The sequence below is a fragment of the Vombatus ursinus genome, unplaced genomic scaffold (assembly GCF_900497805.2).
Source record: "Vombatus ursinus unplaced genomic scaffold, bare-nosed wombat genome assembly UNPS02011700.1, whole genome shotgun sequence".
In the NCBI taxonomy this organism is placed as follows: Eukaryota; Metazoa; Chordata; class Mammalia; order Diprotodontia; family Vombatidae; genus Vombatus; species Vombatus ursinus.
In genome coordinates this window covers 31175-101807 of record NW_020951478.1, presented here as the reverse complement: position 1 = coordinate 101807, position 70633 = coordinate 31175, and the positions used below count along the sequence as shown (strand labels likewise).

General features: G+C 42.6%; 2 protein-coding genes and 2 pseudogenes across 3 annotated transcripts in view; 1 reads left to right on the top strand and 3 right to left on the bottom strand.

The window, feature by feature from the left end:
• The window catches only part of CCNA1 (cyclin A1), a 34779-nt gene extending 31442 nt beyond the window's left edge, over positions 1-3337 (bottom strand). Inside the window, exons 1-4 of the mRNA XM_027856909.1 lie at positions 3310-3337; positions 2941-3213; positions 2233-2894; positions 1622-1807 (exon numbers count right to left, since the gene is read on the bottom strand). Coding sequence (XP_027712710.1) covers positions 1622-1807; positions 2233-2894; positions 2941-3213; positions 3310-3337 — 1149 coding nt within the window. The remainder of the gene's footprint in view (positions 1-1621; positions 1808-2232; positions 2895-2940; positions 3214-3309) is intronic.
• A 4611-nt stretch (positions 3338-7948) lies between these two features.
• Positions 7949-8804, bottom strand: LOC114039214 (annotated as a pseudogene).
• A 5339-nt stretch (positions 8805-14143) lies between these two features.
• On the bottom strand, positions 14144-50477 carry LOC114039251 (myelin-oligodendrocyte glycoprotein-like). Of its 2 annotated transcripts, none has more exons than XM_027856935.1 (6): positions 50341-50477; positions 44699-44834; positions 37278-37634; positions 29667-30020; positions 23935-24049; positions 14144-14281 (listed from the first exon to the last, which is right to left on the bottom strand). In XM_027856935.1, exons 2-6 carry the CDS (start codon positions 44805-44807, stop codon positions 14170-14172), a joined length of 1047 nt encoding a protein of 348 aa, XP_027712736.1. In that variant the 5' UTR covers positions 44808-44834; positions 50341-50477; the 3' UTR covers positions 14144-14169. The 2 variants fall into 2 exon arrangements, with proteins under 2 accessions (XP_027712736.1, XP_027712737.1); XM_027856936.1 differs by lacking the exon at positions 14144-14281 and adding an exon at positions 20121-21669 and having other exon boundaries at positions 50341-50473.
• A 17299-nt stretch (positions 50478-67776) lies between these two features.
• On the top strand, positions 67777-68801 carry LOC114039231 (annotated as a pseudogene).
• The last annotated feature ends 1832 nt before the right edge of the window (positions 68802-70633 follow it).

Here is a 70633-nt window from a genome sequence, read left to right as displayed (position 1 = left end):
GAGAGAGAAAACTAATTCCAGATTCATGACTTTGGGGCGAATTGCTGTTTCTTTCTGAGCCTGCTTTCTGACCTGTGAAATGGATATATAATCCCTAACAGGGTTATATTGGGGATCACATATACCAAACACAGAGTTACTGTTCTTATTCCTAAATTACAAGTGCTGGAGTCCTGCTATCAGTGTGGTTATCTGACAACCCCAAAGCCACTCCAGCCTGTGGTATAGCCTATATCAGCCCTCTAGTCCTACCTGATCTGAATGTTTCCTTTTTCTTACACTAACAAAACAATCCTCCCTTGATCAAAGAGATGCCACAGGACTTGACTATCTGTATTCCAAGAAGTCTTCCATTCTCTCTCCTTCCCTCAAGAGAGTAACTGCCCCATCCCACCCATCCCATCCACAAGTATGATGTATTAAAGGAGAATTTCCACAAATCAAAGGCAAAACCAAAAATACTCAGAAGGAGAGGTGGGGCTCAAGATAAATGGTATTCATGCAGGGGTACCAGCATAGAATGAAATGTGGTAGCATGGAAAGAACACTAATCTATGGCCGTGTCCAGTCTCCATCAGTACCTGCATAACAATTATAGTTTTTGTTCTATAGCAATTAAGTGTATAAAGACCTTTTCTCACAAAAGCCTGGGAGCACATTATCAGAGCATCACAAAGCAGAAGAACAGCAACTGTTTGTTTTGAAGTTTTCCAGGTAAATTTTGGACTTCAAGGTTTGAATTAGCTGTACGCTACCCAGTAATATCTATTAAAAGCTATTTTTAGCAACAATAACTAGTCTAGGAGGCAACTGGTTGGCACAATGGATAGTGTTTGGCCTGGAGGTAGGAAGAGCCGAGTTTAAATCTGTCCTCACTTACTAGCTGTGTGACCCTCAGCAAGCCACTTAACCTCTGCCTCAGTTTCCTCAGCTGTAAAAATGGGGATAATAGCAGCACCTACCTCTAAGGGTTGTTGTGAGAATTAAATGAGATATTTGTAAAGCTCTTAGCACAGTGCCTGGAATATAGTAGGTGTTATATAAATGCTTATCAACCCTTCCATTCCCTTCTAGAAATCTGATGTGACTTCTGCCTGTAAAACTAAGGTTTTAGTCTGTTCCTGTGATCTTCCAACTTTTTTTGTCCAGACTTGTGATTTCAGCCATAGGAAGCTCTTAATAAACTCCCTCCACCAATGGATATCTCCATTTAGGGAGTTGCAGACAATAGGTAACTTAGCCCTTTTCTGGCAGATTCTGGATTTGAACTCATGTCGACCTGTCACCAGCCTAGTTCTATATCCATCATGAATAACAACACTTTGCCTGTTGCAATTCCTCACCTTCAGGAAATCGTCCAGACTTTGTGATGTGGCTTACAGAGTTCTGAGGCTACATTAATCAAGAATTCTATCAAAGGGCATTATGGGTAATGACAATCCAAGAGCTCTCAGTACTCCCACCGGGGTATTTTAAAGTGGAGGACTAAAGTTTAACAACAGTACTGATCAGTACTCAAAAAAAAAAAAGCCAACAAAAGACTCAGGTGCCTCAACCAAAATGCTTGATAAACAAGGATGTTCAGAACGATGGATGCTTCCCCCAGGGCTCTCGAAGTTACCTGGCCACGTGTCCTCCTGTACTGCCCATTTTCAGTTAGCAGGCCTAGTACAGTTCTTTGAGGGGGGTCCTGGACAGGGTGGGCTCTGGCAACCACCTGACAGATTTCCTGACTTCGGGCTGTGGGGGCCAGAGGAATCCTGCCCCTGGAGATGCTGCGACGCATTGCTTCAGTCTCCCCAGGCCACTGTGAGCAGGGAGAGACAGTTAAGCCAGATAATCCACCCTCTCCATTTGCCTCCCCACCGCCCAATACAAAGGTGTCCTTAGCGAGCCACAGAAAGGCTTTCCTTCCTCCAGTAAAGCAACTACTGAAATAAGGAGAGACAGCATTAAGGGTACAGAAAATGTTTTTGAATAAAGCACCCTAGAATGTGTCTCTTGCAGTCCTCGATGAAAACTGGGAGAAGTTTTGAGATATGCACAAAGCACATCTTCCTCCAAGAAAGAGCCTCCAGCCTAGAAATCGTTTCACAACTCAAGGGTACTAAATGTTAATTTTATTTGAACGTTCGTCTAAAGCTAGAACTTGAGAGTACTTTCCTACCGCACGTCCCCAGCCCCGAGAGCCCTCTTCCACACTCCCGAAACTCAAGGCAAACAATACATTACAAAGTGAAGGTCACGTCCTTTCCTTGGACACCGGAGAGGCGCTGCTCTTCGGCCCTCCGCCCACCGACCAGACAGGCGATGCCCAAACCAGCTTGGAACCCGCAGCGCTCCCTGGTCCCGCCTGTATATATAGACCTTCCAATTAACGAGTGCGCTCCAGGATTGGGGCCAGAGGGGCTGCGGGTGGAGTTGGGGGAGTGGGGTGGGGGAGGGGAGGGAAGGGGCGGGGAGAGTTAATAGATTCCAGCCGGGGCGCTCAGCTCCAGCTCCTTGCAGAAGCTGCCGGGAGGGCTGAGCACTAATTACTTTCAAGCCACCCGCGTCTGTTGAATCGGGCCAATCGAAGGCGCACCGGCCCTCGAGGTAGCGGCTTCCATGCCAACCGAAGCGGGCGTGCTGGGAGCCAGAGGAGCATCGCCATGGAGACCCCAGCGGACACGCTCCCAGCTGACCCAGGGCTATCCTCGGGCGTTCTGGCTCGGGAAGCCGCGCTAACGGGCAGCGAGCGGCGGGCGGCGGCGGCCCGTCCCCCGCGCTGTCCAGCCCGGTGCCTCCCCGGGGATGGGCGCCCCCCCCCCAGGACCGCCAAGCCGCAGGCTTGGCCCGCCGCCCAGCCTCCTCCCCGTCCGGGGTGGTTGCGCGGCGATGGAAGAGCGCTCCCCCTTAGACCGCGGCCCTAAGTCTTTCTGGAGCTTTGGAAGGGGCAGCCTCTGTGATGAGCCCGTTCCCAGCAACAGCTGCGAATTCCCTCCTCTAACGTATTTCCCCCGGCCTGCTCCCGAGGCCCGAGAAGCGGAGAACTTTGGCTTAGAAGAGCGACGCGAGGCCCCCGAGGCCGTGGGGCCGGGGCCAGCCTCGACTGGGAAGGCCCGGGGCCCACCCTAGCAGCCCGGTTTAGCCAGTTAAGCTCAAGCACCTCCCCAGCCCCCCCAGTCTGTTCTCCCCACCCGCCCTCCGGTACCCACACACCTATCCATCCTCCTAAGGAGCAGTTCAGGAAAGCGGCAGTTTAGCCAGGGGCCTCTCCGTCCACTTCAGTCTCATGCATTCAAAGCGATATCGGGTGTTGGACAAGGCGTCTGGCGCCTAAACCCGCCGGCGCCATGCCGGTGCTGGTCCACGGGGGATGCGAAGGCCTAAAGTTTAGAGGATGCACGAGGCCTTCCTTCCGACGCATCCTGGCCCTCACAGCGCAAAGGGGCACTTGGAACTCAGCGACAGCGTCCCCAGGAACAGGAAGGAACGAAGGGGGCAGGAACGAGGCCTGGAATTCTCCATGACCCCCGGACGGGGGGTGGGGGTGTGGGGGGGGCGGAGGAGAGTAGAGGACCAGACAGTGGTCCACATCTGGAATGCTCCAAGTGCACGAGTACCGCTAGCCCAGATGAAGTGCTGCTCTTGGACTGGTGAGCCTTCAAGGTGAGAAGCAGCAGTAATAATAATAATAATAATTAGTAACAAGAGTAGTAAGTAATAATAATAGCCAGCATTTATATACCATTCTATATGTATTGTCTCATTTGATCTTCACAACTCTGGGAGACGGGTGCTATTATTGTAGCTATTTTATCCCTATTTTACAGATAAGGAAACTGAAGCTGAGAGATGTTACCGAGACTTGCCCAGGATTGCACAGCTAGGAAATGTCTGTGGCAAGATTCAGGACACTAGGATTAGCTGTCTCTCCACTAGGCCACCTAGCTATTCATTTCCTCATTAATTTTTGAGAAATAAACTTCCAAAATCTTGAAGACTTTTAGTTCTTGCTAGTATTTCCAAAAACAGAACTACCTGTCCAGATTGATTGGAAGGATACCTGTCTTTCTAAGGAGTGTGCTTTCTTTCTTTTTTATTTTTTTATTCAGCTTAATTATTAAATGACTCATTTCATCTTAACCTAGCTGTGCAGAGTAGGTTCACTTCAGCAAGAAGTTTGTAGGGGCAGTTTGGTGGTGCAGTGGATAGAGCACTGGCCCTGAAGTCAGGAGGACCTGAGTTCAAATCTGACCTTGGACCAAACACTTGACACTTAACTAGCTGTGTGACACTGGGCAAGTCACTTAACCCCAATTGCCAAAAAAAAAAAAAAAGTTTACCCAACGAGCCTTGTTTTCAGTTGAGTTTTTTTTTTTTAATATTTCTTTGGGAATCTCTATCTTATTCTCTGATGGGCTTCTGATGTTTTTATAAGAAACAATGCAGTACTAAAGTCTTATGCAAAAGATAATGGGCTCTAAAACATTTTTACACGAGTCACTACTGTTTGAAAGAGGAAGAATTAGAAGGGATCTATCCTGAAGTGTATACTGAGTATTGTGGTTCACAGACGAATATCTTGAAAGGAAAGTGAAATCAGGCTATACTTTTCCCCTCCTGAATTCTAAATGATAAACTAACATTAGAAAAATAAAAATTTATTCTGACATTAAAAAGAAAACCACCTTTTTGAATCCTGGCTTGAGATCAGTATCAAGCTTCAGTGGAAATAGCAATCATTAACTGAAGCAATTGGAAAGAGCATTGGTTACTGTTTAGTTGTAGCAACAGATACTAAGTGGGACTTTAATGATTTGCCATTGCAAGGTTTCTGTGTTAAGGAGTCTCCCTCTTTTACTCTGCAGAGAGCTGTTCTAGGGCTTCTTGGGCATCAACCACCCCATGAAATTGTTGTGATTTCTAGGGACGCGGAGTGCCCCCAGCAGGACTTCTGGGCAAGCAGCTTTCCTTGTGAACTCCCCCAGAGACTGACAACTATTCCTTAAAGAGATTAGGAAGGTTTTCCAGAATAGGAAATTTGCCTCAGCAGATTTTAAACACACCCATCTATTTCCTTACAAATGGTTCAGAGCCTTTGATCTGCCCAGGCAAATGTAGTGTATCACTATATCACTTTTTTTTTTTAGTATCAAAATAAAAGAGGAAGACTATTACAGAGTTCTGTAGCTCTGACATAAACCTCATGGTTTAAGCTCTTCCTTTAAGAGCCCAAGTGAGAACAAGATATAACCTACAACAAACATTCCTATACAAGCAGAAATTTGGACTGTGTGTTCACCCAACAAGAATCATTAATTCATTCAACATTTATTAAAGATGGACTCCATGCTGGAAGGAGTTCAGGGAAATAATCTAGTCCAATGTTTCCTTTTTGTATGCTTGTAAAAATATCTGTAAATTTGTCATAATACCCATAATGGAAATTCGTCCACTATCACCACCATCCCTCTCCACATTTACCCCCAGCCAGTACTAATCCACTATTATCTGTCCATCCATAGCCCCAAATCCCAATTTTATCATACATGATACTCACAACGGCCACTTTCCCTACTCACATCTCCATCATCCTGGTTAAAAATTGGCTAAGGAAAGTGAGAACACAGGGCAAAAATCAACCAATTGACAAGCATTTATGAAACACCCACTTTGTACGAGGCATTGGGGCAAGCAAAGGGTCCCTGCTCTCAAAGAGCTTAAGTTCTGTTAGAGGAGACGCATGTACACAAATAAGCAGATACAAATTAAAAACAACCTAAATTTATTTGGGAGGAGGACACTAGAGGCTGGGAGTGTGAAGGCCTCCTGAAGGTGTCACTTGAGCAATTTTTAAAGAAACAAGGGATTCTGTACACCAGAGTATTTTTGGATTATGCCAATATCCTGGAAAAGTAGTTGGAATGAGTGGTTAATCTAACTCCTGCCCACACTCAAACCAGACCATATCTAAACCATAGCCAACAAATCAGAGTATCATATTTCTAAAGATTTTTGTATGCCTTCATTTTTTCTTTAGTAATTCAAGCTAATTTAATAAACCAATGACCAAACCAAATGTAAAGATCAGCACAGCATTGAAAGTATTGCTGCAGGTTCTTTTTAGGTGTTCCAATAAGCAATATGGAATACTGTTTGTTCTTATTTATAAAGCACATCTAATTATTGGACTATTGAAATGACATTTAGTATTTAGATTGTTTCCTTATTGTGGTTTCCCACAATTTTTATAGTTCTTGTAGTTGGTTACATCTTAAATTAGAAAATTATTACATTGAAAGAATAGGATGAACTAGACACATATGAGCACAATTCAGCTCATAGAATCGATGCCAAAGTTCATTGTAGTCAGCCTATGATCACCTCTATTTCAGTTTGCCCTTCACAATGTCTTGTGAATTTAGATATTCATAAGAATAAATAAAAATATTGAACCAGCACATTTAAGGAATGGTCTGTTTCATTTTTCCCAGTGCTGACTATTGCATTACACATAGTAATGAGAGCTAGAAAGGATCTCAGCGGCCAGGTAGTCCAACCCCCTCCTTGCACAGATAAGGTAGCTGGGGCCCAGAGAGGTTAAGTGATTTATCCAAGATTACACAGGCAGTAAATAGCAGAGCTGGGAATTTGAATGTAGGTCTGACTTCAAATACAATACTCTCTCAACACATTGTCTGTCTTGTATATCTATTGATTTTAAAATTATGCTGTAAAAGGTAGCTAGGTGGCACAGTGGAAAGAGCACTGGCCCTGGAGTCAGGAGGATGTGAGTTCAAATCCAGCCTCAGACACTTACTAGTTGTATGACCCTGAAAAAGATGCTTAAATGTGCAATGTGTTTATTAACTGCCTACCTTTCATATTCCTGATCCAGTTTCTCCCAGAATACTCTCCTACCTATTGGCTAATGCTTGATGCTCTAAGTGGATAAAGTACTCAACTTAGAGTGAGGAAGATCTGAGCTTGAATCCAGTCTCAGACATTTACTAGCTCTTTGATTCTGGGCAAGTCATTTGACTGCTCTCAGCTTTAGTTTCCCGCTCTGTAAAATGGGGATAATTATAGCACCTACCTCACAGGGTTGTTGTGAGGATCAAGTAAAATAAAATATGTAAAGCTCTTTGCAAACCTCAAAATGCTACATAAATTCTGGCTGCTATTATTATTAATGCCTAAAATCAAAATGATAATATTTTTATAGGTAAAAAGTAAATTTTTAATAGCTAGCATGTATGATAAATATCTTAGATTTAACTACCTTAACTTTGGCAGCCCTGGCTGTTTAGTTCTCCTTTCTTTTTTTTAATTTTGTTTTTAATTAATGGAATAAAACAAACATTTCCATAACATAGTACAATAAAAAAGATGCTTGTGCATGAAACTGCAACTCTACTATGTACAACTTGCTATTCTTTCAAATATACAACAAAATTATCATGGAAATTTCTTTTGTTTTCTTCCCTCCCCTCCTCCCCTCCTCCCCCTGCCCTAGAAATGGCCTTTTCTTCTTTCCCTCTTTCCTGATCCTTTTTTTTTTAACTTTTGCTTTGGGAGTCTGTTTACTCATGAGACTAAAATAGAAAATTTTAACAGAAATTTAAGAGAACAACAAAAATGTATATATTGGTCCACAATTTGACATTCATGAGACATACCAGCTAGATTACATTGTAGTCAATTCATCGATTAATGGCATTACTCTTATAATTATTAAAATCTGCTTTAGGTATATATAATGAAAATGTTTTCCTTTGCATTTTTTGTTGTAGGTACAGTACTCTGGAGAAATTGTACTAATTCCCTAAGTAGATATGTGTATGTACATATATACACAAGTATCTATAGCTCTACATATGTTTTATATACAGCTGTAGATATACATACATATATATGCATGTTTGCAAAGTGGTACATGTGTACAGATCATCACACACTCACATATCTGTGAAACATGCAACACTGCAAATTTCTGGTCAGATCCCTCCTCATTTGTCATGGGCAGCACTGGTTCCCCTCAATTGACCTTGATTATGTAAAGCTTCTAGCTCTTTCTGGGTCTCACCTTCCATTCTTCCAATAGTCGGGTCCATCCACTTATCAATCCAACAAAAGAACTGGTGGTGAAAGTTGGTAAATATTATTTTTTCTTATTTTTGAATTAAGTTTTCTACTTTACTCTGCAGATCCCACTACTTGAATTTGATGATTACTAACTTGTAAACACACATTTGAGGACAGTCTTGGTTATTTGCCTGGCCTTTCTTCCAGCTGGGTCCCAAAGGTCCTCTCTTGGTCTTGACTGATTGGAATAATGCTGGGTCTTCATTCAGTTTGTAATCTGTAGGTTCTACTTGACTTTGGTGTGCAATATCAATATGAACAATTTCAACCATCTTCTATGTTTTAGAATCTAAATTATGTTCATTTTCTATTGTTCCCAAGTCTGATTTCTGCCAGGTTTCAATTTTTGTGAAGAAGTTGTCTTTATATATTCATTTATCACAATTGTTCTACGGTAGGGATATGCATTCCCGGCTTTCTCATGAAATACCGGGAGACTTCAGAAGCAATCACCCTGACCAACCCAGGAACTTTACTCTTTAAGTGGTAAATCTTGTATGTGTGCTGCCGCTTCTCTCCATCCTTCTCATAAGGTTCATTCCTTAAGGCTTTAATGCCTTACCACCTCCTATTTCATTTTTGCTGACTTCAACCACAGAGTGAAGTTGTCCAACCTGGTATTCTTGAACTAAACATAATAAAACCACACAGAATTTCTTAATCAGCATCAACATTCCTTCACAGCTGCTATCCTGGCTGCTATTGCCACCCACGGCCACTTACCCAGCCCCACCTCCCCATCCCACTGCCTTCACCATCCCACCCTTCCATGGGGATAGGGGGTGGAGGGGTGGTCAGGTCCCCACATCAGTGGAGACCCTGCCCCCTCCCTTAGCTGGCACCACATTGGTAACATTTGTAAATAAGTAACATGTTCAGAGAGGTGACAAAAGTGACATTTAGATTTAGGATACATAGATGGCATTTTCTTCAGCTCATTTTACAGATGAGGAAACTGAGGCAAACAGTGTTAAGGGACTTGCCAAGGTCACACAGCCAGTATGTCGGAGGATTCAAGCCTAGTTCTTTTTCACTCTGAAGTCAGTGATAAACCATGCTGCCTCTTAAGCAATAATAATCATTGAAACGTATATAATACTTTAAAGTTTGCAAGACACTTAATGTAATAGGCTCACAACCCTATGAAATAGATTCCACGAGTACAATTATGTCCATTTTACAGATGAGAAACTGAGACATAGAAACATAGCTAGTAAGTGTCAGAGGCAAGAGATGAATCCAAGTCTTCCTGACTGCAAGTTCAACATGCCCTCTCCTTTATCCACACTGCCTCTCTAGGTAACATAAGTATATTTCTTCTCTCTTAGAGATGAAAGACTGGGGCCCAGATTGGAGAAATATATTACCAGAAGTCATATATCATCCACCTTATCTCTAATCTCTTTTCTTTATCATAAGACAATTGGGGAGGAGCAAGAAACAATGGCCCATCCCCTTTTGAAGACTTGTTCTTATCAGTATTGTCTTGTTCTTACTATGAAAAGTTGTCTTTAGAAGCAATTATCTAATGACCAGGTGGAATTTATACCAGGAATATAGGGCTCGTTCAATATTAGGAAAACTATGAGCATAATTGACCATATCAATAACAAAACCAACAGAAATCATATGATTATCTCAATACATGCAAAAAAATCCTTTGACAAAGTACAACACCCATTCCTATTAAAAACACTAGAGAACATAGAAATAAATGGAGTTTACCTCAAAATGATAAATAATATTTATCTAAAACCATTGGCAAGCATTATCTGTAATGGGGATAAGCTAGAAACCTTCCCAATAAGATCAGGGGTGAAGCAAGGATGTCCATTATCGCCTCTATTATTCAATATTGTACTAGAAATGTTAGCTATAGTAATAAGAGAAGAAAAAGAAATTGAAGGGATTAGAATATATAATAAAGAAACAAAACTATCACTCTTTGTAGATGACATGATGTTATACTTGGAGAATCCTACATAATCAACTGAAAAACTATATAAATAATAACTTTAGCAAAGTTGCAGGATATAAAATAAACCCACAAAAACATCAACATTTCTACATATTACCAATAAAGTCCAGCAGAAAGAGATAGAGAAATTCCATTTAAAATAATAGTAGACTATAAAATACTTGGGATTCTACCTGCCAAGACAAACCCAGGAACTGTATGAACATCATAACAAAACACTTTTCACACAAATAAAGTCAGATCTAAACAATTGGGAAAATATTAATTGCTCATGGGTAGCCCAAGCCAATATAATAAAAATGGCAATTCTATCTAAATTAATCTCTTTATTCAGTGCCATACCAATCAAACTATCAAAAATTATTTTATAGAGCTAGAAAAAAATAATAACAAAATTCATCTGGAAAAACAAAAGATCAAGGATATCAAGAGAATCAATTTAAAAAATATGAAGAAAGGTGGTCTGGTCATACTATACTTCAAGCTGTATTATAAAGCACTAATTATCAAAACAATCTAGTACTGGATAAGAAATAGAGTGGTGGATCAGTGGAATAGATTAGAAAATGTCAATTGGGCAAAGCCTGCCCCTCAAAATGCAGAGGAGTCCAAACTGAGTTAAAAGCAGAAAAGTTTTATTGGAAGGAAAATCAGACATTAGTGCTGAGGCACCCGAGCACAAAGTACAAAGGAACCCACAGCCCAGGAGAGGCAGGGGAGATTTATGCTTGAAAACCACAAAGAGGAAGTTCAAGGAGCAGTTGGGAAAAAAGAGCAATCTTTCTAAGGAACAGGTGGACATAGAAACAGAATGTTTCGCAGGAACAGTTGACTGCAAGATTGATTTGGGTTAGTGGCTCAGCAAAATCACTCAATGAACACCAGCAAAGATGTTTAGGAGTGAGTAAGACTTTGGCTCATTGCAGACTCCTTAGTGACTGCTTTCAGCTAACAGGCTTATTTTGTGTCTAGTACATCTGCCTGGTAATCTAACTCATAGAAAACAGACATATTAGTCTCAAGGGGTACTTCCACAGTATATGTTGCATTATAATAAATGACCATAATAATTTAGTATATGATAAACTCAAAGATCCAAGCTTTTGGAAGAAAGACTTGTTATTTGACAAAAATTGCTGGGAAAACTGGAAAACAGGATGGCAGAAACTAGGTATAGATCAACATCTTATACCATATACCAGGATAAGGTCAAATGGGTACATGATTTAGACATAAAGGGTGATACCATAAGCAAATTAGGAGAGTACGGAATAGTTTATTTGTCAGATTTGTGAATACAGAAAGAATTTAGGACCAAAGAAAATATAGAGAGCACTACAAAATGTAAAATAGATGATTTTGATTCTATAACATTAAAAAGTTTTTGCACAAACAAAACCAATGTAACCAAAATTAAAAGGAAAGCAGAAGACTGGGGAAATTTTTTTTTTTTTTTTGCAACAAGTACCTCTGATAAAGTCCTCATTTCTCAAACATAGAGAACTGAGTCAAATTTTTAAAAATACAAGTCATTCCCCAATTGATAAATGGTCAAAGAATATGGATAGGCAGCTTTCAGACAAAGAAATCAAAGCTATCTATAATCATATCCAAAAATACTCTAAATCATTATTGATTAGATAAATGCAAATTAAAACAAATCTGAGATACTACCTCATACCTATCAGATTGGCTAATATGACAAAAAAGGAAAATGTTGAATGTTGTTGGGGATGTGGGAAAACTGAAACACTAATGCATTGTTGGTGGAATTGTGAAGTGATCCAACCATTCTGGAGAACAATTTGGAACTATGCCCAAAGGGCTATAAATCTATGGATACCCTTTGATCCAACAATACCACTGCTAGGTCTATATCCCAAAGACATAAAAACGGGAAAAGGACCTATTTATACAAAAAATTGTAGCAATTCTGTGGTGGCTAAGATTTGGGAATCAAAGGGATACACATCAATTGGGGAATGACTGAACAAGCTATGGTATATGATTGTGATGGAATATCATTGTGGTGTAAGAAATGACAAGCAAGATGATTTTTAAAAAAAACCTGGACTTACATTGTGGCAATTAAAAAGTTTGAGAGACATAATTTCTGAGTAATTTAGTAATTTAATGAGTAATTTAGTAATTTAGTCATTTTATTAAAAATGCCAACATTTTAATAAAAAAGATGATAATTTGACCATCTCTCTTAGACCAAAGATGATCATAGTGACCAGGCTCATAGCTTATATGCTCATTGGAAGAGGGGTGTTTCCAAGGGTGGCAATCAACTCTGATTGGTTAACAATTAATGAGAGAATGAATATAACAATGAGGAGTTAGACTTATTCAAATGAACTTTGATTATGTTTTTACTTCTAAGTTACCCCCAGCCTTGGGCAATCTATTCAAATAATTTATCCCCACCATAATCTGAAAAGAGCACAATGGCTTCCCCACTTGTGTGGGTTCTGATAGAGAAGGTTAGTTCAACCTTCAGAGACTGAGGTCTTGAAATGAGGATAAAACAAAAAGGGAGAAATCTGAATCTCCCCAAATCATTGGTTATTAATGATCATTTTGCTCAATATGAACTGATGAAAAGTGAACAGAACCGAACATTCTGTGCAGTAACAGCAACATTGTATGATGAAGAACTGTGAATGACTTAGCTATTCTCAGCAATACAATGATCCAACACAACCCCAAAGGACTAATGATGATGCATACTATCTGCCTCCGAGAAAGAACTGATGTTGTTTGAATATGGACTGAAGCATGCTAATTTCCACTTTCTTTCTTTCACTTTTTTCCTTTTATTTGAGCCTCCTTGAACAAAATCATGTCTATTCTGATGATCCTCAAATCTACTTATCTAGTCCTAACCTTTGTCCTGACCTCCAATCTGGCATCTCTGACTACCTATTGAACACCTAGAAGCAGAGGTCCATAGACATCTCAAACTCAAATGTCCAAAACTGAATTCATTATTCAGGCTCTCCCCTGAAATCCTCCATTCCTTCTAACTTCCCCATTTCTTCTGAGAACCCCACCCCCACCAATCTGTCAGTGTCCCAGGCTGACACCCTAAGTGTCGTCCTCAGTTCTTCACTCTTCTTACCCTCCTGTATCCAAACTATTTCCAAGGCCATGGATTTTACCTTTCATTACATCTCTTCGCTATTACCCCTGGTCTCTTCTGACATTGCCTCCATCCTGGGGCAGGCCTTTATCACCTCATACCTAGACAATGGCTCAGATCTGCTTGTTCTACCTGCCATCAGTGTTTCTGCATTCCAGTCCAAACTTTGACCCAGCTAAGTGATTTTCCTAAAGCACAAGTCTGATCATGTCACCTCTTCACTCTCTTCACTAAATTCCAGTGGCTCCCTATTACCTCCAAAATGAAATATAAAATCCTCTGTTTGAGGTTCAAAGCTCTGAATAATCTACCTCCCCCTCACAATTTTCCAGTCTTACACCTAAAACCCCACACATCCTCTGACCCAGTGACACTGGCCTCCTTGTTATTTCACCCACAAGACCCTCTATCTCCAGACTCTGGGCACTTGTCCCAGCTGTCCCCCATGCCAGGATTGCCCACCCTCTTCATCTCAGCCTCCTGGCTTCCCTTACTTCTTCAAGGTCCCACTAAAAACCCACTTTCTTCATTGTAGTGCCTGTCTTTGGTTATTATTTCCTATTTGTCCTCTCTGTAGCTTGTTCGTACATAGTTGTTTGCAAGTTATCTTCCTCATTAGACTTTGAGCTTGGGGAAGGCGGGGATTGCTTTTTGACTTTCTTTGTATCCTTAGCACTTAGCCAAGTGCCTAGCACATAGTAGGTGCATAACAAATGCTAATTGACTGACTAACTGACATTATGTACTAAGTGGGTATTTCTCTAGTCTGTGGCTAAGTTGAAATGTCAGTAGGTGGTAAGATGAAAGGGCCACAATGGGAGGGACCAGAGTGACCCTCCATGAGCTGGTTTGGCAAGTAAGCATGGGAAGAAGGAATACCAAATACAAAAGAAGATTCAAGCTTTCTTTTTATTTTCTAGTTCACAGCAAACCTGAAATAACCAGGCAGGTACCAAGGACAAGTCAGGGATGTTGGCAGTGAAGAGCAGGGTGACAGTCTGAGCATGAGTCCTTCTGCCCCCTTTAGCCTAGAAAGAAAGCAATTGTGATGATGAGGGGTGCATTGGTAAATGTTTAACAACTGGCTCTCCAAGGAAAAAAAACTATATGCAGGATACATTTTTAAGTTGAATGTGCATTATTAATATTTCCCATCAATCTCTTAAGACTAGACAATCAACAAAACAATAAATCAAGCCCTGATTTGTCCCATTTGCCTATTTCTGAGATGTAAATGTTCATGCTGAAAATTTTGACCAGCTGCTCTTTGGTGAGCTCATAAGAGCCAGCTTCAGCACAGCCCTGGACTGATGCCTAAGGATGTGTAATCACACTAAGGGACATAGGAACTGTGGCCCCAGTTACGCTTATGCAACCTTATCTCCCCCTCCTTAGACAGTCCTCACACTTCAACCTGCTCCCCCGATAAATCATTTTCAGGTCCTTTGAAGGTCCAGGCTGCACATGTCCTTCAGCACTATTGTGCCTGCAGGTCAAGCCAATTGTCAGCAGAGACTTTGGATGTGCAAAGGAATCCCCTCCCTCCATCCCACATCCCCAAATTTGGGGAGGAAATGATTTTGTAACAACTATTCCTACCAAACTATTTCAATAAATGCACAATATCACTGTACTGTCCACTTTATAATGAGAAACATTTGATGGGGGTTTGTTGAGCTGCACTGCTATAAACCCCAATGCTAAGGGTTATCCCTAAGAATCCAGAGGGGAACGGAAGCCAGCTGCCCTCCAGACACTCAGGAAAGGTGGTGTAGTGGATAGAGTGTTGGGCATATAGTGGGGAAGAACTGAGTTCAAATGCTGCCTCTCACACTTACTAGCTGTGTGACCTAGGACAAGCCACTTTTCTTTGCCTCAGTTTCCTCATCAGTAAAATAAAGGGGGCTTTAAGGTCTCTTCCAGCCCTTTGTCCATTATCCTAGGATTCTTTAAACTTATGACCCAGCCAGCCAGACAAAGGGAAAGTTGGAGGAGTGAGCCCAGAGTGGGTATTTACATGAATGAGGTCCAGCCAGACAAAGGGAAAGTTGGAGGAGCGAGCCCAGAGTGGGTATTTACACGAATGAGGTTGTTCCTTTGGAAAAGAGACTGGTTTAAAGTCAGAAGACCTGAAATTGGTCCCCCTCTCCTTTCCCCACTTAGAAGCTGTGTGACCCAGGACAAGTCTCTTCCCCTCTCTGAGCCTGGTCCTTTATCTCTCAGGCTGTCAGAATAACCTGTGTGCCTGCCTCTCAGGTAGTTGGGAGGCTCACTAGAGAGGGTGACTGTGAAGGTGCGCTGTCAGCTGTTAAGTCTCAGAGAAAAACGGTTGCTGTTGTTTTTGCTCACTGCTCATGCAGGTCAGCTTTTTGCCAGCAGAGGGCTCTCTAGCAAAGCTTCTAAAATTAGGATTCTGTTAAACAGTGAAAAATAACCCAGAGCAAACATTGAAGGCAGAGTAGAGAAAACTCCCAGATGGGCAAAGACTTTGCTCTTTTCCCATCAGGATCCTAGGACTTCAGAAGGTTCCCTGGAAGGGAGCTCAAGGATCATCTAGTACAATGTCTGCTAGACAAATGAAATCCCCTAGTATCCAGCCTCTCCCTTGAAGACCAGCAGTGATCTGGAGCTCACTACCTCCAAAGGTAGTACATTCTCCCTTGGGACAGCTCTATTTGTTAAGAAGGTTTTACCTACATTGAGCTTGATCTTCCCTGCACCCTGATCACCCCCTTGCTTCTGGATCTGGGCCCTGGGGTCAGGCAGAGCAATATGGAATCCTTGCCACAAGTCTCTCTGCTCTAGGCCATCCTCCATTCAGCCACAATGGGATTTTCCTAAAGCAAAGGCCTGACCATGTCACTCCTTCCACTCCCACAATAAACTCCAGTGGCTCCCTATTACCTCCAGAATCAAATACAAAATCCTGTTTTCCTTCAAAGCCTTGCATAACCTAGCCATTCACCCCATTCCCCTTTTCAGTCTTCTTCCACCTTAAATCCCCCAGGGCTTCCATCCAGTGACTGGCCTCTGAGCTGCTCCTACAACAAGACAAGGACTCTCTCTGGTTGGAGGCTTTTCTCTGGCCTCCAGGCCTGGAGTGTTCTCCCTCCACTTCTCTCCTCTTGGCTTCCCTGATATCTGCAAGTTCAAACTAAAGTCCAAACGAAAATCCCATCTTCTACAGGACGTCTTGTCTGATCCCTCTAAATTCTGGAGCATTCCCTCTGGTGATTACTTCCTATTTATCCTATACATCGCTTCTTCGTGCGTATTACTTTGCTTGTTGTCTTACTCAATAGACTCTAAGCTTCTTGAGGATAGGAACTGACTTTTGCCTTTCTTTGTATTCCCAGTTTAGTGCACTGCCTGGAACATCTTGTTCAGACACCTTGATCATGTCTGACTCTTCATGACACCATTTGAGGTTTTCTTGGCAAAAATTCTAGAGCAGTTTGCTGTTTCCTTCTCCAGCTCATTATACAGATGAGGAAACTGAGGAAACCACAGTTAAGTGACTAGCCCAGGGTCACACAGCTAAGAAGTGTCTGAGGTCAGATTTGAACTCAGGAGGATGAGGCTTCCTGACTTCAGGCAGGGCAATCTAGCCACTGTGCAACCTAGCTGCCCTCTGGCACATAGTAGGAGATTAATAAATGCTTATTGACTGGCTGACAGTGTGAAGGAGAATTCCAGTAGCTCTGCAGAAAGACAGTGAAAGTTTTACTTAATTCCACACTAAGTTAATCAAACTGCTCCTAACTAGTCCCAGGCACAGGCATAGAGAAACATTGGGGAGGCCTGTTTTCCCCCTACCTCTCATGCTGGGATAGAGTTACCTATCAGGAACAAGAGTAATTATAGTCAGCTTTGTTCAGCTCCTTGTAGTTCACAGGAAGTTTCTAGATGTCATCTGTCTTCCTCATAAGTAGCACAGGGCTTTAGCAAGGAGAGCTAGTATGACAAAATACTCTAGCTTCTTTCATCTCCATCACTAGAGAAGAAATATCCTTCAACCCTGCTGGGGACCCACTATTATTTGGTGCTAACTCCATGGCTTGGTTCAGGCTACTCTAAAGGTTTCCATTTGACCTTCTCACAATATACTTCACAGAGGTTTCTAAAGGGGCTCCAAGAGCCCAGGATATTCCTTTCCTCCTTGATCTTTTCTCTACAATCTCTACTGAATGATCAAACAGGGCAGGGACTTTAGAGGATGCGTTGGGCTTGAGTGGGGATGAAGGGCCCCTACTGCTCTGATGTCTAGCTTTCTGGCACTCCCATAGGTGGGACATCAATGCTTTCTTATCAACCCCATGCTTCAGGAGCCACAGCCAAAGCTTCCCCCAGAAGAAGGTATTACTGCCTTTTGCCCACTCAGCAGGTTCTGTGACTTCTCCTTCCATTCTCAGAGTACCTCTTGAAATGACAATAGGTTTGTTCTTTCTCCCCTCCCAAATCACAGCTGTCCCAACCTCTTGTTCTGATTTCACCAGATAATCAGGCTGCACATGTATAGTAGTGTGTTGGGGAGAGACCTCTAGCTAAAGTCTGCAGTCATTCTGATGGGCTCCACCCAGAAGGTGGAATCTCATTCCCAGCTCCCTTGCCCCCAGGCTGGGCACAGGATGGGGCAGACCATGAGGGAGCATAGACCCAATCTAGCAAGCCCATTTCCTTTAGCAACTTCCTCCCTTGCAGATCCCCATCTGGGAGCAGGCCGCAGTGAGAATTCAGCTTTCTGGGGACAGAGTCAATAACTCCTCATCTCAGCCACCTAAAGGGACAAAGTGTGATCCCCATCAGGATCCCCATCATTGGTTCAACTGACCCTGTAACATAACATCCTCAGAGAGCTCCCCTGGGAACCTCATCAGATGTCTCAGCTTTGGTTCCATTAGACCACACCCTCAGGCCCAAGGCTCCAGGGCCTCATCAGATTTCTGTTGGAACTTCTATGACATCCTCAGACCTTGGTAGTGAAGGGTCATCCACCATCCATCCTGCTCCCTCAGAAGAGGAAATTCTCCTACTGAGTCTCCAGCATTTGTTTCAACCACAAGGGAGCACTCCCCATTCCCTTCCTCCCTTCTGCTCTCCTTCTCCTGCCTCATAACTTATTTCTGCAGGACAGAGCAGAGCCCGCACTTGTTAGAAACAATTCATTTGGACCCCTACTCTATTCCAATCAGTATTAATCAGCTTGATATTTTACATAAATCATATAGCATAATTAGATAATATAGGTTCTTATAGTAGGCCTTTATAATGGGCCTCAAACTTTAATGTGATGTTCGCTACTTGTTTACCAAGTTATGAGCCTCACCTGCACAACCACAAAAATGCTGACAAACATAACTCCATACTATGTTGTTCAAATTCCATGTCCAAACCCAGCATGGGTAGGAAAGTCCCCCAATTTATTTTTGTGTCTCTGGACCACTCTTTTGTCCAACATGAGGAAGTGACCATCGTATGACCACTTAGTCAATGGAGTTGCCCAACATGTGATACCCCTACTGATGTCATTTTTGGCTTTCAAAAGCAATGTCTAGGGGCAGCTCAGTGGTGCAGTGGATAGAAAACCGGCCCTGAAGTCAGGAGGACCTGATTTCAAACCCGGCCTCAGACCAAACACTTGATACTTACTAGCTGTGTGACTTAACCCCAATTGCCTTAAAATAAAAATAAATACAAAAGCAATGTCTATCAACCAATGAGGTTTTGTCCTTTACCATGTCTCTTTTGCATATTTGGGTATCAAACTCCATAAAACAAGGTCTTGCGGACCAGGGGCCTCTCAGATTATGAGGAAGATCTGGAGTCCACTTCGTTAGAGGGTATCATGGACCCTTTAATAAAGTGCCATTGGCTCAGAGCTCTGCCTCAGTGGTTTTGCTTGCAGATTAGGCCATTATAATCCCCTCACACCTCTGGATCAGAGACCATGCAAACTGTAGCAGAACTCTGTTGGTTCCCACCCCTAGAGGAGGAGATCCCTTCAGTTGTGCTGCCAACAGCACTTTTAGTTGTCCCTGGGTATTCATTACAAGGCACTTAAAAGCCAAGAGCTCTGCCTCTAGTTGTTGAATGTGCTAGTGATGTGGTTTAGGGGTTCAGGGGTGCTGGGACCCCAAAATCACAACACGCGGGTCCTGCCAGAAAGAATTCAACCCAAGCCTTCTTTCAGTCAAAGACAAGGTTTATTAGAATATCTATCATATTGGGCACACTCTTAAGGAGTCTGAACATTAGTGAGCTATTGGCTAGATTATAAGAATCTAAGCATCTTAATGGAGACAAGAGAGACCTTATATATAGAAAGACTGTGGGAGGGATCTAGGAGTGGCCAAGCAGTTTGGGGTGCCTGGAGGAGGGATCTAAGGAGATCTGGATGGGAGTGGCCAGTAAACTGGGGTGAACAGAACTCCTGGGACCTGGACAATGGAGCCTAGCTAGGATTAGAATAAATGTGGGAAATGGCCAGGGGCCATAGGAAAGTAAGACAATGGAGGGGAGATTGGGTGTAGCCACAGTGAAAGACCAGTTGTTGGGATTATAGCCTCAGGCAAACACCAGAGATTTGGCCATGTGGGAAAGTCCAGGGATTTTCCTTTCTGGGGCCCAGATCCCAACCCCATCACTAGGACAGTTCACTTTCAATCTTATTATGCTGGCATTTAATCACTGAATAGGTGTTGCCTCTGTCAAACTGAGACCTGGGAAAGATCTTAGCTTAAAAAGGCCAAGGTCTCCCATTGCATCCAGGGCCATCTCTAGTCATCCTGATCTGTATCTTGCCATTGGACTCAGATGTCTTCAGAGGAGAAAGTGAGGCTGGTGACTTCACACAGTCCTCCCTCACTTAAATCCAATTCATCTGCATGTCATGGCATCACCTCCCTGATGCCATAGCCTTTTTCAAGAATGAAGGACAAACAATACTATGTTGGCAGTCCAACTTCTTCAGGATGGCCAACAATGGCAAGAGAATTCTAGAACATGGTGTTTTCTTTTCTCTCTCTCGCAGCACCTCCATGCATCTCCAGCACCACGGAGCTAATCACTCTGTATGAGTGGGTGCTTCTCCCTGTTCCATTTAGAGGAGTCCCCATAAAGGACCAGAGTGGGTCCTTGCCTTCAGTTCCATAGTGCCATGTCTTGCAATCCTCTGATTACCCCACCCTCTGTATTCACACTGGCCTTCTTACAGCTAAACCACGATATGGGCCATGGAGCCATGTCATTTCATTTCAATTATTGACCATACCAATGTTAAAGGGGGTCCAGAAACAAGCACCCTGTTAGTTTAGATTTGATGTTGGAATAAAATGTAGCACTTGGAAGTTGTTGAACAATTTCCCAAGTAGGTTGACTTAGAGTTAACATAGCAAAGAGATGCATCAAGGATAGAGGTACCTAACTTCCCTAGATATCCTCACCCTGATCCCTTCTGATATTGTCTCCATGGAAACTTTTGGTAAGATGGGTGGGCAGTAAGTGTTAACTCATAGTCTGGAGACTTCTACAAGTGGGAAGGGTCCTGATCTCACTTTTTATGGGGACTTTTTAATGCCCTTAACTGAACAGGAAGTCACATTAACATATTCAGAACCCACCAGGAGGCTGAGTCAAGGTTGAGCCTTGCCCCACCCTGGGGTCAATCAAGTCCTTGTACGCTCTTTTCCTAACCAATGCTGGGAGGTTAGGGAATGAGGGAACTCTGGTAGATAATGATCCAATTTTACTGTTGGTCCTCTAGATTCCTGAACCGCATTCCACTCTTGAATCTTTGAAGTTGAGTGCTGGATCTTCATGACTGTCTGGGCATCTCAGGACAGAGGGCTGGGATCCTCTGAGCCCCTCGGGGCCTGTGATGTCCAGTAATGAACATTTTCCTGCTGCCCTGGTCACAGCCATGACTCAAGGAATCCAGAGTCTTCCTCCTGGGCCTTTCTGACCACCCTGGGCTTTTCTCAGGGGGCCCTCTATCCTTGTGACCTCCAAACACAGAGACTTCACAGTTAACACACAGGTTTCTGTTCCATGACTGTTGATGTCTACCTGTGTAGGCGCTGGCTTTAACGACGTCCCTCTATGTTACTGCCCTTTGGATTCTGGCTGATGTTTTGTGCAATTTTAAGAAGGAACAAGTTACTTACACCACTTTATCATTGGCTTTCTTAATCATTATTTGGTCTGGGGTGAATTTCAAGTCTTGGCTAGAGTAGGTGTGTGCAACTGGACAGTCTGACCCCTTTCTGGAAGCCGGCAAGGTCTGCAAACTAAATTATTGAATTTTCCTTAAGCTTTATTTTCTTCATCTGTACGATGGCCATAAAAATACTTCCCTTTTGTATCTTACAAGGTTGTTGGAGAGTGAGGTTGGGAGTGGAATTCTCTACACCTTAATACCCTGTAGAAATGAGAGGCATTATTATCATATGTGACTTATGATCCAGGGGTACCCACCAAGGAACTGTGTCCAAGACTCATAGGGGTCTTGAACACATGAACACATGGGGTGAGAAGGATGGTTACCAAAGAATTTTTCTCTCTGACTCTGCCTCCAACCCAGAGTGAACTCTGAGGAAATCTATGAGGTATGGCTTAATAAGGCTCATGACTAGTGGTTCCCCAGGGTGATAACAGGGTTGAACATTGATCAAAAGTATTTATTGTTCACCATTGGTATCCCATACAGTTTGTTATTTCTTCCAACCAGTAACAAACATAAGATACAAAAAAGTTCTATATTTGGGCCTTTGGCCAGATTAAATAGGCAAAACTCAGGGGAGAAAAAAAAAAAAGGACGGTATTAAAACACACCAAAGCAATTGTTCCTGTTTTGGCCAGAAACCCTGCTCACACCTCTGCTGTCAATGAAACAAAATCAATTGTTTTATAAGGGTTATTAATAATTTGATAAGGTAAATGTAATACCTTTGTAAATAAAACACAACTGTTTAATATAAATTATTTTTTAAATCATGGAAAATTTTAAAAGTAAATATAACTGATTTCCTTAACGGTAGGACTTCGGATTTCGTTAGTCTAGAGAATTCTGGATTAAGGAATTTTAGTTAGCAATGCTGGTCTATGCTTTTTCTGGTAACCCTATTCTTAGAGAACACTGGAAGGTAAGTGACTAGCCCAGGGTCACACAGCCAAGATGAGTAAAAATAAAAATGGAAAAGGGTCCATAAGAACCAAATTAGAGAGAAGATAAAAATAAGTGATATAAACTAATAAAATGTTAAAGAAACATTTTAAAATTGAAAAAGTTGTTTTCTAAAACAAATTTGAATTAAATTGAAAAACCAAATTAACTGGACAAATAAAAATCTTCCTGACAGAAGGTGGGATAGAATGCCTGCCAGCTGAAGGGACGTAGGCTCTGGCAATGAGTGACAAATCAGGGAAACCTGGGGGACCTACTTGGGTTCCAAGTAGGTGCCTGCTGCCTTCAGGATATGACTCTTGGGGGAAGCCCCAGTAATGCCCCCTCAGTCTCAGGGCCTCAGTTTACCAGGGGCATGAGCTCAGGAAGAGGCAGCCTCATTCAGGACAGAGGAGCTAGATGCAGGGACAGGGAGCAAGGCTGACAGGAGCCTGGGGAGAGGAGCTGGCACCTGGGACCAGGCTGCTTCAGTAAGCAGGTAAGTGAGTGAAAAAGACTTAGCTCTTCTTAGCAATACAACGATCCAAGACAATTACAAAAGACTCATGATGGAAAATGCTATCCATATCCAGAGAAAAAACTGATGGAGTCTGAATGCAGATCAAAGCATACTTTTTCTTTCAATTTTCTTTGTTTCTCTCATGGTGTTTTCTTTCACAACATGACTAATATGGAAATTCATTTTGCATGATTATACATGCATACCCTATGTTAAATTGCATACTGTCTAACCAAGGGCAGAGGAGAGGGAGGGAGAGAATTTGGAACTCAAAATTTTAAAAAATAAATGTTAAAAATTGTTTTTACATGTAACTCAGAAAAAATAAAATATTATAAAAAAAAAAGTAGATCTGTGAGACTCAGATGAGGGAAAGTTCAACCACTGCCTAGACATCATTGATTCAAATTACTTCTTCAAGTCAAAATTACTTAATTCCTTGAGTCAGCCTTTGGGTGCATAGGTGTGGGGAAGGGATTGGGCATGGAGACAGGGTGTCGGGGTAATGACCAAGGTACTAAGAGAGAGCAGGCTAGGACGTTGACTGGGGCCAGTTCCTAGGAGCAGATCCACATTCAGGCACTGAAGGAAAGAGTTCTGGGAACAGGGTACCTGGAAAAGGACAGTCCTAGCAATCCACATCTCTCCACCTAGACCTAGAAAGTAAGCCAGAAACCAGTTCCTAGGTGGGAGTGTGGGGAGGATTAGGCTGAGGTGAAAACATGGCTAAGAGGTTTCTCCCCAAGAATCCATCCTCCTGACTCTCAGTGGATGATCACCTTTGACACAACCCACCTAGCACAGGGACCTCTGAGGAATTTCTCTGTCATCCCAGCAAAGCTCAGGTCCCTGAGCCCAGGGCCAGACCATATGTTCAGATCCAAGAGAGGCGCCTTGGGCCAGCAAATCAGGGGATCCTCAGATCCCTCTCACAGCAATAATCACAGGGTCCAGTGAGTAATGGAAGGATTAAAGGCCAAAGGGCAGGGGCCTCCTCTTACCTCTGGAATTTTGTTTTGCAGAAGAAACAAGTCACCATGAGGGAACCAGTGAAGACCACCAGGACTACGGCAGCAATCATTATAGGAAGTGTCTTCTGAGATGTGGGGAGACACTCTGAAAACAGATCCCCAAACTCCATTATTGTGGAAATTAGATAAGGGAAACCCCAGACCCTGATCCCTGTGGCCCAGGTTAGGGGTGGGAGCATAGAGGGCATCAGGATTCAGGAAATCCTGGGCAGGGACACTGCTTTGTGCACAGATGATGCAGTCTTCCCCGCCCCCCCCCGCCCACCAGCCTCTAAACAACCCCCCAAACCAAGCTTCCCCCTCCTCAGAGGAGTGAATGGAAGAACTGGAAGAAAGCTTAGAAAGAATCAAGCCCAGCTGCCTCAGTTTACAGAGAGGAAAATAAAAGAGAGTGTGTTCCTCCTTCCTTCACTTTGTAAGTCACAGAGCCAGGACAGAAACCTGGGTTCTCTGACTCCCTCTTCCCACCCCCTCACAGCTGTGTCCTTATAGATTCATAGCCTTTAATAGGGTGATGGGACCTTAGATCGCATCTAGTCCAACCCCACCATTAGACAGAAGACTACAGAGCAGAGAGGGGAAGAGACTTGTCCTGGAGGGTCCACTGAGGTAATGACAGAGACAGGACCAGACTCCAGGTCTCCTGAGACCCAGGCCAGGTCTCCTGATACCACAGGTGCTACTCTCTTCTGAAGTTCATTCTGGGTTTGGTTCTTACATCCCCATTGAGAAATTCTCTCTGACCAGCCTGGACTCCAGCAGCCCTGGGATCAACCTTCCACTAAACTGTCACATTAGTCCATTGCATTCTCTGGGCCTTGGTTTGATCACCTATAAAAGGGGGTTAGGGCAGCAGGTTGATACAGGAGAGAAGAAATTGCCCCAGACTTGGAAAATCAGAACATCTGGTTTCAAATTGCATTTCTGTCCTTAATGGCTAAGTGCACAGGTCACCGGGTTTGTCTCCTCCTCAGCAAACAGAGGAGGAGGCCTCTATATAAAAACTCTAAGGTCCCTTCCAAAGACGACATTCTTCAATGCCAAAAGAGTCTATCAGCATCTCTCCCTTCTTGCAGTAACCTTCCATCTCCTCTAATCCCAGGAGTCCAGTGCTCCAATTTCCTCATCAGTAACATGGGCAATAGAATATTGGAAGGAACCACATCGTTGGACAGTGATGGTGGGGCCAGATTGTGGAGTACTCTGCAATAGGGAGCCGTGGAAGTTTCTTGAGCAGTTGAAGTGACATGACTGCAGCTATGTTTTAGGGAGATGAATCTGGCAGCTTGTGCAACACAGATTTGTGAAAGGAGAAACTGGAGACCCTCCTTTTAAACAAAAGAAGAAGACGGACTTGGAGTAGGGATATTAGGACCCAATCCCATCACTGGCACTTATCAGGGAGTTAGTATAAATAAGTCCCTTTGCTAGCCTCAGTTTCCCAAATGTGAAATAAGAGCTTTGAATTGAATGACGAATAAGGTCTCCGCTAGCTGGAACCTCAGATTTTAACTACTGTGTTCTATAGAAGGGCAGCTTTTCAGGAGGCTAATTATCCTCCGAGCTGAAACTGTGGACAGAGGGACATTCTCTTGAGGTTGGATAATGGACTAAACCTGTTCCATGGTCCAGAAGTTCTCCCTCCCTGTCTCTGGACCCATTCTAAAATGTTTCAGAACAAAGTTTTCTTTCAAGGCCAGGGGTCCCTGTTGAGAATCTTCTATGGGCCTGTCCAGACCAGTCCTAGGCCCTTGGGGCAGAGAAAGAGCAGGGGAGAGAAGTCAAACAATTTAGGCCCTGCCCAAAAGGAGCTCACCATTTAGTTGGGGAAGTGAACTTAACACCTTTAAATCGGTTTGTGAACCAGATGACTCTAAGGTCTGCTTGGGGGTACAGCTAGGCAAACCTTTCACTGCTTAGAGACCCCATCTCTGACTTCTACCAGATGAATGAGTGTCCTGGAGAAGGGGCCTGATTTCTTCCCTTTGGCCCCAGAGGCTGATTGGGAATAACTGCTAGAGATGATTGGGAGGCCTGTTTCACCTTCCTGCCCAGGAGAGCTGCCCCAGGTGGGATGGGCTCCCTCAGAAGGGGCCAAGGCCTCCTTCTACTGAAGGTCTTCAGCCAGGGGCTGGATGACCATGTGTTTGAGGCATTTCAGGGATTTCCCTTCAGGTACTGGCTGGACATGGTGGTCTCTGAGCTCCCTTCCAGCTCTGAGGTTCCATGGGGAAGTTGAGTCCTGGTGAGACAGGCCCAGTGTCAGCCTGAGTATGAGGCCTCTCCCTCCCCTTCCTTCATCCTCACTCCCTCTCTTCTCTTCCTCTGGCCACAGAAGTAGAGGCCTCCCTGCTTATTAAAGCTGATTCCTCTCCCTGTGCCACTGATCCTGTCCCCTCTTCTCCTTCCCTCCCCAGGACCATGCTGCATAATCATCCCCTATCTCACATGTCTTCAGTGTCTCCTTTTCCAGTGGCTATGGTCAGGTCTCCCCAGTTCTAAGGCTTCCAATGAAGTTTTACCCCCCTCTCTAGTAACTATCCCTTCACTCCTAAAATTGGGGGGAAAGTTGCCTGCCCCTTAAAAGTCTCTCATGTTTCATACCACACTTTCTCTTCTGTCCCTTTCAGTTTGGATTTCTCTCCCCCATCATTTGCAAGGTTAGTATTGGGGGAAAGCCCTAAAATGCATTAATAAGTGAAAAGCCATAAAAACTTGAACCCTGTGAAAGGTGGAAGCCCAAACATGGTGACCTATTTACAAATTGTAACTTAGATACTAAATCATAACTTTGACACTAAGTCAAAACTTAAGACACTATGACCTCTGAAAGCCAAAACAAGAAAACTGTGACCAGGACAGGATCAATACACAAACTTACTTTTGGGCATAACATTGGCTTGACTCCCAAGCTCCTTACTAAGCAGAAAACCAAAAATATCCACCAATCAGTGCTGATGCACTCTCTAGCTCCTCCTGCCTTTGTTTTCAGTAATTACCATGGGGGTTTTGGGGTTCTTGAGCAGGGATCCACAAAACCGTCTGGTAGCCACCCCAGATTGCACCTGTTTGTAAGTATTCATAATGATTGATTAAATCACTGCCTATAATTAATATGAAGACACTTAACTTTGGTATTAAAAAGAATACCCCACAGATGTGGGGGAAGTACAGGGTTCTCCAAGCCAGGGGAATTCCAGACCTTACACCATTCTATTGAAATGTTTCCTCCAATGTCATCCATGGCTTCCTGATAAAGAAATCCCCTGGACTTCTTTGAGTCTTCATTGTCTGTGACCTCTCTGATATTGTTGGCCTCCCCTCAAGCCCTTCTGGGACATTTATGGTTCTCTCTTCCACTGACTTCAGAGAAAAGACCCTCTCCTGGTCTTCCTCCTACTTCTCTGTGGACTCCTCTTTCTCCTTCACTGGCTCTTTATCTCAACCAGTTTGGGGGTAGGGGGCCCAAGGCTGGTCAAGGTTCTGTTTTTAATCCTCTTTTCTCTCAAAGATTGTAGTACCTTTAATTAACTAAAAGTCTTTAACAAACAACTCAAATTGCATGACTTTCATTCCTAAATCTCCATCCCTGACCTTTCTTCTGTGCTCAAGACCTTCTCTACCTAACCTCAGAACACCCCCATCTAGATGCCTTTTCAGCATCCCAAACTCTCCATGTCACATGCTGAGGTCATATTTGTCCTTCTTAAAACAGTCCCTCCTTCTGATTTTAGAATTTTAAAATCAGAGGCACCACAATATATACCCAAAGGAGTATTCCAAAGGGGAATCCCTTTGTTTGAGGAATGTCTCATTCCCACTGTCTCCCTCACCTCAAAAATCAATACCACTGCCAATTCTTCTCCATGTTGCTTCCAGAACAGCTTTGCCAGCCTTTCCTTCCTCTCTTTTTCATTGGGACTACCCTGGTACACATCCTGCTTACACCCTGCCTGGAGTCTTCTATTAGTTTCCATACATGTTTCCCTACCTCCACTCTTCCATCAGCTGCCAGGCCCATCTGCCCTGCACATGGCCCTGCCTAGGCCATTCCTGCCCTTCAAAATCTACAAGGGTTCTTTGCTGTGGAGCTCACCCTGCTTAGCTTGGCCTTCTACTAGAGTAAGCCTCCCCAGTCTGGCAGCATCCTGCCATTCTAACCTTATCCCTTCTTCCTCCATGGGCTCTGTGCTTAGGTCAGACTGGAGCAGACCTTGTGCCCTAACAATGCCCTGCTTTTCCTGCTGCCATGCCTTTGCTCAGGCATTTCCTAGTGCTGGGAATGCCCTTCCTCCTTCCCTTCCTTTAATTTGATCACCACCACCTCTTCCCTGATTACTGGGTCACTTCACTCTTCACATCTCATTTCATTTTGCACCCTTCTCATGCACTTATCTTGTGTTACTGTATATTCCAGTTATTTCTCTTGCTTCCTCATCCTAACCTACCTGATTCCTAAGCTGGGCAACTTGAGGGCAGGGGAGACCTATCTTATCTAAATTTTCTACCTACTCCACAGAAGTATAGGGACCTGTACACAGTAGTTACTGGACTGAACTAAATTACACAGGATTGAAATGAATATATAAAAAAAAAACTATGTTAAATTAAATTGCACGAAAATAGAAGTTTTTTGAATTGAACTAAGCTATGTCTCAAGTGATCTATCACTCCATTATAGAGGGAAGTCCAAATTAGTTTGATGAAGGAATCTCCTGAAGTGGTTGCATTATTTGAAATCCTACTGCATATTTCCATTGGGTTGGAACTAATGACCATATTTCACATAATTATGAATTCAAATAGTATGAATTGAAATGTATTAAATTTATACTAATCAGGACCTAGATTTATGCATCAATTCAGAAAGGGACTATGATTTTGTCAGTGTGCAAACAGCTATGTGGGCACAGCTATAATTAAGTTGGCACAGAGAGTTTCAGTGACTTGCCTGCAGTCACACAGCAAATAAGAATCAGAGGTAGTATTTGGACTCAGTTCCTCCTAACTCCAAGTCCAGCAGTCTATCCACTCTGCCACACTCCCTTTCACTCTGCCATTATTTTTTAAAGCAGGTTAAGCATCATATTTCTCCTGTTCCATCAAGGAAGGAGGCCGGATTTTTTCCCCTTCTCTACAGCCTCACTTAGCACGAAGTTGGGCACAGAGAAGGTGTCTAGTCAACATTTGTTACTAGGCCAGTGTAGATGGAAATTATCAGATGACAGTCAAGAAGGCGTCAGAGCCTTAGTACCCCACTCAATGTTTGGCTTTTGAAGGCCAGGTGAAGCCTGATGTCTCTGAAAGAGACAATAAAATCATCCCCATTTTTGAGCTCCAGGACAGAGGGGAGGCCTGCATCATCTTTTAGTGGAAAACACCAAACCTGAAGGATCAAAGGGAGGAAAGAGGATTGAAGCCAGGAGTCAAGGTTCACTTCCCAAAGTGAGCTTGTCCTTTCCCACCTGCAGGACCCAAGGGAAATGTCAAGGAGAAGAAAATGACCAGAGGAGGGGTGAAAAGAGCCGAGTCTGATCCTGAGCCCAGACATTTCCAAATTGTATGATCAAAGTCCCTCCCCTCTCTGTGTCCCATTTTCCTCTTTGTTAAATGAGGGGCTTTGGACTCAATGTTCTTTAAAATCTCTCCCAACTCTAACAATCTGAGATTCAGAAGACACCCATACACCGCACAGCACCTACCTGCTATCTGCAGTTCAATGTGGGCTTCACTGTGATAGGTAGGTGACTGCATCTGGCATGTGTACGGACCAGAGTCAGAGACCTGGACCTGCTGGATCCTCAAGGTCACCTTCCCCTCAGCCATGTCATGTTTCAGCAGCTCTGTCCTTCCCTGGAGCTCAGTGCCCTGGGATTCCTCCAGGTTCTCCCCGTTTGGGTACCTGTACACAAGGGTCTGGTTTCTGAACCAGTTCACAGTCATGTCCCGAGCATCCATCGTGGGGGAGATGTCACAGGAGAGTGTGACATCTTCCCCTTCCTTGGCCTGAATGAGCTGAGCGGGGCCAGCCACTGACAATGGTAGCTTCTGGCGTTCTAGGGACAAAACAGAAGAAAATTAGAGGACAGTGTAGGGCCTGGATTAAGAGTATTTGTTTGTGTGGCTGGGGGAGGCTGCAGCAGATGAAGGTCTGACTTCTGGATCAGCTGCTGCTCTGCTGTGGGCCAAATCCCTTTCTTTCCAATGATCCCCTTATAGAAAGACATTCTCTTTCTTGACTACTTTGCGTAGTGGGAAAGAGAGGAAGCTTTTTGGATGCTGGAGGGTTAGGCTTGGGGACAGGAAAGCCACAGCTACCATCAATGGCCTTAATGGAGGTGTTGCATTAGCCTCTGTTCTGCAGCTGCTCATAGGTAACTTACAAGTGCAGAGGGAGCTCAGGCTTCTGGGCTGGTGTTTGCTTGCTCCTTATACTCTATTGGCTGTGTAGCTGAGGTAGGAGGGTGGGCCAGAGAGTCAAGTGAGGTGTCTTTGAGGAGTTCTGTTCATTGGGGAACTGGGGAGTCTAGATCTGGTGTCCTTGTGTCTTGGATCTCCCTGGGCTAGCATTGGGAAGGGTCTGATACACTCATTCTTGCTAAAGTGTTATGGCAGAGAATGGCTTAACATGCTAGTCTCTCCCAGAAATATCTAGACTTTAAAAGGATACTCTCAGAACTGTAATGAACAGAGACTCTATGAGAGCTGAGAGACTTGGCTTCTGGACCTGGCTCTGCCATCACCTTTCTGTGTGACTGCAGGCAAGTCCTTCCACCTCTTTCAGACTCCTTCTCTTGATCATTTTCCACCCTCATGTTGTGGGTGCATCATCCCCCCCATCCTCACTCCCATTCTTCTTCTTGCCATTCTGCATCTTTCTCTGAGCACTGTAATGGAAACAACAGTAACCACTGTGTCTGGGAAAAGTGTGTCAATGGACTACCCTACTGTTCCACTACCCAAATCACAACTCCCTTCCATGGTCATCTCTCTTCTTTTCCTATTGTCTATCCTGTTGGAAAGTAAGTACCTTGAGGGCAGGGACTGTCTCACTTTTGTATTTGTACTGGGTGAGTCGTTGTCCTTCAATCTCAAAGAGGACAAAAATGATGTCATCGTGTTGTATTCAAGGTACAGTGTGTTGAATCATGGCAGATCAGACCAATATGAGCTCAGAAGACTGTAGCTCAGATCAGGCACAAATAGTGCATATGAACATTTGGTGTGTGGATGTTTCTAAATTTGCACATCTCATGTTTCTTTTGAGTTTCTGCAATTCGGCTTTGCTCATAGAGTACAGCATCTTCTTTGAGGTGGGCATACCATGCTGGGCAGTCCTGTGCCACTGTGTCCATCATCTCACAATCAATTCTAAAGTTCCTCAGAGAGACTTTGAGAGTGTCCTATTGCTTCTTCTGATCTCCATGTAAGCACTTACCTTGTGTGAGTTCTTCTTGGCAAATGTATGTTTGGCATTCCAACAGTGTGGCCAGCTTATTAGAGTTGTATTCTGGGAAATAGAGTTTGAATGCTTGGTAGTTCAGCTGGAGAAAGGACCTGAGTATCTGATACCTTATCTTGCCAGGTGATCTTCAGAATCTTTCTAAGACAATTCAAATAGAAATGATTTAGTGTTCTGGCATGGCTCTGGTAAACTGTCCAGGTTTCATAGGCACACAACAATGAGGTCAGCACAACAGTTCTGTAGACTTTCAGTTGGTAGGCAATCTAATACCTCTTCTCTCCAACACTTTCCTTTGGAGCCTCCTAAACCCTGAGCTAGCTCTGGCAATGTGTGCATCAGTCTCATCAGCTATATGGACATCCCTGTAAACGTATACTGCCAAAGGAAGTATCCACAGCATTCACAATTTCTCCATTTGTTGTAACCAATGGTTCCATGTATGGACGGTGTGGTGCTGGCTGATGGAGAACATCTCTTTTCTTGGTGTTAATTGTCAGGCCAAAATTTGCACAAGCAGCATCTCAGCTTCAGGGCCTGCATGGCAAACATGATCATCTACAAACAAAAAGCCATGCATCAACTCTTCCTCCCCTTTAGTTTTGACCCGTAGCCTTTTCAAGTTAAATAATTTACTGTCAGTGCAGTAGGTGAGCTGGATGCCATTTTTGACCTTGATGAATATAAAATTTTTCTTTGACTTCATCAAAGTTCATCATGGTGGAAGGATAGTCACCAATGATGATGGCATGGTGCTTTCCTATAAATAGCAATTGCATTGTCATGAGTCTATTATTCACTAGTTTTGGTAAACATACAAGCTTGTTAACTAGATTAATTTTGAGTGTAAAACCTACATCAGCTTCACAGTACCACCCATTACTATAGCCACTCTAAAAAAAATGTGGATCTATCCAGCTTCAACTTTGGTAAGCTGGCTTTCATTTTTCAGCCTTGTTTTACTCAGGGCTCCTAAATGGATGAAATACCTGCTGAGTTCTCTCACAACAAAAGCTGTTTATCTTCCCGTACTAATGGATTTCATGTTGTCCATAAGTGTGTGCATGTTACATGTAGCAATGGTGAGTGGAATCATCTTCACAAAAGTATTTGTACATTTTTTGTGTTTCAACTGCAACATAGTATCCCTGCCTACCTCAGTAAGCAGACTAGGGTTGAGTGAAGCAGACAATTTTTAAGGCACCTTTCTTCGCCCCTTCTTCGTGCCAGGAGGTGAGCCATGCAGTCCTTAAAAAAGGCTACTCAAATACCCAGGGGGAGGCTGAATCCCACTGTTGCTTCAGCCAGTGAGAAGACCACCATATGGCCTAAGCCACCTGTGAGCAGGCATGCAACTACAGCTCCCAGTGTATCCACAACTGCTGCTCCATCACTTGTCTGTCACCACAGGACTTTATGAGGTAGGCAAAAATGTTAAAATGGTATCATTGATGTCTTTTGACTTGAGCATAAATAGGATTTAAATGAGGCAGAGTTGCTCAAAATCATCAGGCTCATTCTCTCTTCCAGAGTCATCAGAGTTCAGTGGCAAGACAAAAGTCAAGACAACTGGTGGTAGCTCAGGATGTAGTGGATGACCTTGACATCTTCAATGCCTAACCAAGTTCTAAGCACTCCACTGTGCCTGCTTTAGCTACCTTCGTGGCCTTTGGAATAAATTGTTCTCATCCAGCCGTTCCACTGGGGAAAGTCTTTACATTCTTGGGGTAGACACCCCACCTAACTAACAGAAGGGTCTGTTACTCTCAACATAGTTTTATCTGTCTGTGAGGTGTGGCCACTACACATGCCATGGCTTCTTGAAGCCACTCACCTCTCAAAGTGTTTTTCCTAAAGCATAGGTATGACTATGTTCCTCCCTGCTCAAGAAACTTCAGTGGCTCCCTGGCACTGCAGCTCAATTCTTCCTTCTTTAGGAGGCCAATTCTGGGTCTCCTGGTTCTCACACCTGCTGCTAGTTTCCCTAAAGATGCCTCTATTGGCCTTTGTTGTATCTGACATAGGCAGCTATTTGCAGGTTGTTTCTACCATTCCAATGTGATCTCCCTGAGGACAGTGCCTATGTTTTGGCTTTGCTTTATATCCCCAAAGCTCACCATGAAGCCTGCCACATGTAATAATAAGAATCCCTAACATTCCTGTAGCATCTACTATGTGTCAGGAACTATGCTAAGCTCTTTATGATGGTAATAATAATAATGATGCCAGTAATAATAATGATAGCAGTATTTACATAGGCTTCAAGGTTTGTAAAGCACTTTCCACTGCAGGGATTATAATTGTCCAATCTACAATAAAAGAGATTGAGACAGAGCTCTGAGCCAATGGCATGTTATTGCAGAGTCCATGGTGCCCCCTAATGAAGTGGACCTCAGATCTTCCTCATGATCTGAGATGCCTCCTTCTTCCAGAGTTTCATTTTAATAAAGCTTGATACCAGATTGGAATACTCTAAAGGGGCTACACAAAATACTGAATCCCATTGGTTGATAGACCTTGCTGTGAGGGCTGAAAAATGATGCATCAGCGAGAAATGTTATGTAAGCAGAGGGGGTCCCAGGTTGGGCGAAGCTGTACTATCTCCACTGAGTAAGCGCACATAAAATGGTCATAAGATGGTCACCTGCTCATATTGGACAAGAGAGAGTGGTCCGGAGGTACAAAAATAAGTTGGGGGATTTTCCATGTATTTGAGTCACCTCCACCATGCTGGGCTTGGGCACCATAACAAGGAAAAACAAGGGTGAAGGGCCTGTAGTTAGCTTCCTATGATTAAGCAAGTGAACTTACAATCTGTAGCTTGCAGCTCTGTAAACCTTGTATGCAGAACTTATAATCATTACTCCTATGGAATCTGATTAATACTGATTAGAATAGAGTAGGCATCGGAATGAATTACTCCTCTCACCACAGGCTATCTCACTTGATCCTCCTAACAACCTTAGGAGGTAGGTAGGCTCTAGGTGGGTAAATAGATCACTGGACTTCAAGTCAGGAATCCCTGAGTTCAAATCCAGCCTCAGATACTTTCTAGCTGTGTGAAATGGGGCAAGTCACTTAAAACTGTTTCTGCATCAGTGTGCTCATTGGTAAAGCTGGATTAAAAATAGCACCCACCTCACAGGGTTGAGAATAATAAGCAGTAATTTTTATAAAGTGCTTTGTAAACCTTCAAGTGCTACAGAAATGCTAGCTGTTATTATCATTCCTATATTACTGATGAGGAAACTGAGGGTGAAAAAGTTTAAGTGATTTCTACAGTCTCATACAATAAGTAAATGTCTGGTAGGATTTCAACTCCTGTGTGCCCAACTCCAAGTCTGACCTTCTACTCTGGCACCTAGCTACCATAAGTCCTTAATGAATACTTGTTGACTGACTGGCTGATTTACATGTCTTCCTAACTCTAGATCCCCTCCCCCAATCCTATCTTCCACTTGGGCTGGGCTCTAGACTCATGTTATTTATGCATAGAAGTGACCATTCCTGCCTTGAAACATCTGTAGTGGTTTTCTACTTCCTTCTGAGTGAAGTTCAGACTTCTCCTGGCATTCAAATCCCTCTCCAACCTGGTGCCATCTACCCTTCCCAACTATTGCATTTGATTCCACTCCTGGTACTCTGGGCTCTGGCTAGACTGGACAACTCAAAGTCTCCTGAAATCACCAGCTCTTTGCTCATAAGGCCACTAGGTAGCGGAGTGGATTGAGCTCTGGCACCAGAGGCAGGAAGACTTGAGTTTCAACCTGATCTCAGACACTTACTAGGGAGGTGAACCTGGGCAAGGCATCAGTTTCCTCATCTGTAAGATAGGATGAATTAGTGCCAAACCCCCCTATAACTCTCCTGCCCTTTATAGCTCCACTCCTCCAAAAGGCCTTCTGCAACAGGTGCCTCCATTTCCTGTCCTCTCCCTCTCTTATTAACCCCTTACAATCTGGCTTCTGACCTCATCATTCCACTGACACTGCTCTCCCCAAGCTACTAATGATCACTTAGCTGCCAAATCCAATGGCTTTTGTCAATTCTCCTTTTCCTTCTTCTCTCTGCTGGCTTTGATTCTGTTAATCACTCTCCCCTCCTTGATACTCTCTTCCCTCGAGGTTTTCAGGATACCTGTCTCCCTCCTGGTGTTCTTCCTACCTATCTGACTTCTCCATTGCTGGATCCTCATGTAGATCCTGCCTCTAAGTGTAGGTTTCTCTCGGAGTTCTGTCCTCTGTACTTTTTTCTTCTCCCTCTACATGACTTCACTTGGTTATCTCATCAGCTCCCATAGATTTAATTACTGTCTCTATGCTGATGGTTCTCAAGCCTACCTTTCCCACCCCAGTCTGTCTACCGACTTCCACTGTCAGATCTCTAACTATCTTTCAGACATCTCAATCTGGATGTCCAGTAGACATCTTAAACTCACTATGTCCAAAAGACAACTCATTAATTTTTTCCCCTACACTGTCCCCGCACCCTACCTTTGATATGATTGTAGAGGACAACACCATCCTTCCAGCCCCTTAGCCTCACAACCTAGCAGTCATCCTGGATTCCTCACTCTCTCATCCTAAACATCCAATCAGTTGCTAAGTCTGTCAATTTCATCATTGAAACATCTCTCAAATAGGCCCCTTTCTCTCCTCTGACACTGCCACCACTCTAGGGCAGTCCTTCATCTCATACCTTGATTACTGCAATAGTCTGCTGCTGGGTCTGCCTGCTTCAAGCCTCTCCCCATTCCAATCCACCCTCCATCCAGTCACTGAAGAGATTTCCCTAAAATGCAGGTCTGATCATGTCACTGTGCTCCTCAGTAAACTCTAGTGGGTTACTGTTGGCCCAGAGAGCAAATTCAAAATACTCTGTTCAGGATTCAAAGTTCTTTTGTCACCCCAATCCCTCCTGCCATCCCAATCTTCTTACATCTCACTCCCCAACACATATTATTTAATCCAGTGACACAGGCCTCCTGGCTATTCCACAAACAAAACACTCCATCTCTCTGCTCTGGGCATTCTCTCCCACAGCACAGGTACCATGAACTGAGATAGGTAAGGAAGGACTCTATTTCCTTCTCCAGTTTAGGCCCTATGGCCCTTCAGAAACAGGCTTAGGGTGTGGGTGGGGTCTATTTCTTTGTCTTTCTCACTTCTAGGCCCAGATAATGAATTCTCCATTCCACCCAGACCAAAGCCACAGTGACCTTACAGGGAGAAATTAAGGCCAAATGTTGCTGCCAGCACAGAAGGGAAGTCCAAAAAAGCCAGAATGCCTGGGAATTGAGTACAAGGGGGTTGGAACTTGGTGAAACTATACATTGTAGAAACTGGGCTGAGCTATGAACCTGAACCCACTCCACCTCCAAACTCTCCAGATATTGAAGTGACCTGTGTGGGGAGGACAATATTCCCAGATGTCAGTGAAAGTGACATTTGAATGTTTGTTCTGGTGACACTGTAGAATTAACTCTTACTGTATACTGTGTAATAGCTAAACGGAGTGTTAAGTGGACTAAGGATATAGAAGAATCTCTAATATTGGGGGAACATCATTGCGGCAAGGGGCTTGAGTCAATGATAGAGAGGCTGAACAACCTCAAACCCCCTTAAATGTTTGAGAGAAGCCTGAGGGGCTGAAATATTGCAGAACCAGTCTTCAGTGAGTGGGGGCACAGGCAGTCACTGTTACAGAAATACTAATCCACAAGGTAGTTGTGAGACTCCAGCGAGACAAGGTATGGAAAGTACTTTACACACTCTAAAGATTTCTGCCAATGTCAATGTTCTGAATGTCTCTTCCAGCTGGAGAGAGAACCCATGACCAAGGGAGGGCCTACCTGCTACCTGAAGGTCAAAGCTGGTTTCATTGTAAAAGATGCCTGCCTGGAAATAGCATGTGTACAGGCCGGTGTCAGACAGCTGGACCAGGTGAATTCTCACAGTCACCTTCCCCTCAGCCATGTCCTCTCTCAGCATCTTTGTCCTCCCTTGGAATGCAGGGGCCTGGACTTCCTCCATCTCATTCCCCATGCGGTACATGTGCACAACCAGTGAACCTCTGACCCATTTCACAGTCATTTCTCGAGCATCCATCTTAGGGGAGAGGTGACAGGACAGCAGGACATCTTCCCCCACCCAGGCCAGGGTGGGTTGGACCAGAGGGCCAGATACTGTGAATGTTCCTTTGTGGAGAACTAAGAACAGAACAGAAGAGAATCAGAAAACACTGGGGTGGTGGAGTTAATGTGGCCTCCAGAGCAGGGTCAGGGCAGCCCTGGGCCCTGAGGCTCTGATTGTGTTCCTGCTCAGGTGCTGCCCTGCTTTGGGGAAATCACTGGCCACACTGATATGTCTGTGAGATGGAGACGAGACATTCTCCCTCTCTATAACCATGTATATCCAGGGAAGCAAGGCAGCTGATAGGGGGCTGAAAGGTTGGGGGTGGAGGCAGGAGGACAACAGCTCCTGTCTATGACCTTATGGAAGGACCAGCCTCTACCCCACCACTGAGGCTGCCCATAGATAACTCAGAGGAAGACCAGGCTTCTGGGCTACTGTTGGACTTGCCCTCATTCTGTGGCTGTGCAGCTGAGTGTTTTAGAAGGAGGCTGGGCCAGAGAGCTGTGGGGGACCTCTGTGTGACAGAGCAGTGTAGCTCAGTGGGGGAGGAAGAGTGTGATTGTGGACATGTGGGGAGCATCCTGGGCATTACTGTAGTGATGGCATCCTGGGTGACTGGACCTGGAAGGAAAGGATTTGACTTTAAATATTAGCTCTAGGTGGAGCCAAGATGGCAGAGTAAAAGCAGTGACTCACTTGAAATCCCCCCCAAACCCCTCCAAGTACCTATAAAAATGGCTCTAAACAAATTCTAGAGCAGCAGAACCCACAAAAAGACAGAGTAAAACAAATTTCCAGCTCAAGAAAATCTGGATGGGTGATTACAAAGGTCTATCGCTCTGGGCTAGGAGACAAATGCAGTTCAGCATGGGTGTGCAGGCAAAACAGGCTTCAGCGAACCTGGAGCAGGCCTCAGAGGACTGAATTATGGGCAGCTGTGGTGGTTTCCAGACTTCTCAACCCACAAATGCCAAAGACAACTTAGAAGGTCAGTATGAAAAGTCTGTGACCTCCATGAAAGAGAAGTTCCATTCCAGCCCCAGTCCCCACGTGGCCCCAGAGCAACAGCTGCTTCCGGAGCTTCTGGCCCATAGACTGAGGGAAAATGGAGTGGTTGATCAGAGGGCGATTGCAGGGATCTCTTTGCTGATGCTGAGGCAGGATTCTCTTGCTTTGCCTGTGCTTGGATCTGGGTCACAGTTCTGGGTAGCCGTCCTGGGGCAAGGAGGAATGCTGGTGTGGTGGAGCTTGTAGTGGTGGTGGAGAGGGAATCCTCCTCACAGTTCCAAGGCAGAAAAGACCAGACCACAGGCCAGGAAAAGAGTAAACACCTCACCCTCGATCATACCACCTTGGAAGAACTGAAAACTTATAGATCCCTAAAAGTATCTCTGAAAACATCTGCACAAAACCCCCGAAGCTTGGGACAGTACATTCTCCACACTGGAAGCAGACTCCTACCTTAACAAAGAGTTGAAAACTCAAGTAATTGACTGGGAACATGAGCAAACTGTGCAAAAAAAGTCAGACCATAGAATCTTTCTTTAGTGACAAAGAAGATCAAAACATACAACTAGAAGAAAACAACAAAGTCAAAGCTCCTACATCCAAAGCCTCCAAGAGAAATATGAATCAGTCCCAGGCCATGGAAGAGCTCAAAAAGGATTTTGAGAAGCAAGTAAGAGAAGTAGAGGAAAAACTGGGAAAAGAAATGAGACTGATGCAAGAAAATCATGAAAAACTAGTCAACAGCTTGCTTAAAGGAGACCCAAAAAAATATTGAAGAAAATAACACCTTAAAAAATAGCCTAACCCAAATGGCAAAAAAGATCCAAAAAGCCAATGAGGAGAAGAATGCCTTAAAAAGCAAAATTGGCCAAATGAAAAAGGAAGTCCAAAAGCTTACTGAAGAAAATACTTCCTTAAAAATTAGAATGGAGCAATTGGAAGCTAGTGACTTTATGAGAAATCAAGACATTGTAAAACAAAACCAAAAGAATGAAAAAATAAAAGACAATGTGGAATATCTTATTGGAAAAACAACTGACCTGGAAAATAAATCCAGGAGTATACGGGCCGCACGCTGACCCTCTGCCAGTCGTGCGCCAGTACCCACTTCTCTTAAAAGAAGTGCACCGCCAGAGTCTTACCCATTCCCGGGTCTTCGGTCCTCAGCCGGATCACCACACAGAGACAAGCCATGGGAAGGCACCAACACCAGAGTTTTATTCAGAGGCCAACACAGCAAACCATCATAGCAAGCCCAAGCAGCAAGGCCAGAGCAACAGAGCAGGAGCCAGGGGAGAGCGCACGTGTGTTCTGACCACGCTTGTTCCTAAGTACCTACTTAGCCCCTCCTCCCCAGCCCGCTACTAGCCAATGATTGTAGGGTCAGATACCGGAAGGGGCTGTCTGAGTTTAGCACACCAAGGGGGAGGGAGTGACGTAGGAGGCCAGGATTGGATACAGGAAGGAGGCATCTGGGATTGACGCATAGACAAGAGTACGTGACCTAGGAAGTCAGACTCAGGAGGGGACTGGGTCAGTGCTGCACAAGGTCAGGAAGATCACAAGAGGCATCTGGGGATGACATTGCATATAGGGAGGGGACTAAGCAGAGGGAACTCAGTCCTCTGCCATCCCACTCCCACGTGGCACCGCCCCTTGCCTCAGGAGCTCAGGCTCAGCTACTTCCTTGCACCCAGCTTATGTCACAGAGCACTGCCCAATTGCCTCATGGCTTCTCCGTATCCAGACCATCCCAGTACACACGACTCTGCCTACCACAGTCCCTGCCTCGACTTCCAAAATACCCAGATCTTACCTTACCCATGCCACAGCACCCAACTGGCAGCTGCCAACATCAGACAGTCCCTCACACAGGAGAGATCACTTAAAAATTATTGGACTATCTGAAAGTCATGATCAAAAAAAGAGCCTAGACATCATCTTTCAAGAAATTATCAAGGAAAAATGCCCTGATATTCTAGAACCAGAGAGCAAAATAGAAATTGAAAGAATCTACCAATGACCTCCTGAAAAGAGATGCCCAAAGGAAAACTTCTAAGAATATTTTAGTCAAATTCCAAAGTTCCCAGGTCAAGGAGAAAATATTGCAAGCAGCCAGAAAGAAACAATTCAAGTATTATGGAAGCACAATCAGGATAACACAGGATTTAGCAGCTTCTACATGAAGGGACTGCAGGGCTTGGAATATGATATTCTGTAGGGCAAAGGAGATAGGATTACAGCCAAGAATCACCTACCCAGCAAAACTGAGTATAATCCTTCAAGGGAAAAAAATTGAAATTCAGTGAAATAAAGGACTTTCAAGCATTCTTGATGAAAAGACCAGAGCTGAATAGAAAATTTGACTTTCAAATACAAGACTCAAGAGAAGCATGAAGAGGTAAACAGGAAAGAGAAATCATAAGGGACTTATTAAGGTTAAACTGTTTACATTCCTACATGGAAAGATGATATCTGTAACTCATGAGACCTTTGTCAGTATTAGGGTAGTTGGAGGGGAAAAAAAATTATATGTATAGATAGATTGATAGATAGAGGGCACAGAGTGAGTTGAAGATGAATGGGTGATATCTGGAGAATAAAATTAAGGGGTGAGAGAGGATTATACTGGGAGAATAAGAAAGGGAGAGGTAGAATGGGGTAAATTATCTCACATAAAACAGAAAAGGCTTTTACAGTAGAGGGGAAGTGGGGGAAGATGAGAGGGAATGAATGAATCTTTTTCTCATTTATTATCTTTATTAATTAATTAATTACTAATATTAGCATATTAATCTTATTCAGATTTGGCTTAAGAAGGGAATAACATACACACTTAATTGGGCATGGAAAGCTATCTTACCCTACAGGAAAATAGAGGGCAAGGGGATAAGAGAGCAGAGGGATGAGACAGGGGAGGGCAGATTGGGGGAGGGGGTAATCAGAAGCAAACACTTTTAAGGAGGGACTTGGTCAAAAGAAAGAATACAATAAATGGGGGGTGGGATAGGATGAAGGGAAATAAAGTTAGTTTTCCATAGCATGACTACTATGGAAGTGCTGTGCATAACTACACAAATATAATCTGTATTGAGTTACTTGCCTTCTCAATGAGGGTGGGTGGGGAGGGAGGGAAGAAGAAAATTTGGAACCCAAAGTTTTAAAAACAAATGTTAAAAAATTGTTTTCACGTGCAACTGGGAAATAAGATATACAGGCAATGGGATATAGAAATCTATCCTGCCCTACAGGAAAATAGAAGAGGAAGGGGATAAGAGAAGGGGGGGAGATAGAAGGGAGTACAGATTAGGGGAAAGTGTATTCAGAATGCACACTGTCTTGGGATTGGGGGAGGGAGGAGATGGGGAGAAAATTTGGAACTCAAAATCTTGCAGATGTGAATGTTGAAAACTAAAAATAAATTAATTAATGAATCTTAAAAAACAAATAAATATTAGCTCTGCTACTGACTAGCTGTGTGACCTTGGGCAAGTCACTGGACCTGTCTGGGTCTCTGTTTCTTCAGTAAAATAACAGGATTGAGCTCAATGATCTCTGGGGCCTTTTCCAGTTCTAAAACCATGATTCTGTCTTTGTATCCCCTTTCCTTGTATGTGTCACTAGGGAGAATCTCCCTGTAGTTCTTTGGTACAGAGTCCTCAAAAAAGCTGAACTCTGTCAGAAGGTGAGAAGTAGCTATGCCCTTTCCTATTCTAACCTTTCCTATTTTCTTGGGTGGTTCTGGATCAGAAGTGATGGGACCCTTGCATCCGTGGAGGGTATTTATTCTCACAACCTCATTCACACACAGGTCTTAGCATGATCATCAGCACCCTCAGAAGTCTGCCCATCAGAGGAGGCAAGAGTGGGAGATGGTCAGTGCTGGGATTAAAAGGCAGAACTACTGATGCAGATTGCATCAGACACTCATTTTCCTGACACTACTGATCCTGTGCCTCCTATAATCCTGGCAGATCTTTCTAGCTGAAGCCTCCATCCAGGTTCCCATCTTCTTAAGCACCTTGTATGTGGCATCTCTCTGAAAAGCTCTGGTTCTGCCTTGGGCTGAGGTTTTGCTCCAAACTTTTCAGTCTTTCTCTTCCTTCCCCAGCAATGGCTTTCCTTCAGGCCCAATGATTGCCTTGATCACCAGTACATGTTGGTCCCCTTGTTGGGGAAGAGAGGGAAAATTTAGAAAGTGCTTTGTTGGGGGGCAACTAGGTGGTGCAGTGGATGGAGCACCAGCCCTGGAGTCAGGAAGACCTGAGTTCAAATCTGGCCTCAGACACTTGACACTTCCTAGCTGCATGACCCTGGGCAAGTCACTTAACCCCATTGCCTAGCCAAAATGCAAAAAGAAAAACAAAAGTGCTTTGTTGGGCCCTGAAAGAAATCTGCCCAGACCCCAAAGCCCTTCCAACATGACTTACTACTTCTTCCCTTTGGATAAGACAGAGTCGGAGAAGTCCCGTAAGCCACAGAGAAGCAGAATCCTGGGAAGTTCTTGACTGGACCTCAGAACAATTGGATTCACCTTCTGCTTCTCCTCTGTCATGTGAAACAAATCCCAACCAGGCCAAGTCTCAGTTGTCTTACTTGTAAAATGGGGGTTGGGGATTGGATCAGATGATGTGTAAGGGTCATCTCAGCTCTAAGCTTTGTGACTCTTATTCTCTACATTGTCCAACTGGGAGACCAGGGAGATCTCTGCTGGCCATAAATGATCAGTACTTTTGTTGCTGACAGATTTTCTAACAGAGGCAGAAATGAGGACACTCTGATTCTATTAACTCTTCTTTTTGTCCCTAGATTTATTTCAGTTCCAGTCAAAGAGGCTCTTGGTAATAAAATTAAGTCTTTGTGTCCTGACCTTCAAATAAGTCCTGGAGAGTTGTTGGGATTTGGAGGAGGAAGAAAAGGGAGGAGAGCCCCAAAATGGGTTTTGAGGACACAGACCCATAAGTAACTCTTTCGTTGAAGTTGTGAGGGATTTTCTATCTCCTAGTCAGGTGGTTATTTTGAAGCAAGCATTCCCAGTCAGCACTGGACCAAGAGAGTAAAAAAAAGAAAAATGAGCCAATTTTAGTTTGGAACATTCTAATGGCTTTTGTTGATTGCTTGCCTAAATATGGTGGCTCAGGATTCCTGGTCCCAAAGAAAGAGGTCACTTGGAGTTGGAAAATTCCTTGGTATTCCCATCAGTTCCTTGGTGGTGAGCTTCTATCCCCAAAACCCATTTTGGGGAGTGCCCAACAATCTCCATGGGATCTGTATGGAAGATTCTGGGGCTCAAAATCCCACTAACTCCAAGGATTTCTTTTTTTTTTTGTTCACATGCAAATAGGTCAAGACAGAAAGAAAACAAGGCTACACAAATCAGGCAGCATCAAAACTCTTGCTTTTCATGAGTGTGTGTGTGTGTGTGTGTGTGTGGGTGGGTGGGTGTATATACACACACATTTATATATTTATAAAATATCTGCTATGTAGTACATATGTAATATCTGATTAATTATATTTGCTGGCCACAAAAGCATGGATTTTTTGTGGGTGATATTCCAGGTTGGAAAAAATTCTCTGATTTTCCTATATTATGAAAATTTAATATGACATGTCAGTAGAACAGAGAAAAACTTAAAATGCTTAAGTTTAGATGAATCCTCAGAAATACTTGAAAGTGTTTCCATATTGCTCTGAGAGACCCCTTATATTTGGTACAAGAATATTAAAAGGTTCTATCTTTCTTTGAGTTGAAATGAATAGTGACAATCTCCTACATTAGTGATAAGTTTGAATCCTTATTAAGAGAGATCCTTCTATTCAAAAACATCTCCTTCCTTCAGGAGCCAATAATGTAAGGGCCTGAACTGGATGAGAACCCCTCCAACTCTACAATACCATGATGCTATATTGCACATATTGATGGCAGTTCCTGGGAAGGGGTCAATGACCCTGAGATCAGAGACAATGCCTTATATGAACTTTGTACTTCCAGTAGTGTTAAAACACAGGGCTCTCTGCACAGTAGGGACTAAATAAGTGTTTCTTGAATTGATGGTTTAACTGAAGTGAAATATCAGTGGGTAGTGATATGTGAACGCCACAGTGGCAGAGATCAAAGTAAACTTACCTGAACCAGAAATACAAGGAAGCTGGGGGATGAGGCATATGAGGTACAAAGGTAGACTGGAGCTGCTGTAGGCAGCTGGCCAGGGATTCCACTTTATGATCCAGATCATAATGGACAGGAACACAGCCAGGAGATGCTAAGGACAAGAAAAGGATGTTGGCTATGAAGAGAAGGATAATTGAGCCTGAAAATAGTTTCCTTACCCTAGGAAGTAGTAGTGTTGGCTCCAAGTCTAGGCAACCACACATTAAACGGCATAGACACTGTGGTTCAGCTTGTGTCCACCCCTCCTCGTTTTCCCCCACCTCATACACATCTCACAGATCAGGCTGGTCCCCACACACCCCATATCCATCTCCACCTCCATAGCCCAGTTCACAGTATTTTTTCTAACCTGTAATATCCACCCTGCTCCTCTCTACTTATTCTAATATTCCATTGTCTAACTCACTGGGCTCCCTGAAGACTTGTTGCATAAACTACTTTCTCATTGATCTTCTGTCTCTATATTTCACTTCACAATCTCAACAACTCACATGGATTCAATGGCTATCTCAATACAGAGACCTCTCAGCTTCATTGATCCAGCCCTAACCTCTCCCCTGACCTCTAGTCTTTATTGGACAATCTGAGGGAGATGTTCCACAGACATTAAAGACAACATGTCCAAAGCTGAGCTCACTGTCTTTCCCCCTAAACATCTTCATCACCATCAAGGACAGTATCAGGCCCCAACCTGGGTCTCATTCTCAACTTATCCCTCTCCCTTACTTTGCCTCCCCCTCTCTAATTGGTTGTCGAGTCCTGTCCATTCTACCTTTCAAACTTCTCTCATATTCTTCTCTTCTCCTCTGATACTTCCCTCTTTTCCTGCCCTCCCTCCTCTTCTTTTCTCCTCCCCTCCTTCTGTCCTTCCCCCCTCCCCCCACCTCATGTTTTCATACATAGTGGGCATGTATACTACCCCATGTATTGTAGTTCCACCTTCCTCCCCCCATGCATTTTGCCACTTAGTAAAATTGGCTTCCTTGCTGTTTCTCAGACAATACACTCCACCTCCCAACTTGGAGCATTTTCAGAGGCTGTCCTACCTTCCTGGAATTCTTCCTCTTTATCGCTATATCCAGCCTTTCCTGGCCTCCTTCAGAAGCTGGCTCCAATCTAATCTTCTGCAAGAAGCCTTTCCTGATTTCCCCTAGTGCTGGGGTATTTGCTTTCAGTATTATCTCCAATTTATCCTTCATATATCTTGTTTGCATAAAGGTTATTGTTATTAGACTGTGAGCTCTAAGAGAGACTAATATTATACTACTATATTAACAGCTAATTATACATTTTGATCCACCATTTTCCTCACAGTCATCAGACTTGGAACTCTGAGAAAACTCGATCTTATATTATCATATTAAAAACTAATAATTAATTTGTGATCCATCCTTTTTCTCTCTTTCTGTTAACACCCCATTCCAGAAAAGGTCAGACACTCTCTGAAGGGTGTAACTAGGTAAGGTAATCTTCCAGCCCCAAGGCATCTACCTGGGCAGGGACCCTTTCTTTTTGTCTGCTCCCTAAATGAAAGCCAGCCTCAGCCAGATCTTTTCCCTGGGACATGTCTCCTTGTCTTTGATTCCTCCATTAGAATTTAAGGTGACCCTGCTCATGAAGGAGAAAACTAGCCAGTGAGGTCCAGATGGAAATGGCTTCCCCTGCCCAGAGACCTGGAGGCTGCTGATTCTCAGGATTAAACCATGTTCTCAGCAGGAGGAGCTGAAGACTTTTAGCCCACCTCCTCATTAAATGTCCACCAATCAGGTTGAGTTTTACTTGTCAGGGGAGTTTCCTGTCAGAAAGTAAATGACTGATTTAAGGTGTTTCAGAGTCTCTCTTGGCATCTGTGGTTACTGAGAGAAACCACTAACCATAAATTCATGGATTATTGGCTAGCCTAATTAATAAACTGATTAATAATACCTGGAAACCTTGTCTCTCTGGCTTTTATTCACCACGGCTTTTTGAGGGTAATGACTATTTTGCTCTTCATGGTAACCCCTGTGCTTATCCCAGTGCCTGGCACAGAGTAGGTGCTTAATAAATGCTTCTTGACTTGGCTTGACTTCTACCCTTGTTATCAGTATCACTAAGAAGAATATATGTACATTGAGAGTATGAACTGTGTCTCCTCCTTCAGATCCTCTACATTGAGTAACTAAGCAAAGATCCAAGATCTTACAGGCCCAGAAAAAGCATGATCGTTGATTGACTGTGAAATTCTGTTCCCTTTTCTATAGGCAGCACTGTTGGCTAAAGGCTTTTCTAGAAACGCTGGGCCTGGCACTTCTTTAAGTCCCCAGATTTTTTGCTAGCTGGGAGTACACAAGTGGTATAACTTTCATTTTATTTAATCGTTCAAAAAATATTAATTAACCAAAGGCTGGAAGTTAACAGCCTTGAATAGATCTATAGAAAGTGAGATACTTTAAATCCCTTGTTATTACTGAATTGGAATATGATGTAGGTTACATATGTCACAGTTATGAATGGCATTTTTACAGAAATTAACCAAGTGCTAGGGCATACAATACCATGTTTAAATACAGATGAATAAAAATTTTAAGCATATAATTTACTGGTCACAATGGAAAAATGATAATGAATCCTTTGAAGAGAGAATTCAAACTTTTTTTTTAAATGAAATTATTCAATCCAAAAGAATTTGTTGGTTAAAAAACCCAAATAATAAAAACGATAAAATTTCTTCAAAGAAAATAACAAAAACAAGACAAGAAACTTTTAGGAGGTTAACAAATCAGTCCTTGGGGAAAATTTTATAAACTATAATGTAGTATTGTTGTTGGTGTTGTTTTAATAGAAAACAATTTATTTTACCAGTATCAAAAACAAATAAACAACAACAAAAAAAGAAAATGTATAACAAATCCAGAGGAAATGAAGGAATTTTATTAGCAAAGATTTTACCCAACTATATGCTGGAAAAATTGACAACAAATCAAATGGCTAAATGCTTAGGGTAAAGTATGAGAAATAAAGAATTTTAATAAGGTAATCTCAGAAGATAAAATCAAAGAAATTATCAATTAATCCCTAAAGAAAAAAAATAGTGAGTAAATTTTGTCAAGGTCATTTTTTTTATTTTATTTTTTTATTTTTTTGCTTAGGCAGTTGGGGTTAAGTGACTTGCCCAGGGTCACACAGCTAGTAAGTGTCAAGTGTTTGGTCTGAGGCAGGATTTGAACTCAGGTCCTCCTGACTTCAGGGCCAGTGCTCTATCCACTGTGCCACCTAACTGCCCCATTTTATCTATCTATTTATTTATTTATTTATTTTGCTTGTCAAGTTCAAAGAAATAGAAATAACATACATAGCCTTCAGGTAATGAGGGGCAGGACAGTCACTTTTACATCTGCAAAACACCAAGAAATATAAAATCACAATTTGTGATTTCATACACCATCCTTTTTTTTCTGTTCTCCTTTATATATGAAAGTGTTTGTTTTTACTGTCATTTTCAAGTACGAAATATGAAACAAATTATTTATACTTAAAAACAAATTAACCAAAGGGAGAAAGCTATATTTGGACCAATTTTGGTTTAGGAGGAGGAAAATCCTTCACCACATCTATTTATATGCATCCTCATGGTATGGATGTGACCTTGGTTGTCAAAGGCTATTCCAGGTCTGACAGGTTTTACTGTTGAGGTTTAGAGGACTAGGGGTGCTGGGACCCCAAAATATTGAGAGCAAGAGACACAGGTACTACCCAAATGAATTCGACCTAAGCCTTCTTTCAGCCAAAGACAAGGTTTATTAGAACATCAATGGGGGGGGTGGAGGGAGATTTTAAGAGTCAGCCATATTGGCCAGACTCTTCAGGAATCTAAGCATTTGTACTGCTAATGCAAGAAGGCCAGATCTCAAGAATCTGAGCCCTTGGCTAGACTCTTAAAGAATCTGAGCACTGACTAGATTATAAGAATCTGAGCACCTTAATGGAGACAAAATGAATCTTAAACGCAGAAGGACTGTGGAAGGGATCCAGGAGTGGCTAAATAGTGTGGAGTGACTGGAGAAGGGGTCTAAGGAGGATCTGGATAGGAATGGCCAGTAAGTTGAGGTGAACAGAACACTAGGGACCTAGACCCCTTGGCCAAGGAAGAATGGAGTCTAGATAGGATTAAGGGTGGGAAGTAGCCAGGCCCTCTGGTGGTAATAGCCAATGGAGGGCTAGGTAACAGAATTGGGAGGTTGGGCAGAGCAGATAATGAAAGGCCAGTTGATAGGATTATAGCTTCAGGGAATGCCAGAGATTTGGCCATGTGGGAAAGTCCAGAGTTTTCCTTTTGGGGGACCAAATCCCATCCTCTTTAACTTCATCCTACTACAAAGATCAAAGTAAAGTCTTTTAGGTTCAGGAGTTTTATTTTTCTCTTTATACCATTTGCACTACAGCAAACACCTGACATGTAGTAGGTACATAATAAAATGCTATGGATTACATGAACATGTGTACCAAGTCTCTATCTGACTTTGGGTTAGAAAGTTCATTTGACTCCCATCAGTTCCTGATTGTCAGTCCACAACTGTTTATCATTTTTTAATCAAATCTGAAAGGATGTTTCTACCTGAAGTGCCATTTTTTCCTTCAGAAATGCAATATTCTTTGAGGGTTAAAAAAGAAATGAATCAGAGCAAGCCCCAAAACTAAGATGACAAGGTCATTTTTTTCTGTTTTGGTTCACATTCTTGCCTTTATTTATATATATATACATAATAAAAGGATTACAGACTGTGCAGTACTTTCACTTTAGGTTCGGATCTCAAGATATGATGACACGTACTCAGTATAAACTTAACAATCACATTTATTTTACAATGATTAATAATGATTAAGGCAACACAAGCATATAAAGATAAGAATAACATTCAATGCAAATAAGTAATAATTAAAATTAAGAAAAAGAGGAATAAGAAAAGAAAGGATACACACTCACTGACCAGGCGAGCTCAAATACCTACGAGACTGGGGAGACTGGAGACTATCAAGAGGTCTGATCAGGAGGCCAAAAGAGCAGCGTCCTGCTCTTAAACAACAAGGATGGTGCACGAGTCCCAGCCTTGATCAGTGTCCCTATCTCTGACATCAAAGTACTCCAAAGAATCCCCTTTCAGATGCCCCTTTTATATCTATGTAAAGCAGGAAAAAACAACCTTAATATTCTGTTTTATGTACATATCCTTGGTGAGCTCAGGTCCTGGATACGCACACATTCTAACAAAGGTGGGAGCTTGATCAGAGCCCCAAATACCTGTTTGTTGTGTAACTCTCCAAGGAGTGATCAGGTCCTTGGACAGTCACACACCTCTCTCAAGAAAAATGTTCCTTGAGGTCAGAATTGCTTTCTCAAGTAACATAGTTTGTTGGTTACTTAATGTTTCATCTCCATGATAACCTCAGCCATGCATGTTAACTCCACTGTACATTCTTTATATCAGCCCAGAGAAGGGTGAGCACCATGAAAATGAACACAAGCCCTTTGGAACAAAGTGCCTTCCAACAAAAGAGGCCCCCCAGTCCACCCTGAGGTTAAACAGGGACCTTCTTTTGAAGGCTCTGTGACTCACCTTGGTTTCTACTGAATAATCAACAGTCTTCTAGGCTCCTTCTCTGTCAGAAAGGAGAGAATTCATACCATCAGGAAAAGAAAGGTCTGTTCTCCCTCTATTCATCTTGCTTTTACTCTAAAAAACTAAAACAATCCCTTCCTGATCACTAGTTATGGGAGTGGCTTCTTAATCTTCCCGCCCAGTGCCTCTCATTTAGCCCTATGCTATTCCCAGATTGTTTCTCTTTCCTTCAGATCCCCTAGACATATTCCTGTGTCTTTTCCTTCTTTACTCAAGTCTCTGGTAAATACATGGTCCTACTTGCCCAAGATAAATCTTTGAACTGTCATCTTTCTCATTAAAAATTGACTTCTGCATGTGAGCTGGTGTGTTATACAAAGGAGTGTCAGAAGTGCATCTCTGCCAGCTTGTTTACAAACCAGTCATGCTGTTCCCCACTCATTGTCTATTTCTTGGATTCATCTTGAGAAGCAGCATGGTGTAGACAGAAGAGCAGTCTTTTGTTTTGTTTTGTTTTGTTTTGTTTTAGGCAATTGGGGTTAAGTTATTTGCCCAGGGTCACACAGTTAGTAGGTGTCAAGTGTTTGGTCTGAGGCCGGATTTGAACTCAGGTCCTCCTGACTTCAGGGCCGGTGCTCTATCCACTGTGCCACCTAGCTGCCCCAAAGCATTTTTTTTTGGCTAGGCAATGGGGTTAAGTGACTTGCCCAGGGTCACACAGCTAATAAGTGTTATGTGTCTAAGGCTAGATTTGAACTCAGGTCCTCCTGACTTCAAGGCTGGTGCTCTATCCATTGTGCCATCTAGCTGCCCCAGAAGAGCAGTCTTAGAGTCAGGAAAACTGTGTTGGAGTCTCTCAGTGGAGGCTGGATGATGACTTGCTAGGGCTCTTGGAAAGTGGATTTCTGTTGAGGGCTGGGTTGGACCAGATGCTTTCCCAATGCTGAGGCCATGACAATCAGGATGTCCAGTACAATGGAACAAGCATTGCACTTAGGATCCAAAGTTTGAGGTCTGGCTCTGGCAGAGCTGCATGACTTTGTGCAAGACTCTTCCCTGTCTGAATCTTAATGTCCCCCCCCCCCCCCCCCCCCCCCCCCTCCTAGTAAAAATAAACTGTCTTTGGAATCAGGGGATCTGTATTCACATCCTTCCCCTGAGGATTACTGCCTGTGGGACCTTGGGCAGTCCTTTTACCTTCCCTGAGCCTTAATTTACAGAGCTAAGCGAAAGGGCTGGACCTAATGTCCCCTTAGGTCTCTTTCAGTTACTAATCTAGGCAGTTAAACAGTTTGGCACAGTCTGAGCAGGGCTTGTGCTCCGGAAGACCCAAAGGACTGATCAACAGATTAAGTCAAAAGCTGCTTCCTCTGTAAATAGGAGATAAATAGTCCTTTGTTCCCGACTGATAGGGTTGTTATGGGGCCCATAGAAAATAGAAAAAATAGGAACAAAATACACCCAAAAGGAAAACTGGATGTTGTTATGGGCCAAAAGTCTATCTTCAAAGAAGAAATATGACAAGACATCTCCCTCCTCCCACTGACACACACATTGGTTCAGATCTCCCAGTTCAGGGATATGGAACTGAACTGGACGCCCGAGAGAAATCAGAGCATCACACCCAATTGACATTAATTGAGAGCGCATTTATTTGAGCCGGCCGGGGACGGACCCCAGGCGTGCATCCCAGGGGCCGTGCCACCAAGGGTTTTATCTGAAATATTTATACTGTCCAGTTACAAAACAGGGTCCGGTGGGGTGCCGGGAAGCCAGATCAGGTTATTTACAGAACAGGATGTTGCACCCCACCCTTGAGGATCTCACCCAGGATGTTGCAACAGCCGTTAGGGGAAGCTGAGCCAGAGGCCCCGGGGCGTGGTGCCCCTGGGTCCCTAACGGAGGGTCTATCACAGAACATTGCATAGAATATTATTTTTTGAATATTGATAGTTCTGTTTTCTCCCTTCTTCTTCCTCTTTTTCTTCTTTTTAAATTCTTTGTTACAAGGGCTGGCTCTCTAGGCCAGGTGAAACAACAAATATCAATTACAACCTATTTTAAAATATGTCTGTAACAACTCCTTGGGCCCCACCCATCCAGCTCATACCCTCACTCCTAGGATTCTAGGGGTCATCCTGTGACTGGCTATCCTACCCAATACTAGGCTACAAGCTCCGACCTGTGTCTTTCAGATGAGGTGGAAAGGAGTGCTTGAAGCAGATGGAGCAAGGGCTATGTGAGATATAAGATGCAGGGTGTGACCAGCCATAAAAGTGATCAAAGAACACTGCGTGTTGAGGCCCACCACCTTGGACTTACCTGTGTGCTTTCACAAAGTACCCCATTTCCAGAATAACTCTTCTCCCCCACTTTCCTATTCTTTGCTTATCTGTATGATAAAAGCACCTCTGGACTACCTGATATTCCAGGCATTTTGGAGCTGTGCTTACTCCTCCTGTTGTCTTGTCCCCTTCCCCCCCATTCCAGAAAATTGTATTTAAACTATACTTTTAACCTGGCTAAACAACTTTACTTCCTACAGGGAGCAAGGCCTATGCTGTTTCTCCCCCATGAAAGCAGGCCTGCTTGGATGCATCACCCCAATAAATGCCTTTCTTTAACTTGGAGACTGTCTGAATGAATTTTTTCAGGAAGATTCCTCATCACTTCACTGATAAGCAAAGAGAATAGGAGGGGGAGGGGAAGAGTTGTTTTTCCACAGGAACCATATGTTTACAAAATACTAAGGGGTCCATAAGAAAATAGCTTGGGCCAAAGGAAAAAGCTTGTGAAACCAGGATGCTATCCATTAGCTGGAACTATACACAAACAGAAAATGAACAGGTTAAACCCTAACCCTAATTGCGCTTAGGCCCCAAGGGAGGCTTTGTTCCCACAGGCCCCTTTATAGACTTTACTTCCTTCACTGTCTGCTCTATGATTCTTGTTTTCTGTCTCTGCTGCAGGAGGGTGTTTTCCTCTCTCCCATCACCCCGCCCTTCTTATCATTCCTCTTTCCTCTCCGGAAAAAAGAATGTTAAATTTTGACATTACTCACCCTGGTGTAAATGTTCGGACCCAGGAACTGATCTAATTGTTCTGACAGTCCTACGGGGTCTTATATCAGTGATTTCATCTCTTTCTTAAATGCCCTGACTTTGGTAGAACTGAGGGGAGCATTTACAAAACCAATTCCCCTTCCTTGACCACCCATGGGTGATGGGGTTGGAATCTGGGCCCCAGAAAGGAAAAACCCTGGACTTTCCCACCTGGCCAAATCTCTGGCTTTCCCCTGAGGCTATAATCCCATCAACTGGCCTTTCATTGTGGCTAGACCCAATCTCCCTTCCCTTGTTTTACCTCCCTATGGCCCCTGGCCATTTCCCGCCCTCAATCCTAGCTAGGCTCCATTCTCCCTTGGCCACGAGGTCCAGGTCCAGGTCCAGTTCTGTTCACCCCAGCTTACTGGCCACTCCCATCCAGATGTCCTTAGGCCCTTCCTCCCATCACCCCAAACTACTTGGCCACTCCTAGATCCCTCCCACAGTCTTTCTATATATAAGGTCCATCTTGTCTCTATTAAGAGGCTCCGATTCTTAGAATCTAGCCAATAGCCCATAGATGCTCAGATTCCTTAAGAGTCTAGCTAATATGGCAAATCTTCAATAAACCTTGTTTTTGGCTGCAGGAAGGCTTGGGTTGAATTCTTTCGGGCAGGACCCGGGTATCGTGATTTTGGGATTCCAGGACCTCTAACCTCTAGACTGCATCATGGGGACCTCCCTTAAAGGGAACATGGGAGCTATGGCTTCACCCTTTTTCTTTCCCTTTTGTTTGGCTTAAGAATATGTCCACTGCTGTTGGGGCTATAGCCCCGGGGCCCCAGCAACCCCCATAGTTTTTCTCTTCTTTAGAGGCCTCTGCCTTATCATTCACATACAAATTTAGCAGTTGACAAACCCAATCCTCATCTGATCCAAATCTAGGCCAGAACACTGATGGGACTAAAATAGGCTCCTTGGTCCACTCCTGGCAACAATATTTAATCATTTTCTTTTTATTCTTCCTTCTAGTCCTGGGAGGGACTCCCAACCTTCTAACATCCTTCCCAGAGGGCTATCAGAAGGAATGTTCTTAACTCAAGGCTAATTGATCAGATCACCGAACCTCTGGAGTTTAAGACCAGAAAAGATCGTTTGTTACCTTTGCCCAATATATTGGCTGTTGTGGTCTGCCGGTGGCCTCCCCAATCCTCTGGACTTCTCCCACGTGGTCCAAGATCAGGAGTTTGGTTGGGAAAGGTTCAACTCACCAAGACCGCTGAAATACAGCTCGAGCACTTTTCCCAGGCTGTCTTACCTTATCCCCTCCAAAGTCTAGATGTGGCCCCACGTTGGGCACCAAATTGTTAGAAATACACTTGACACCTAAAATTTAGTATCAAGAAAGTTTATTACAGAGAAAGTCCAAAGGATTAGACATTTCTGGCCAAAAGCAGGCTCCACCCCTCTTAAGGAGGGATGGGCCCTGAGTGCAAGGGCAAGCATGCTTTTATACATTCAAATTCGGTGAGAAACCTCCCAGGCCTGGATTGGTCCATCCCTTCCCGGGTTACACCCCTCCTTACATGTTTCCCCTTGATATGCTCAAGTATGTTGCCCCTCCCTTGATCATACATCCTATGACTTGTTAATGAGGCTCTAATTTTATGCGGGGTATGTCAGATAATAGTAATGAAGTTCATTAAGCAGGCGCACTAACATTTTTCAGGTGTCCTCAGGTTGACCCTAACTGGTCTGAGCTAGCTTGACCCTTTTCTTGAATTTGGAGTCTTTTTAGAGCCATCAACTTACTTCTTATGGGTTAAGCCCTTGCCCACCTACAGTGTACTTCCTGGAATTGTTCTTTAAATCTCTGCATTATTCTCTTTCTCTGTGGAAATTTAACCTTTACCAGACTCTCACATCATGTAGATGGCTTTCTCAAGGAATTGAGCTTTATCATCTACATTTCTGAATAAACCTTTCACCCCAACTTATATGTATTAGAAGCAATATCCCTACTCTCAAGACTAGTCAAGCTATTTTTTCCTTATAATGCAGTGAAAACACCTCAGGCTTTCATTGCCCAAGGAACTTCAAGTTTCAGACTATGGAAATACACCTCCTGGTTTCCAGAGTAGGAAACAGTCACAGGGAGTTCCAAGGTGGGCTTTGATGCTTGGCTGTCAGACCACTGTGGGCAACTCAGAGGTTGAGGAGCTTAGTTCAGCTGCATCAACTTGAGATGTCCCTCAGTGAATTCTTACTGAATGTCCTTCTGCTGCTATGGCTAAGGAAGTCTCTTCCTGTTAACAGCTGAATGATCTGTACATGCGTCCTCATGTTCTCACATCAAACTTGAATTACAAGAAGACTGTGCTGAGTCAGGCTCAGCCCAAAACACTCTCCCAGGAGCCCATCCCCTCTAGCAAAAAATACAAAAGATGGGAAAAAAAATCCAGATCAACACAACTGACATGTGAAAAGTCTGACCTGATATACAGTGTTCCACACCCCCAGCCCCAAGGTGTGCTACAAAGGAAGGAAGGCATATATCCTTCTGTTAGGGGACCAGACTTGGTCATTGTAATTTTCCAGTCTTGTTTCCATTTCTTTGATCATCGTTCTTTCCATTTACTCTTTTGCAGTCTTTGTGTATTTTCTTTTCCTGGGGCTGCCAATTTTACTTTGCATCAGTTTATAAATTTATACATCATATTCATCACTTCATGTAGGATAATAATATTCTATACATGTGTATACCACAATTTGTTTAAGCTTTCTCCACTTGAAAAGACTGTATTTTGTTTCCACTTCCTTGCTACAACAATAAAAAGAAACGTAAAAGCTTTTCCTAATACTTTGATTCATATCAGGTAGTTCATTCTTTCTTTTCTTTTGTGTGGGTCTGTACAGGTGAGATGAGGGGACCTCAGCTCTGTGAAACCGATTTCTGTTCCTGGATCAGCTGCAACTCTGCTTTGGGCCCACTTCTGGGCAAATCACTTTCCTTCCTGTGATCCACTTCTCTTTCTTGACTGCTTTGTATGGTCAGAAAGGGAGGTAAGCTTTTTAGGGTCTGGAGTGTTAGGGATGGGGACAGGAAGTCAATAGCTGCCATCAATGGCCTTGAGAGGCATCAGCCTCTGCTCCATCCCTGTTGCTTTTGGTCAGTGGTTTCAGTAGTGTCTGAATCTTTGTGATCCCATTTTGGGTTTTCTTGACAAAGATACTAGATTGCCAAATGGCAAAGTGATTTACCATTTCCTTCTCTAGATCATTTGACAGATGAGGAAACTGAGGCAAACAAGGTTAAGTGACTTGCCCAGGGTTACACTGCTAGTAAGTTTCTGTATAGAAAATAAAATAAAATAAAATAAGTCCTCCACATCAAAAAGTTATAGGCCACATCAGGACATGTACCGCTTAAATGACCTCTGTTGGTCATGGCCTGTAATGTGACTAGAAGAGAAAAACATTTTATTTTAAAACATTGTTATGCTCCAGATATGTTCCCACAATGATAGGTTTCTGGCCAGACATTTCCTTTGAAATAAAATTATACCTAGACTTCTTTGTCTAAGTTCCCTACAATTGCAGGATGTTCCCTTTTTACCATTTGAAGGCTTACCCTGGACCTTTCAAACAGGACTATGAGTGACTGAAACAGGACTTCCCAGCTAACTGACCCAGATGTAGGTGCTTCCCCGATTTGGTCATGTATATCAACTTTCATCTATATTTATAAGCAATAAGCTATAATTTTCATTCTACATTCCTTATTTGTTATGTGAGTGTGTATTATTGTAACTGCAATGTGAACTGAAGGCACATTGTATTAGCAACACAGTTTCTGAGGCTGGATTTAAACTCAAATCTTCCTGACTGAAGGATCACACTCTATTCACTGAACCACCTAGCTGCCCTGTCCATCTCTGCCCAGAGGTAACTTATAAGAGTAGAAGGCACCCAGGTTTCTGGGCTAGTATTAACCTGGCCTTTATACTATGACTGTGTAGCTAAGTATTTTAAAAGCAGGAATTGGTGGGGCAGGAGTTGTGTGGCAGGGTAGTTCAGCTCATTGGGGAGTATTAGAGTCTGATTATCTGCATAGAAAGGCCCGTCTGGTTTTCTATGTTGGATCTCTGCTGGGTAATATTGGGAAGGATCTGACCAATTCATTGCTACAGTGGAATGACAGGGGATGGCCTAATATGGCAGTCCCTTCCAGAAGCGTTTTGACTTTAACAGGACTGGAATGAATACAGAATCTTTGAGAGCTGAGAGACTTACCTTCTGGACCTGGCTCTGCCACCAACCCCCTGGGGGACTATGGGCAAATCCTTTCCCCTTCTCTTGCAGCCTCCTCCTGGTCATTTTCCACATTGCCTCCTGATGCTGCCCCACTCTCCAAAAAGGACCTCCAGGCCATGCCACCAGCCTTGACCCTCTCTGGGACCATGCAGCCTCCTCTTCACTGGGCGACTTTCCACTCTGATTTTGTGAGCACATCAGCCACCTCCTCCCCCTACTCCCAAACTCTCTTCTTTCCTTTCTAACTCTTTCTCTGAGCGCTATGATTAAATCAACACTAACCATTGCCTCTGGGAATAGCATCTCAATGGACTACCCTACTCACCATCTTTTGATTTCCCAAACCACAATTCCCTTCCCTGGCTACCACTTCAATTTCCTGTTGTCTCTCCTATCGGAATGTAAGCTCCTTGAGGACAGGAACTGTCTCATTTTTATATTTTTGTGCCCAATGCTTGGCATATAGTATGTGTTAAATGAATGGATTTCTTTTATTTTTAGCTTTTCATTCATCTATCTCGTTAGGTACTTCATTACTTATTTGTTCATTCTCTGGGCCTCCATTTGTTCCTGTGTAAAATGAGAGATTTTCACAAAGTGATCTCCGAGGTTCCTTGTGGCTCTAACAATCTGTGTTTTCCAGTTCATTCAGTCTCTTTCATTCTAGATTTTATACCTTCAAGTCCCTTTCTGTAATTCTAGCACTAACATTTTATATTCTATGCTTTAAACTTCAAGCCCTTACATTCTATGATCTACATTCTAAGGTCCCTTAAATTACATTCATTCTCTGTCTTAGATTCTGGGTCCCCTCCCAACTTTTGGCATGATGTGTTCTAAGGCCCCTGACAATCTATGTTCTAAGGCCCTTTTCATCTCTGACTTTCTACATTCTAAGGCCCCCTCCCAGCTTTGATATTCCATTTTACTTTGAAGAAATGGATAGAGCAATGGACTTGGAGTCAGGAAAGCTGGTTTTGAATCCTCCTGGGTAATCACAGATAAATTTACTAACCCTTTAAAAATCCTCGGTTTCACCAACTTTAAAATGCGTACAATTGCCTGTACAACTTACTGAACAGGGTTGTAATGAAAGTGCTTTCAAGCCTCAAAGAAGTGCATGACTGTTGAATGATTTAGTTCTAAGGTCATTCTTCACTCTGACATTTAGAATAAACATCTTCTAAGGTCCTTTTCAACTCTAATGTGCTGTTCTAGGTCCTCTGTAGATAAGGTTTTAGGATGACATGGCCTCTAAGGTCCCTTTCACCTTTGAGTCTGTGACCCTATTCTATGGATTTTTTCTTTTTTAACACTTACTGACTTGTCAGCAGCAGTGTAAAGCCTTTCTCTTGGTTCAGGATGGGGTCTTGAATGATATCGGATACTTTCTCATGGTAATTTTTTTTGGATGAGGGTAGATGTTTCCAGATAATACAGACCTTTGGTGCTTTTATCTATCTATATGAGGTATCCCCTGGCAGATTTAAATAATTGGAGAAATATTCATTGTTCATGGGTAGACAGGGCTATTATAACAAAAATGACAATTTTATCTAAACTAATTTATGTTGAGTGCCATCCCAATTAAATTACCAAAAAATTATTTTACTGAATTAGAAAAAAATAACAACAAAATTAATTTAGAATAACAAAAATTCAAGAATATCAAAGGAACTAGTGAAAAAAAAGTAAACAGAGGAGGTTTAGCAGTATCAGATCTTAAATCATATCATAAGGCAGTAATTATCAAAACTATCTGATAGTGGCTAAGAAATAGAAAGATCAATGGAACAGCGTAGACATACAATTTATGCCAACAAATAAAAATAATAGCCTTTTATTTGACAAGTGTAAAGGCTTAAGATTTTGGGGACAAGAATTTATTACTTGATAAAAAAGTATTGGGAAAACTGGAAAGCAGTATGGCAAAAACTGGGCATAGACCAATATCTTACACCATTTACCAAAATAAGGTCAAAATGGATATATGACTTACATAAAGAGAGGGATGTCACAAGAAAATTAGAAGAGCATGGAACATATAACTTATCAGATTTATGAATAGGCGAACAATTTATGAATAAACAAGAGATAGAGGGAGCAAAGTTAGGTGTAAAATGGATAATTTTAGTTACATTAAATTAAAAGCTATTTTTACAAATAAAATAAATGTCAGCAACATCAGAAAGAAAGCAGAAAATTGGGGGGAAATTTATAGATACTTTCTCAGATAAATCTCTAAATCATTACTGATTAAAGAAATGCAAATTAAAACAACCTTGAGATATCATTTTACACCCACCAGATTAGCTAAAATGACTAAAGAGAAAAGCCACAAATATTGGAGAGGTTGTCAAAAAATTGGGACGCTAATTCATTGTAGCTGGAATTGTGAACTGATCCAACCATTTTCAAGAGTGATTTGGGATAATGGCCAAACAGTTTTTAAACTGCCTATACCCTTTGATCCAGCAATACCATTACTGGGTCTATTTCTAAAGATGATCAGGGAAAAAGGAAAAGAACCTATATGTTCTAAAATGTTTATAGCAGCTGTCTTTGTGGTGGCAAAGAACTGGACATCTCAGGGATACCTATTAATTGGAGAATGGCTGAACAAATTGAGATATATGATTGTTATGGAATCCTACAGTGCTATAAGAAATATGAGTTCAATAATCTTATGAAAACATGGAAAGACTTGCATGAAATAATGAAAAGCAAAATGAGCAGAACCAAGAGAATATCATATAGAGTAATAGCAATATTGTTTTAAGAATGACATTGAGCTAATAAGTCATTCTATTATAAATATCCACATTTACTGTGAAGGACATATGAAGAAAGATGTTCTCTGCATCCAGAAAAAGAACTGATAAATAGAAGTTTGTATAGAATGATTTCACATACACATATATATGTGTGTGTATATATATATATATATATATATGTATATATTTTGGACCTGTTCCCGCCCACCCCCTCCCACCTTTCAAAAAGGGGAAATCTTGAAAATTTTTTTCAAGGCTGTTAAAATTTCTGAGGCTCTGACATTTCCATCATAGGGCCCAATTCAATCTTAAAGAAGGTGAGCGGCCATCATAACAACCTTTAGCTAAATCTTTTCTAAGAGAGAGAAATTCATATACCCAACGCTCCCATGACTTACAACTCTAAAATTACCGAGTAGCTAAGCATCTGAAACATTGCTGGGCTAGGACCTGGATGTGGACACCTTAAACAGAATGTTTTTTACCCCCTAGAAAGTCTCACTTTTAGGAATATAGTAGCTACAAGTTCTTCTAAACGCTTTAGTTGGAAACATACTAGGTACTTTTCTACCTTGGTTCTCATAGCCTGAGTAATACTGTGTCTTTATTTAATCACACATGAGTTTGCCAAAAGGAGGGGAGAAAAAGGGACCATTTGTTTTGAAATAACAAGGGCCTCTGGAACCTGGCACAGAAGACAAGCCAAAAGAAAGAACTGGGAATTGGGATGGGAAAAAAGTGGAAAGAGAAGCTGCCATTTGAAAAAAAAAATTAAAACGAAATGGGGGACCCCTATTTTCTGTGTACCACAGTACTTAGGAGATAGTGGTATCAGATTACAAAGGGCAGCAGAACCCTCAGATGGGTCTTCAGTGGATTTTTCTAAACATTCCAAGATCCTTGGGTTTTAACATGTGCTCCACAGATTCCCACTGTCTACAACCACAGCTTGAGTGGAGGAAATTCTTAAGAGACCTGGAAAGAAGCAAACACTTCCCCAAGTCCGCATATCTTCAGCTATGCCTGAATACCCCTCCTGAGCACACCATCCCTGTGAAGAGAAAAATTGGGGGTTGTGGGGGCAGACAGTGAGGGTAGAGTAGGGAGACAGCCCCTTAGCCCCTCTGTTCCTGGTGGAAGTCCTACCCATTCCAAGTACCATTTGATTCCTTAAGAGATTAGCCCTCCTCTGTGTGACCCTGGGCAAGTCACTTAACCCCAATTGCCTTAAAAAAATAAGAGAGATTAGCCCTCCTAAACTACTCAAACTTTCCTATAGAGTAGAGGCTTAGGAGTGGGTGTGGATGATGAGCTTGGGCTGAGAATGAGCCTGGAAGGACCAAAACCCCTACTCCCTGCTTAGCTGTTTATCCTGAGTTCTGAGACCAAGAGATGCTTTGTTGGCAGAGCTTGAGTACCCTAGGGTGGGGAGGGTGAATTTTAGTCACCTGGCTGAAAGAGCAATAGACTGGGAGACTGGAGACCTGGGTCATTATCCCTTCTCTGACCCTGATGCCAGACTTGTCTCTTCCTCTGGAAAATGAAGGAGTTGGACAAGATGTCTCAGAGGGCCCTTCCAGGGCTGACTGTCCGTGAGTCTATGACATGTAGGCTCCATTTGATGCTACCTTAGCTCAGTCTCAGTGTAAGAATGAGGTGAATGAACCTGCCTGCTTCAGTGACTTTGAGCAAAGCATTGTCCTCTCTTGGGCTCCACTCCTACCTCTGCAGGAGTTGGACTAGATAGGTGGATGGATATATAGTTAGATGAATGGATACATAGATGGATGGATAGATAGATAGAGCATCTGATAAGCAAGTAATATTTACCAGGCACTATGCTAAGGTCTGGGAAAAATAAATACAAGCCATGATGATCACTAAGGTCCCCCCCAGCTCTTTCATGACACTTTCAATCAATTGCCAAGCATTTACCAAGCACCTACTATTTGCATGGCACCATGTAAGGAATTGGGATCAAAAAGCCAAAAGTGAAACAGACCCTACCTTCTAGGAGCTCACATTCTATTGCGGGAAAACTTGAGAGTTTAGGAGAATCACTTTTAAGTCCCATTTCAGATCCTTCCCCAAAGTATCTGTTTGAAGTACAGGCTACCACATCAATCCCACATCCCAAGTATCAGGCTTCTTGGATGTCAAGATGTAAAGAAACAGCTGACCTTAGCACCTAGTGATAAAAAATAATTAATTAAATTTGAAAGACTTGAGAACTCTGATCAGTACAATCACAAACTTTGATTCCAGAGTATTAATAATGAAACCTGCTACCCACTTTCTGACAGAGAGGTGATGGCCTCAACATGCAGAATGAGACACACATCCTGAGATGCATGACAAGATGGGAATTTATTTTGCTTGACTACCATATTTGTTAAAAGAGCTTAGTTTTTCTTTCAGGAGAGGGAGAGTTTAAAGAGAGGAAGAGTTAGGGACAGGACAGCAAAAAAAGAAAGAGAAGAGGGTCATTGAGGTATCTTTTTTTTTTTTAATATGCAAAGAAGAGAACAGAAAGAAGTCCATAAAAAAACACAGACTAGTAGGACAACCTTAAAACTGTAGGTTAAAGTTGTTATATATTTAAAAAGAAAATCAACAGAGCTGTACATAATAGAGGCCTGCAGCAATTTCATTCTCAATCCTCCTTTTCTGTTCTAGTTTGTATATGGAAATGGCCATTTTTGGGGGGTTAAGTTCAGAATAAAAATTTATTTTTTTTTCCAAAAGAAAAAAAAGAATTAATTTAAATAGGAAGCTGCCAGATGGCCTGCTTCTAAACAACTTCGCAACCAGCAGCTTTGGGCTGTCCCAAGGTCTCTGACTTCTAAGCAGAGTCCATATCTCCAAATATGGACACCTTTTGTGTCTCAACCACCTCAGTGGCTCATGGTGCTTTTTCTAGGAACAACATTCCTAATGTTAGGGATTGATCAAGTAGTCCTCTTCTCCTCATCCCCAATTTCAACAATACTGCCATACATTACTTTTGGTCCTGTTGACTAGAGTACAGAATGGAGCACCCATAGTCCTTTGAGATAGTGGTTTTGTGGGTAGAAACCCAAAGGAATGGCCCTGCTTGGGGTGAAGAGAGGGATAGGGTGGAATTAGGCTCCAGTGGACACCTCAGTGAAAGACCCTGAGTTGACAAAAGCCCTGAAAGCACAAGGCACTAATAATAATAATAGTTAGCATTAATATAGCACTTTAAGATTTTCAAAGCATTATATAAATATTATCGCATTTGATCACTTTTGAAGAGAGGATGTCACTGAGGGAAGAGGTGAGATTTAACCAATTTAACCTAGTTTGTAACTGAGCCTCTCATGTCAGAGGTAGAAAGGATTATCTAAGACCAAACCCTTAAATTTGCAGATGGTGAAACTGAAATTAGAAAAGAGTCAAGTACCTGCCCAGGTTCACCTTCAAGTTTGGTTGGGGGCTGACTCTGTTCAGATGAAATGCAGGGACAGCCATTAGTTGAGGAAAGAAGAATTATACCAAGACAGGACTGCAAAAGAGAGAAGCATATCAGAGGAAACATGGATTCTAGATCTGGTTTTACCACATACTGGCTATGGGACTTTGAGCTATTAGTTTCTGTTCTCTGGGCCTCAGTTTCCTCATCTGTATGTTGAAAGGGCTGGACAAACTTACTGCTAATGTCCCTCATCACTCTAACCATCTGTAAGTCTGTAAGGAGACATGAGTCATTGGGAAAACAGAAATGGATTTCCACTGGAAAAACAACCAAAGAACCAGTAGAGTTGATTTTATTGTGAACCCAAAGGTAACAATTAGTATAATTCCATGAGATATTTGGTTATTTTGTCTGGCAGGGCAACTGATTTCTCCCTGTGATGAGAGAGGATCTGAGAGCTCCTACAGTCTTTGTCTCCAAGGTCTAAGCTCTTTTGGGACACAGTGCAGCCAGGCAGATAATTCTAGCCCACAGACATTTTAATCCATTTTTTTAACTCACTAGATCCTATTAACTAAGATCAAAGTGAAGTCTTTGAAGGCCAGGCGTTTTATTTTTCTCTTTATTCCTGTTGTACTAAAGCAATCACCTGATATATAGTAGATGCTTTATAAAATCTTATGGATTACATGAATATCTGTGTCCCAAGTCTTTATCTGTCTTAGGGTTAGAAAGTCCATTTGACGCTCATCAATTCCTGATTATCAGTCTGCAATTGTATCATTTCAAGGGTTGACTTTTAACAAAATGAAAAAGACTGCCTGCATCTTAGCACATCTTCAAACACAATAATCTTTGAGGGTTACCAAGGACATGAATCTGGGCAAGCCCCAAAACTAATAGGACATGGTAATTTTCTCTTTTCTGGTTCTGGTTCCTGTCTTTATCATGTATATATAACTGGCAAGAAGACTCTCAGCCCTTGAGTTGCTCTTCCTTGATGGGCAGAGCAAGCTCCTAGAAAAGATTGGAACAACTGGGATCAATAGCACAATTCATAGGTTTAGCTTTGGCAAGTAGGAAGAGGTGTTTGTCAGAGACTTGAAAACAGAAGAGGACAAGTGAATTTGTCTAGTGGATTTGAAGATTTGATATTTAAGTTTTCCCTTAATTACGTATGAAAAACAATTTTTACATTTGTTTCTTAAAACTTTCAGTTCCAAATTCTCTACCTCCTTCCCTTCCATCCCCACTCATTCAGAAGGCAAGGAATTTGATATAGGTTATCTATATGCAGTCATGCAAAATATATTTACATACCTGGTAGATTTTCTTTTTTTTAGGCAATTTGGGTTAAGTGACTTGCCCAGGGTCACACAGCTAGAAAGTGTCAAGTGTTTGATCTGAGGCCACATTTGAACTCAGGTCCTCCTGACTTTAGGGCTGGTGCTCTATCCACTGTGCCACCTAACTGCCCCTCATACCTGGTGGATTTGAAGGAAAAAGAGACAAGGGTCTGGGAATAGCATGGGGCTAAAGGAACAGCTGCTGAGAGGGATATTGAGTCAATGAAAAACTAAAGATTCTCTTGTGGCTATAAGGGAGAAATTGATAATTAGATCAGAATTGGCAGGGAATTGAGTTGGCTTGGTGGAGTGACTTTCTCAGTATCACAGGAGCAGAAGCAGACTGAACACATGGTGAGGGGAGCCCAGGGCTGAAGACTGCAGGGCAGGAGCAGCAGTAGGACAAGGGGCAAGGAATTCTAGGTTGGAGGACACTGCATGGCTGCCCTATCTAACAATGAAGACAAGATGGTCAAGGGAAGCAAGTGGAGCCTGGGAGAATAAACAAAAATGAATGGATCACTTTGAGTAGGAAGAGCAGGTTTAAGTTGGGCAAGAGCATGATGGAAGGACAGGAGAGCATGGTCAGTGAGGATGGGTCAGAGAGGAGAGGTTTGTTTTGTCTTTTCTCAGGAGTTCCCATTTCTTTGGTGCTCTTGGGACTACATAGCTTTGGCCTCACAAAAACCGTGGGAAGGAAGGAAGGAAGGAAAGAAGGAAGGAAAGAAGGAAGGAAGGAAGGAAGGAAGGAAGGAAGGAAGGAAGGAAGGAAGGAAGGAAGGAAGGAAGGAAGGGAAGAGGTTTACCTACAATTCCCAGAAAAACCTTAAAACTTTTAGATTCCTTCTAGACTCGCTTATCTCTCTTTGACAAAAAGAACCTGGCTTCAGTTTTGTTTACCAGTCCCAGGAAACCCTTAAAGTTTTAGAAACTGCCTTATTTCCCTTTGAAAGCAAACTTCCCTTCCAGCTCCCTTCATTATCTATTCTCATTGTCTGTTCAAATCACTCAGACATTCCAAACGGAAATTCTCACCTGGACCCTTTTCCAAATGGTCCACCTCCCCAATCAACTGGCTTTCTCGTTGTTTTGCCTTCCTGTCCATTCCCACCCTTAATCCTAGCTAGGGCCAGTGTTCCTTTTGCCCAGCTTGCTGGCCACCCCCATCCAGATCTCCCTAGACCCCTCCTTCCCTCACTCCAAGCTGCTTGGCCCCTCCCCAATCAGTCTGTACTAAAGGCTCACCTTTCCCCCATTCTGAGGCTGAGCTGTTCTCAAGCTTAGAAGCTGACACCCCTCATGCTCGCCCTGATGGGAGTCACCTGGCCTATCCACCCCAGCCCCTACTCAGACTCTGAGCTTTCTAGACTGTCTCGCTCCTTGTCCTTGCAAGCGTCACCTGACCACCTTGAACCCTATTTAGATCACTGATGTTTGGGTTCCTTTGGAGTCTGGCCTATATGCTTATCTTTAATAAACTTTTTCTCTGGCTGGAAGAAGATCTGAGTTGAATTCATTCAGGAAGATCCGAGCCATGATTTGGGCTTTTTCCCACGATCTTGGGGCGCCCCAAACCCCCCCCCCTTCAGAAGGAAGGAAGGAAGCGAGCATTTATTAAGCTCCCATTATGTATCAGGCACTGTGTTTATATGCATTACCTTATTTGATCCTTAAAACAACCCTGGAAACTAAAGTGAAACTATTATCACACAAAACTAGTCAGTGACTGAAGTCAGATTTAAATTTCAGCAATCCCAACTCCAGTCCCAGCACTCTGTGTACCTCACCATGTGACTGCCTCCATGGAGAGAAAACAGAGAAGGAAGGAACCAACCCTTTATTAACTACTATGTACCAACTGGGGAGCTAGGTGGTAAATCGAGTAGAGCTCTGGGACTGAAGTCAGGAAGACTCATCTTCTTGAGTTCAAATCCGGCCTGAGACATTTAATAACTGTGACCCTGGGAAAGTCACTTAATCATATTTATCTCAGTTTCCACATCTGTAAAATGATCTGGAGAAGGAAACAGCAAACCACTCTAGTTTCTCTGCCAAGAAAACCCCAAATGGGTTCATGAAGAGTTGGACTCACTAAACAACTACAGTGTTATTTCCAACTGGGATGCAGTTTTCATGTGCCAATCATTTGCTAATTAAGGAATTTCAACCATTTACCAAAAGTTTGGTCCAAAGAAACAAACGGAGTCAGCTTCCCCCTTAACCAAAGGTTTGTCTTAAGAACCAACAGAATGGGGAAAGGGGCACGGGTAAAGAAGTCTCGCATCTCTCGTCCCGCCCCCCTCCCCTGCTCCTCTGGCGCGGGAGGTAGTGTGAGCAGCCCGCTCCCCTCCCCCCTCCCCGTTTCCGCGATCCGGCCGCCTCCCGTCGCTGCCGTCTCTGCCGTTACCTGCTGAGGGGACCTAGCCCGGCGCTGCGGCCCTGTTGGGACTAATGGGGCCTCGCCGGCAGAACCCGCCCACAGCTCGACCGGGAGGCGGCGCAGAGGCGGAGAGGGAGAAGAGACAATGAGCTGCACAATTGAAAAAGCTCTTGCAGATGCTAAAGCACTAGTTGAACGATTAAGAGACCATGACAATGCAGCAGAATCTCTTATTGAACCAACTGCAGCTCTCAACAAGCGAGTAGAAGCAATGGAACAGTAACAAGAAGAAATTCAAGAACTTAATGAGGTTGCAAGACACCGATCTACATTAGATGGTGACTTACCATCTCCTCCCCCATATGGGAATTCAGCAAGAAAACAGACAAATCAGAGAATTGCAGCAAGAAAATAAAGAATTACGCACATCTCTTGAAGAACACCAGTCTGCTTTAGAACTCATGATGAGCAAGTACCGAGAGCAGATGTTTAGGTTGCTAATGGCCAGCAAAAAAGATGACCCAGGTATTATAATGAAGCTAAAGGAGCAACATTTCAAGGAATTACAAGTACATGTGGACCAGATTACAGAAATGGCAGCAGTAATGAGGAAAGCTATTGAAATTGATGAGCAGCAGGGTTGCAAGGAGCAGGAACGAGTTTTTCAACTTGAACAAGAAAACAAAGGCTTGAGAGAAATCCTTCATATAACACGAGAATCATTCCTGAGTCTCAAGAAAGACGATGCATCAGAGAGTACATCTTTGTCAGCATTGGTAACCAGCAGCGATTTGAGCCTGAGGAAGAGCTAAAGAAAGTGGAAAATCACTGAGCTTTTATTGCACAGCTCCTAATAAGGAACCAGGGTTTACTTAAAAAATTGTTAATGAATTGAGCACCAGAAAAATCACAATCTTAAATCAGCCCTTCATTTCATTCTTTTTTATATTATGTGTAGTACACTGGCAAATGACATTTTAAAAAGATAGTAACAGAAGATCAATATTTGGTTGTCATTGACTTTGTTATTCCTATTAAAGTTTTTAATGGGAAAGTAAAAACTGTAAGCCATTGTTATTAGATAAAGTTCTCATATAAAGAAACTACTGATTGTACTAGGCCCCTGCCACGCTGTTATTTTTCTTGACTTTTTTTATCCAAATATTAAATATATATAAAGCTCTACATAGAATTTATGCAGTTATACCATTTTTTAAAAATCCACATTTTCTTAGCTTGGACTTATAGAAAAGGAAATGTGTCCATTCCTAAATTTGATCTCTATTTGATATGAAGGCTAGCAAATGGTATTATATTTTACACGGACTGAGCCTACCTTTACATTTCTTAAGAAATGCCTTTCAAAGATGTCAAGCTTATCCAAAAACTTTTAAAAGATTGATAGCACTTTGGTTTTGTGGCGTAGGCCATAAATTGTTTGTTCTTCAAGTCTAGATCCTAAGGGGTGCTTTTGTTTTAGCCAGCAACATACCATAGTTGATCGTAACATTTTGGGGAATAACTGTCCATAACTTACTGAAGGTGAAGAAATGTAGAAACTATCTTTTCAGTAATGAAAAAGAAAGCTATACTACTTTCTGAGAAAGAAAACCATATAGAAGACAAGATTATTCAGTAGGTTGAACTACTTCTTTAGAGGGGGAAGGGTTAGGTTTGGATTCCTGAATAAATATTAATTTGGTCAGATTTGTTTTCTGGTTGATTTTAGGAATGTTAATCTATCCATTACCCAGCTGTCTCAGTTGGAAGGCCTGATATAGCAAGCCAGGAATAGAGAGATTTGAAGTGGGCAAAAAAAAAAAAAACAACAATGTATTTATTTTAGCCTTGTTAATAGTAAACATCAACTTTTACCTGGTTTATAAAAAGAAATCTTTATTCCTTATAAAAGCTTGTTTTTCTTATTAGATGCCAACAGGAGCAAAGAAACTATAATTGTGGGTCTCTCTGAATCTGCCCTTGAGCTCATCTGTTCCCAATAACTTTCAGATAACTTTCAGATTTTTTATGGCCATCACACTGAAACAGGTATTTGGGAATAGTTCATTTTCTTGGATTTTATAAAAACTGCAAGTTATTTACTACCACCATGTGAATTTTCAAAACAGACAACCAAGTAAAGAAGTGATTGAAGTTTGGGCCATTATTTAAATAAACGATATAGTAGAAACTAAGCTTTCTCAAATGAGCACAGATTGCAAATTCCATTTAGATCCTCTGTTGAAATAATAGTCTTATAGCAGAATCTGGTAGTGTTGGAAGACTCACATATTGTTAACAGTAAAAGCAACAACTGTTTACTCAAACTTACCTGCCCAAACATTGGGTGTTTTCTATTTAAAATAAAATAAAACTTTATTCCAGAGGCCTTAGTGAAGATTTCCAATAAAAAATGGATATTTTTTCCCTTAAAATTGTTTGGTAACTGTCTTCTATCTTATTTTGATTAAGAAACAGTACTTGACTTGGTGGCAGATTTCTCCAAATAATTTTGATTTTATCCTATTTAACTTAAGAAAATAAAATGAGCTGCACTGTTAAGATTTAGTGTGTGGCAATCTTGAGGCAGCTATTATTAAAAAAAATGCTTGATGGGTATTTTTGTAAATAAAGTTGTGACTTAATTTATCTCCTCTTGACCATCATAGATATATTGTGTTTTTTGAGATTTAATTTTAGGGTTTTGCAGAGTGTCATTTTGTGTAATAAGTTTTCATCACATACGCATTATTTTTGTAATCCAGAAGCTTGAAATGTGTATTTGGAATGTGTACTATATAATTTTATCAATAAAGATGATTGATAAAATTAACAAAAAAAAAAAAGAAAAAGAACAAACAGAATGGGATTACCCCTTACCAAAGGTTTGACTAAGGAACAAATGGAACCAGGCTGTATATGTGCTATAACATACTTATTTATTCTCATTAAGCCAGAGAATCATGCCTTCATGGAAGTCAGAAAATAATTCAGAA

What these genes read in the sequence shown, in the direction of transcription:
- LOC114039251 (XM_027856935.1), bottom strand. Translation starts at nt 44,807, where the DNA reads ATGATCTGGATCATAAAGTGGAATCCCTGGCCAGCTGCCTACAGCAGC. An exon ending in TCCTTGTATTTCTGGTTCAG is followed by an intron (nt 37,635 to 44,698) that starts GTAAGTTTACTT and finishes TTCTGTTCTTAG; the next exon opens with TTCTCCACAAAGGAACATTC. An exon ending in CTTTGACCTTCAGGTAGCAG is followed by an intron (nt 30,021 to 37,277) that starts GTAGGCCCTCCC and finishes TTTTGTCCCTAG; the next exon opens with AACGCCAGAAGCTACCATTG.